We start from the raw sequence: 60,317 nt of genomic DNA on the forward strand, positions 1-60,317 counted from the left end.
AAATACTTTATATTTTTTGTATATGTTATTTTTTATTTTTTAAGCTGATGGTATATGTACCAATGATGCCCCCTTAATATCCTATGAGTGTGCCCATAGGTTATTAAATTAAGAGAGATTGCAAAAATAAAAAGAAATAACATATTTGAACGAAATGGATCTTTTATTTGATGACATTCAAAAACAAATAAGCTAATACAAATAGAAACTCATGGTTATAGGCAACACTTTTCCTACACTACTGATAGTAAGGTCTAAGGTGTTCGCCATTCCATGCTCGCGGTACTAGGCTCCCGTCCAATCTCGCAAGTTTGTACACACCAAGTCGGATGACTGACTCTATCTGGTATGGTCCTTCCTAGTTCAGCCCGAGCACTCCAGCTGCCGGATCTCGAGTTGCCAAGAATACGCGTCTTAACACCAGATCTCCCATTCCAAATTTTCGATCTCGAACCCTCTTGTTGAAATATCTGGTAGTTCGTTGCTGGTAGGCAGGATTTCTCAGCTGAGCCTCTTCTCTTTTGTCTTCAATCAAGTCTAAGGTTTCCTCGAGCTGAGTATGGTTTGAACTTTGGTCGTAAATCTGAGTTCGGATCGTTGGGATTTCGACTTCTATGGGCAACATTGCCTTGCAGCCGTATGCTAGAGAGAACGGGGTATGTCCTGTCGAGGTTTGAGCCGTTGTCCTGTATCCCCAGAGGACTCGGGGCAATTCTTCGGGCCACCGCCCCTTTGCTTCCTCCAACTTTTTCTTTAGAAAACTCTTGAGAGTTTTGTTCACAGTTTCGACCTGGCCATTCGCTTGAGGATGAGCCACTGATGAAAAACTCTTTATTATACCGTTCTTTTCACAAAAGTTGGTGAATAGGTCGCAATCGAACTGGGTTCTGTTGTCGGATACGATCTTCCTCGGTACTCCGTATCGGCACACGATGCTCTGTACAACGAAATCAAGGATCTTCTTTGAGGTTATAGTTGCCAACGGTTCAGCCTCCGTCCATTTTGTGAAGTAATCCATGGCGACTACAACATATTTCACTCCGCCTTTGCCAATCGGGAGAGAGCCTATGAGGTCGATGCCCCATACCGCAAAAGGCCATGGGGATGTCAACATGGTCAGCTCGGATGGTGGGGCTCGGGGTATCGTGGCGAATCTCTGGCATTTGTCGCACTTCTTCACATACTCGAAAGAATCCGCTTTAATGGTTGGCCAGAAATATCCCTGGCGTATTATCTTCTTGGATAGGCTATGCCCCCCGGTGTGATCTCCGCAGAACCCTTCATGAATTTCTTCAATGATTTTCTTAGCTTCGGGAGGGGTTACGCACCTGAGTAACGGCATGGAATATCCCCTTCGGTATAGCCTTCCATCCAAAATTGTGTAACGGGGAAGTTGATACATCAACTTTCGAGCTTGGCTCCGATCTTTTGGAAGAACTCCATTTTCGAGATAATCAACTATGGGGGTCATCCAAGTCGGCTCTGTTTCGATCATACACACATCTTCCTCTTTTGGCTCGTTAATGCTAGGTGCTGATAGGTGTTCTACGGGCACAACATTCAGCTCTTCATTTTCGGTGGACGTGGCGAGTCGAGCTAAGGCATCTGCATTCGAGTTCTGCTCGCGGGGAACCTGTTCGATTGTATAGAATTCGAAACACTCTAACGCGGATTTTGCCTTCTCCAAATAAGCTGCCATTCTCGTGCCGCGAGCCTGATATTCACCCAAGATTTGATTAACCACGAGCTGGGAGTCACTGTAGCAATGTATAGCTTTAGCTTTGAGCTCCTTAGCTATACGAAGTCCCGCGAGCAAAGCCTCGTATTCGGCCTCATTATTCGACGCTTTGAAGTCAAATCTTAGGGCAGAATGAAATCTGCTTCCCACAGGGGTAACTAAAATGAGCCCTGCCCCCGTTCCATTTTCATTTGACGAGTCGTCGACATAAAGTTTCCACAGCTTGTGGGCCGTGGTTATTACCTCGTCGTCGGCTATACCAGTACATTCCACTATAAAGTCCGCCAATGCCTGTGCCTTAATGGTCGTTCTCGGGTGGTAGGTGATCTCGAACTGTCCGAGCTCAACAGCCCATTTATGAAGTCGACCTGAAGCTTCTGGCTTAGACAGGACTTGCCTAAGTGGTTGATCAGTCAGTACATGGATAGGATGTGCCTGAAAGTAGGGGCAGAGCTTACGGGATGAATGAATTAGACTGAGCGCGAGTTTCTCCATCATTGGATATCTTGATTCTGCCCCCAGTAATCTTTTACTGATGTAATAAACGGGTCTTTGCACCCTCTCTTCTTCTCGAACGAGCACCGCACTTATCGCGTGTTCGGTAGTTGAAAGGTATAGGTACAGTATTTCCCCCATTTCAGGTTTTGACAGGATAGGCGGCTCTGCAAGGTGCTTTTTGAGCTCCTGAAAGGCCAGCTCGCATTCCTCTGTCCATTCAAACTTCTTACCTCCTCTCAGTAAGTTGAAAAATGGAAGACCACGATCTGTAGATTTCGAGATGAATCTGCTTAGGGCTGCCATCCTGCCAGTCAGACTTTGGACATCTTTGTACCTTCGAGGTGAGGGCATGTCAATCAGGGCTTTGATCTTGTCGGGGTTAGCCTCGATTCCACGAGAGTTCACAATAAAGCCCAGAAATTTTCCTGAAGATACCCCGAAAGTGCACTTTTGAGGATTTAGCTTCATGTTGTACTTCCTGAGCACGCCGAAGCATTCTTCGAGGTCATCAACATGGTTCTTGTTAAGTTGAGACTTGACAAGCATGTCGTCAACATAAACCTCCATGTTGTTCCCTATTTGTTCGGAAAACATCATGTTTACGAGCCGTTGGTATGTGGCTCCAACATTCTTGAGCCCGAATGGCATGACATTGTAGCAGTAAAGCCCTTTATCCGTGATGAAGCTCGTATGTTCTTGGTCGGGGGCATGCATGGGAATCTGGTTATATCCAGAATAGGCATCCATGAACGACATCAGGCCATGCCCCGCCGTGGCATCCACGAGCTGGTCAATCCTTGGCAAAGGAAAACAGTCTTTTGGGCAGGCTTTGTTGAGGTCTGAGTAGTCAATACAGGTTCGCCACGTCCCATTGGGCTTCGGGACCAAAACTGGATTGGCTACCCAGTCAGGGTAAAAGGCGTCCCTAATGAAATGGTTTGCCTTTAACCTGTCAACCTCCTCCTTCAGCGCTTTCTTTCTGTTTTCGTCCAGCTGTCTTTGCTTTTGTTGCTTTGGGGGAAAGCTTTTGTCTATGTTTAGAGCGTGGCTTGCTACATTCGGGCTTATTCCTACCATGTCTGAGTGCGACCGCGCGAAGACATCCTGGTTTTTCTTCAGAAAGCAAATTAATTGCTATTTTGCCTCATCTTGGAGGTGTTTTCCGACCTACACTTTCTTCGAGGTATCAGTTTCTTCGAGCTCCTCTAAAGGTTCGAGGTCAGTTTTCTCCTCAATCCTCGGATCAATCTCCTCGTCAATTTCTAAAACTGTTCCGTCTTTGTTTTGTATGATAACGAGTGCTTGAGCGTTCATTTGTTTCTTTCCCCTCAAGGAGATGCTATAGCATTCTCTCCCTGCCAACTGGTCTCCTTTTAATGTCCCGACTCCGCTGGGGGTCGGAAACTTAAGGGATAGATGCCATACTGATGAAGCTGCCCCCAACCCGACCAGGGCAGGTCTCCTAAGCAGCACATTGTAGGCGGATGGTAAGTCTACTACCACGAACTCCATTATCTTGGTCACCGAGACTGGATAGTCTCCCAAGGTCACGGGGAGCTCAATGGATCCCATACAGGCAGTTCCTTCTCCTGAAAAGCTGTACAGAGTAGTTGCACACGCTTTCAGGTCGCGAAGGGAGAGTCCCATCTTCTCTAGGGTTGCTTTGTAAAGGATGTTGACTAAGCTCCCATTATCTATGAGAACTCGGTGAACCCTTTTATTGGCCAGCTGAAGAGTAATGACCAGTGGATCATGATGAGGGAACTGAACATGAGAGGCCTCTTCCTCGGTGAATGTTATTGGCTGTGTTTCAATCCTCTGGCTTTTTGGTGCCCTAGGTTCGGGTTCATAAGGAGACCCGTCCCCTGTCTTTAACTCGTTAACATATCTCCTTTGGGCATTCCTGCCTCCTCCCGCGAGATGAGGCCCTCCCGAGATGGTTATTACATCCTCTCCATCAATCGGCGGGGGCCTGTCTTCCTCCCGAGATCGGGAGTTATTATTTTGTGTCGTCGGAGGCGCGGCTACTCTCTGGCCCGCGACCGTCTGTCCAGTATTCTGGTTTTTGACATACTGCCGGAAGTAACCTCTCGAGATCAACCCTTCGATCTCGTCCTTCAGTTGTCGACATTCATCGGTTGTATGTCCGGTGTCTCTGTGGAACCGAAAATATTTACTGGAATCCCTCTTGGATTTTTGATTTCTCATCGGGTCAGGGCGCCTAAAGGGGACCTGGTTCTCATTAGCCAGGTATATGCTCTCCCGAGACTCATTGAGCTCGGTGTATACCTTATACACGGAGAAATACCTCTCCCCTTTCTTTTTCTTTCCTCCCTCAGCTTCGGGGTTACTTCCTTCGTTCTTTTTCCTCTTGGAGGGGTTCTCCGAGGCAGGCTTTGGTGCTGCTGGGTCCGCCGAGGTTGAGGCAGAGTTGATGTTTATCGTTGTAGTTTCGGACTGGGAGGTCGCTTTGAGTGTCGACCTCGCTTCCTCTACATTGACAAACCTCTGCGCTCGTCTGTTAAACTCGGTTATTAACCTTACCGGTTTCCCTTGCATGTCGTCCCAAAGGGCACTTCCCGGTAATACGCCAGCTCGGATAGCCATGAGGTGTCCACTGTCATCCACATCCCGAGCTCGGGCTACTTCCAGATTAAATCTTGTTAAGTAACTCTACAATGTTTCGCCCGGTTGCTGCCAGACGTTAGTTAAGGTGGACGCTTCTGGTCTGACCCCTACCATTGCTCTGAACTGCTTCTTAAAGTCTTTAGACAACTGCTCCCATGAGGTTATTGAGTGTCTCTTATACTTTTCGAACCAACTTTTGGCAGGTCCTGCCAATGATGTTGGAAACAACATGCACCTGAGCTCGTAACCCACGTTACTGGCTCTCATGATAGTGTTGAACGTGCTCAGGTGACTACACGGGTCGGTCTTTCCTTCAAACGTAGGGACGTGAGGAATCCGAAACCCTTGAGGAAATTGAGTGTCAGAAATATGGGGAGCAAACGGCTCGAGCTCCTCATCAGAGTCCTCATATCGACCATTTCCTCGTTCATTCTTTAAAAGCCTAAAGGCTCTTTCGAGCTGATCGATTCTTTCTTGGACTGGGTCAGTAGGAGGTGCTGTCTGGAATTGACTGTCATTGATAGTGATTCCAGGCTCGCGTCTCTGCAAGGGATCTCTACGTTTATTCAAGCGATCCCTCAGGTCTGGATTTGTTTGATCTCCATTCCCCCGACTCTGATTCAGATGATTTCGCAGGTCGGGACGATTCTTGCGACTTCCAGTATTCTTACGACCTCGGTCGTGTTTACTGACGGACCTGGTCTCTCCGGACTCATCACTGGTGAAACTCATTGCTCGGTTATTTCGCGATGGATTCTTTCCACGTCGCCTCGTCTCCGCAGTGCGAGACCGAGACGTCTGACTTCTCTCAGATGGAGCGCCTCTCCGCTCCTGGAAAGTCTCTCTGTTTCCTTGTCTTTCCCCCGCACGCCCTTGATCCTGATCTCGAACAGGTTGAGCATTTCTGTGTGAGGGCAAAGGATATCTTATGGGTGACAGAGGGAACCGTATAGGCGACGGTGGCTGCCACCCTTGTCGCGGCCTAGAGGGTCTAGAATTTGCCCGAGATGGGTCAGTCGCATTCGGTGCGCTCCCAGGTACCTGAGTCCGAGCCTCTGCAGGGGTTCGGTTATTCTCAGCTCTTGTAGGCATTTCCACAGGCGGGTTAGCCGGGGCCCGAGCTCGAGTACTCCTCTGGGGCCTAGGTGGAGCGGATGGCTCTGCTGGTGCCGGAGGTTGAGTCGGCCTCCTTGTGGCAGCATCCTTTCGTGGACGCCCGCGGGGCCTCCGGGGAGGAACATGTACGTCCCTTGGAGGAGGGACTTGGTTTTTGCGCGGAGGCGGGGGCTGAGCCACCTGCGCCTCTGCGGCTATCCTTGTCAACTCCTCATTCCGTTTGTTGGCTTCTGCCAACAGCTGCTTCAGTTGTCGGTTTTCAAGTTCCACAATAGGAACGTACCGCTCAGGATTGTAGTACATATCCTCATCTCTTGGTGGAGGAGGTGGTCCCCGGGAATCAGAGGACCCACTTCTCTCTTCAACATCCGGGTTCTCCATTGGTTGTTTTCCAGGACGTCTTGGGTAATTTTCCTCAGGGGTGTTCTGATTGTTTGTGGCCATGATTTTCTCAAGGATGAATGCTTAAGGCTCTCAATGAAAGCACCAAACTGTTGACGCCGTTTTTCGTCAAACAATGAAAGAAGAGCACATAAATAATAACTGAAGATGGCCAATTGAAATAAGACAACTCAAACACACGATTTTTACGTGGTTCAGCAGTTAAATCTGCCTAGTCCACGAGTCTCTGTTATTAAACTCAAGATTATCTCTGGGAATTCTTCAGGAATGAATTCTCCAGAGTTTTCTCTCAAGGTTCATAATTTTCGGTCCTTTACAATGGTGCATGGCCTCTCTATTTATAGAGAAGATCGAAGAATACTATCCCACATATTTTGGGTAGTTACTCTTTTTTGTGAATAAAATTAATGGCTTTAAATGCCTATAATCAGATATAAAAGGAAACGTCCCCTGAAGACCAGGGGACGTATAACTGACCAAATAATATCCTACGATTCTAGGGGATTTACAGTAATAAATGAGGATTACATCTTGTATTTACAACACTTATAGATATTCAAGGTGGTTATCATATATCTCCAAGGCCTTAGCTTCCCAGGTTTCTCGTCAGCTCCCGAGCTAGAGACATCTCCCGAGGTCACATGGCTTTCGAGATAATATGTGCGTCGAGCTCGGGACCCCTGATCCGAGGTCATCCCTGAAGATGAATGCTTCCCCGGAACTGCCTTTCGAGATCATGAACACTCCGAGGTCACCATATTCGAGGTCGTCTATGTCCTGCAGGCTCGGCATTTAATCGTGGAGCATATTTCCAACCTTGTGAGTCCACTTGTTTGCGAATCCAAATTTCGAGGTCATATTTAACATAGCTCGAAATCTGGGTGTAACAAAATCATATATGAATAAAATTAATCAGGCGTCATGGTACCTAGTTACTTAAACAGATTTGGAAAAAAAAACCAAGAAAAATCAAAAGTTTTGTTTGCTTGTTTTTTTATTTCTTGTACTTGTATTATGAATAATTTTTGTAAACCTATGGATACATTTTTTGAGTAAACGTTCTAGTTCTATTTCTTTAAATAATTAATAAATACATAAATATTTATGTTAGAACCTTATTTGATGAACGTTTGGCTGCTAAATCTATATCCAATTGATCTAAACATCACAGGGAAGAACCTTTTGACAACTTTTGCCCTTTTCAACCAAAAAAACTAATCAGCTAACCCAAGCTTTTAACACCCTAAAATATTCAACTACCTAGCTTCTTATACTACCCTAGTCTACATTAAATAATAGCAGTCAACTTTTCTTAAGTACATTTCTTAAATCAAATCAAATATGAAGTCAAGTACCTGGTTACTTAAACAAATTTAGAAGAAAAAAAACCCAGAAAAATCAAATATGAAGTCAAGTACCTAGTTACTTAAACAGATTTAGAAAAAAAAAACCCAGAAAAATTAAATATGAAGTTCAAAATTAGATGTGAAAAAGAAGAGAAAGAATAAAACTAGATTTGAAGAAAGAAAAAGAAGAATAAGAAAGACCGAATAAGAAGAAGAAGAAGAAGAAGAAGAAGAAGAAGAAGAATAAGAAAGAAAGAAAGAAGAAGAAGAAGAAGAAGAAGAAGAAGAAGAAGAAGAAGAAAAACCAGTTCGTCGTCGTCGGAGGCAGCGACGGAGGTAGCATCGCCGGAAGAAATCTGAGGAGAGATCGTGAGAAAGAAAATAAGAAATGAGGGAGGAGAAAGAAAGAAATGAGAAGAAGAGAGAGAGATCGTGAGGAGAGAAGAGAAAATAAGAGAATTAAGTTTATGGTAATTTATTTACCATATTTTAAACTTTTTTTCCAAAACTTACCATATTTTGTACAATTATTTTTTTTTCCCATAGATTTAAAAACTATATATATTTTTGTAAACATCTCCTTTTAAAATCAATTAAAATTAAATATTTATTAATTATATTAATATAAATTTAAATATTATAAAATATCATTAGATATTTATTAATTATATTAATATAAATTCAAATGTTATAAAATATCATTATTATAATAATACTAGATACAAGCAACATGTAATATGCATATTTACTTAATTTTATTTATAAAATTTATTAATTATTTTTATTAAATAATATAATCTAATGTGAATTAGGAACAAAGCTTTTTTTTTTAAAAAAAAAACTAGCAAGAAACTTAAATTTAAAATCCACGTATAATATTTAATATTATATTAAACATATAATATATAATCTCTTGTTGTCACTCTCAAATTAATAAAAATAATTAATAAATTTTATAAATAAAACTAAGTAAACGTGAATATTGCACGCTGCTTATATCTAGTAATCATTATATATATGTGGTCTTATATTAAATATTAATATAATAATGATATTTTATAATATTTGAATTTATATTAATATAATCAATAAATACCTAATTTTAGTTAATTTTAAAAGTATATTCTGTTAAGTATTTAGAATATTCCGTTAAAGTTAACAAAACAAAAAAATAAGAATTTCCGTTATATAGAAGAGATATATAATTTTACTCTATAAAATGTTAGTGTATTTTATTATCTTTCAACAATTTATCTAATATTTGAAAGTGTTTATACATTTTTAGACCCTGTGTTTTGCCTCATTTCCTTATTTGGACCATGTGTTTTGACAAATTATTTTTTGGACCCTGTGTTTTGTAAAATGATTCAAATATGCACCTAAACCTGATTTTGATGAACAAAAAATTGAATATAACAACACAGTTCTTAGGCAGAATGACTGTATTTTTGTTCTGAGTTGTTAGTTTGATGAATTATTTGTGATTTTAGTTCAAATTTTTTTGATCAAAATCAGGTTTAGTGGTCTATTTAAACTATTTTAGAAAACACAGAGTCTAAAAAATAATTTGTCAAAACACAAGATAACCCGGTAATGAGACAAAACTCATAATTTAAAAAATATAAACCCTATTTAAAAGGTTGATTTTCAAAAATAAAAAATACCCCCATTTAAAAAATTTGCTTAAGACCCCTGAAAAGCTAAGGGCGGCATCCTATATATATATATATATATGTCCTGAATTAAATTAACAATTTAGTGTAAATTATTTGACTAAATTTTATTTTAACCTTTCGAGTTGATATGCCAAAGATTAATATTATATTATACAAGTGTTTCTACTACGTGTTGCATGGAAATGATAATTAATTAGATGTTAATTTTGTCGTGAAACTTGTTTGCATTTAAAAAAATGATTAAGTCAATCAAACGATTTAAGCATGATTATCAAAACCCAATGATAAGTATGAACAATGAAAAGATGCTAATTAATATTCTCTTAATCTTTCTCTTGCAAATGAAGATATACTCTCTTGCAATTGAAGAAATAGAGCCTAAAAAGGAGTACTTAGTAGCTCTCCTACCCCACCAAGATTTTTTTAATTTATAGTTACTATTTTTTAATGTTTTTTTTTTAAGATTAACCTAATCAATATTCTTCTTTATCTTGTTGTAGAATTGTTTTTTTCCCTATGTCCCGACACACACAACGAATACCACCTATAATTTATTACCATGTTTTTTGGTTGGGAGGAATTGAAAATTAAAAGGGTATATGCATATATAGGCCAAAATGTAAAGTTGAATAAAAAAGTTTTCTTGTACTAGACTATGGTCTCCTTCGTGGAATAAATGTAAGAATATTGAACAATTAATAAGAATATATGTAACTTTACTAATTACTAATTGATTTTTAGATGGAGCCTCATGATTTTTGTCATGTTATTAAGAGTCAATTCCCTAGCGGGCATTCAATCAACACCGATTCAAAGAGCGAACCAAGCCGCACGAGATCTGCATAATACGAAAAGATATTTGAGATAAAAAATAAATAAATAAGCGAGCTAACAAAAAGTGCCCCCACCATCTTGAGAGAGATATTAGACTATGATGTCTCACGTGGAATAAGTGTAAGAATATTGAATCATTAATAAGAACATATGTAATTCTACTAATTACCAATTAATTTTTAGATAAAATCTCATGATTCTTGTCATCTTGAAAGAAACACAAAAAATAAAAACACAACCACTTTTATAAGGTATCAAATCATATCCCAATGTTCAATAAGTAAAATATAACACTATCAAATTCGTGGAAATTACCTATCCCTTTCACTTTTTATCCACAACTTCAAACTTTTATTTTTATATCCAAATTTTTAATAAAGTATTTGTTTTATAATATGGCTATAGATACATATGGTGCCTATTATCTAATGTCGTGACATTTTGCTAAATTTTATATTAGATTATTAAATTTAACCGACTATTGTATGTCCCATCAAATAGTACTGCCATAGTTGCCACAATAATACTCTTTATTTTATTTTATTTTTTTGTTCAATCATTAACTTTAACCATTTAATTCACTATACACATTTCCGAGACCATTTACTTTAAAAAAGTTATATTGTAAACGTTTATTTATTTATCTTGAAAGGAAGTAAAAAAAATAATTAAAGAGTTAATATAAAGGTGTCGTATGTTAACATTTAAAAAAATAATTTTTTTTAATTAATTAAAATTTTGATAATTAAATATAAAATAGTGTATAATAATTCTATTTTTATTTATTATTTTTAAAATTTTTAATTAAAATTCATTAAATTTTGAAAATATAATTTTTTTATAAATCAAAATTTTTTTAAATAGTTTTTGACTTTTCGTTTCTTGTTTTTTTTTTTAACTTTAAATCAACATCTCATTTTGTATTGTTAAATAAAAAATAAAAATAAAAGTTATCAAACACATTTTTTATTTTTTGTTTTTAAAAACAAAAAACAAAAATAGTTACCAAACATATTTTTATTTTTTAAAAATAAAGAAACAAAAATAAAAATAATATTTCCATTTTTGTGTTTAAAAAATTCAAAAACAAAAATTTTACTATTAAACTTTTTTTTATAAGTGAAATGAAACACAAATAAAGAAACATAAGCGGGTGGACTATTTCCAACCAACAAGCTAATTGTTTCGCCAAAAAATATACAAAGTTCGAATATGAATCACTAAGAAATTGATAACCAACAGCTAGTTAGTTAGAAAATTAGTTGGCTTAGGCTCCAATTTTGTTATTTTAGTTTTCTGCTTTATAACTGTAATAACAAATTGCTTCACACTTGTATGAGCCTTGATGTATATAAATACTACTTTCTACCTCACAATGCTCTGTAATTAGCAAGCATTGTTATGAGGCTTTGTTCTTCAATTCTTTTCTTCTTGTTTTCTTGATTTCTTCGTGAAATCTTAAATGGTATCCGAGCAACTCTGACTCACGTCCATGGCTTCTTCCGGCGACAACTCGTCTCCAGTTGGGGTCACCGATCCTCGGCCTCAGACACAACCTGTTCCACCGCAAGCCTCTGCGTTTCCACAATGGAATCCTTTTTCCAATTCTTTGTCTTCCTCTCTCACAATCAAGCTCGATCGAGCTAATTTTCTGGCCTGGAAATCTCAAGTTGTTCCCACCGTAATTGGTCACGATCTTGATGAGATTCTGTTCAGTGATATCAGTCCTCCACCCAAGCTCGTCAATGGTGAGAACAATCCTGCTTTCCTCCAATGGCAACGTAAGGATCAACTCCTTCTGTCTTGGATTCGATCATCGATGTCCGAAGGTGTTCTTGGCACTGTCTCCAGCTACAATTCATCTTATGTTGTCTGGAAAGCACTCGAACAGAAATTCTCCAGTCAGTCCAAAGCGAGATTACTTCAACTCAAGGGTCAACTTTCCAACATTCATAAAGGTAATCTCAGCATCTCAGACTATGTTGATAAGATCAAATCCATATGTGATTCTTTAGCTATTGCTGGTCACTCAATCACTGATCTTGATTTGATTCTTCATCTTTGCAATGGACTGGGACTGAAGTTTGATCCTGTGGTTTCTGGAATTACTTCTCGAAGTGATGTCTTAACTCTTGAAGAAGTTCAAGCTCTTCTCATGTCTCATGAAACGCGTCTTGAACGACACACTTCAATGATGGATCTCTCCACCAAAATGTCTGCAAATCTTACATTTGGTTCAAGAAATGGTCCTTATCGACCTCAAGTTCAAACTGGCAGAGGTTCCTTTTCGAAGAATTCATCAAGATTGCCCCCTCGCAGCTATGCTCGCTCATCTAACACCAATAGGCCCTTGTGTCAACTCTGTCTGAAATATGGGCACACTGCAACAACCTGTCATTACAGGTTTGATCGAAACTGGGTTACACCAAAACCAGCTTCCTCTCAACCCCAAGTAAATCTCACAGAACACCAGCGAGACTATGATCCTCAAACCCATGTCACACAATTCCTTCCTGATTTTGGAGATGATGTCGGGTGGTGTGTCGACACTGGAGCCACAAATCATGTAGCTTTTGCAATGGAAAATCTTGACTCAGCCACTCCTTACACTGGCCAAGAATCTGTTGCAGTTGGTGATGGTAAGAAATTAATCATCTTTCATGTTGGTAAAGCAACTCTTTCTCCCAATTCAATTAATCCTTTACAATTGAATTCTGTGTTGCATGTCCCTTCTATTACCAAAAATTTAGTCAGTGTCTCCAAATTAACCAAAGATAATGATGTTTTCCTAGAATTTCATAAATCTTGCTGTTTTGTCAAAGACAAACAATCGGGTGTTGTCCTGCTCAAAGGGAAGCTCAAGGATGACTTGTACCTGCTAGGACATGATAGCTCCAATCTGTCTCAACACTCCTTAGAGTGTCATCTTGCCACATCCACCTTTAATCATTGTAATGAGTCAATTCAATGTAATAATAATTGTACTCAAATTGCTTCTGCAGTTTCTCCATGTAATCAATTTTCCTTCAATAAAGACAGTACTTCCACTCATGTTGGTTCTTTATCTCCTACTGTTCTTAACACTACTTTACATAATGATATCAATCTGTGGCATTGCAAATTAGGTCATCCAGCACCTGCCACTCTAAGTAGAATTCTATCTCAATCCAACATCTCTCACTCCCTTAAACGCCTAAAATTCTGTAATGCTTGTCAGTTAGGTAAGAGTCACAAACTCCCATTTTCCTTGTCATCAAAAAGGGCATCTCAACCTCTTGAACTTATTCATACTGATCTTTGGGGTCCATCACATGTTGTGTCTAAAGATAACTACAAGTATTACATCCTGTTTCTTGATGATTACAGCAAGTTTTCTTGGATTTGTCCATTAACTTTGAAATCTCAAGCCTTTGAAGTCTTTATCAGTTTTAAAAGTTTGGTTGAAAAGCAGTTTAATCTGCCTATTAAAAGTGTGCAAGCAGATGGAGGGGGTGAATACAGACCATTTGCGAAGTTTTTAAAGGATCAAGGCATTAAATTTCAACTGTCATGTCCTCACACACATGAACAGAATGGAAGGGTTGAAAGGAAGCACAGACATGTGACAGAAACTGGTTTAACTTTGCTTGCTCACTCAGGTTTGGATATGAGCTATTGGTGGCATGCTTTTCAATGTGCTATTTACTCCATTAACGGATTGCCCACTCTTGTTATTGGAAACGTGAGTCCTTATGAGTGTCTGTTTCAACAACAGCCCGATTATACTATCTTGAAGCCCTTTGGGTGTGCTTGCTTTCCCCACTTACGTCCTTATGCTCATCATAAGCTGGAGTTCAGATCTGAGGAATGCATCTTTTTGGGATACTCTTTAAACCACAAATGATATCTCTGTGAAAATGGTGAAGGCAGACTCTTTATCGCCAGAAATGTAGTCTTTAATGAGACTTATTTTCCTGCCTCTTCCAAGTGCAGCACTCAACAGGTACCCCCTATTCATTCAACCTCTTTTCCAACTGCTCAGTTTTTTACCACTGATGTTCATACTGGTACTCATGATGTTGTGTCTTCTGCTGTTGTATCTGAGTCTCAAACCTCATCAACTCCACAAGCTGTTGTTCCCAACTCAGTATCTGCACAGGACTCATCTTCCTCAGATGCATCTAATGCATCCCCTGATTCATCTCAATTACCTCACTCCACTGATAGCAGAACCTCTATTTCACCAGTACATGCAGCTGCAACTAATTCTGGAGCTTCTTCCACCTCTGCTATTCCTAATGCTGCAGCACCACCAAGGACTCACACCATGACAACCAGGTCCCAGCATGGTATATACAAGCCTAAAGCTTATTTGTCGACCAAACACAAACTAGCTGAGTCTCTTCTGCCTCGTGAACCAAAGTCCCTGAAAGCAGCTCTTAATGACCCTGCCTGGAATGCTGCAATGAACACTGAATTCACTGCTCTCAAAGCTAATGGAACTTGGACACTTGTACCATATGAGCCTCACATGCATCTGATAGATAACAAATGGGTTCATCGAATTAAACTCAAGTCAGATGGCAGCATTGATAGGTTCAAATCAAGACTGGTTGCCAAAGGTTATCTACAAGCACCTGGCATTGACTATGCAGAAACCTTCAGCCCTGTAGTTAAACCAGTAACAGTGAGAATGGTTCTCACTTTAGCCGTGACATTCAACTGGGAGGTTAGACAACTTGATGTGTCCAATGCCTTTCTTAATGGCAATCTTCAAGAGACTGTTTATATGACTCAAGCAAAAGGGTTTGAAGATCCATCCAAACCCAATCATGTGTGTCATTTACATAAATCCATCTATGGTCTTAAGCAGGCCCTTAGAGCCTGGAATGATAAGCTCAAAACAACTTTGGTTGCCTGGGGTTTTACAGCTTCAAGGGCAGATTCTTCATTGTTCATCTTTGGTACTGCTCACAACTTAGTCATTCTACTTGTTTATGTAGATGACATCCTCATAACTGGTCCTAATACTCAGCTTATTACAAAACTTATTGTTGATTTGAACACCTTCTTTCAACTAAAAGATCTTGGCCAGGTGCATTATTTTCTAAGTGTTGAGATTCATAGAGATTCAGATGGCATGTACTTATCTCAGAGCAAATACATAACTGATCTATTGGTCAAAGTTTAGTTAGAAGGTGCCAAACCATGTTCCTGTCCTACTAGCACAACTCACAAACTTTCTCTGTCTGAAGGTACTCCATTTGAAGACAAAACACTTTACAGAAGTACATTAGGGGCACTGCAGTATTTGACTCTCACAAGGCCCGATGTTGCCTTCATTATAAACAAGCTATCTCAGTTCATTCATGCTTCTACTAGTGTACATTGGGAAGCTTGTAAAAGGTTGCTGAGATATTTGAAAGGCACACTGTCTGAAGGACTTTTGCTTCGACCAGTTTCTAGGCTATCTCGTTTGGCCTACTCAGATGCTGATTGGGCCAGTTGCCTTGATGACAGGCGTTCAACAAGTGGGTATGCTATATTTTTTTGGACCAAATCTCATCTCTTGGTCAGCTAAAAAGCAGCAAGTAGTTGCTAGATCATCAACAGAATCAGAATTTCGTGCTCTGGCTAATATTGCAGCAGAACTCAAGTGGCTTCTCTCCCTCCTAACTGAACTTCAAATTACACTTGAAGACATTCCAATTATATGGGTTGATAATCAAGGTGCAGCTGCTAACCCGGTTTTCCATGCCAGATGCAAGCATATTGAAATTGATCTTCACTTTGTGCGCGATCAGATTTTGCGACATAAAATCTCGGTTCGATATGTGCCCTTTGTTGATCAGATTGCGGATGTTCTTACTAAGTCTCTACCTAAGGACAGATTTCAATATCTTAAGATCAAACTCAAAGTTGTAAACTGTAATGCCCCAAATTTCCTAATAAGGTTTAGGACATTGATTAGGAGGCTGGGAGGGCCATAATTGATTTATTATAGTAATTAATGAATATATGCATGTTTACATGAATTATATTATTATATGATGGTAAATGCATGCATATGGGCGTATTTATTATTATAAGGGTATTTTGGTAATTTGGCCACTGTGGGCGTAATTGTGTATTTTGGGTGCATGGTTGTGATTAATTAATATAGCCACATTATAAGGTGGATTGGTTCGAGCTTTTCGACATGAGACGATCATGAGATGTAAGTGTTCGGTCTAGTCATAACGGGTTTAAGTCCGGGGCTCGGGGTGAGTCTCGGGGTGAATTTAATGATTAGAACATTACCGGGAATTAAAGGGTAATGGGATATGATTTATTGGTATTTGGGAATATTGAGAATAGCGGGAATTGGAGAGCGTTAATTATAATTAACGAGATAGGCGGGTAAGGACGGTTTTACCCTCGGAAGCTTTTAGAGGGGTTTATTTGGCTTAGGGGCATTATGGTCTTTTGACCTTAAGGATTTATATCAACCTAAGGGAGTTTTAGAAGGCTGTGGAAACAGAATAAAACAGAGCCAACCTCATCCTTTCTTCCTTTCTCTCCCGTACAAACTTTCCTTCATCCTTCTCTTTGAATTTTGAGAGCCACCTTGAGGAGTTAAGCTTGGAGATCAAAGGGGGAAGCTAGGGAACTTGTCACAACCATTAAAGGGGATTCAAAACCGTGTTTGAGGTGAGTTCCAGTTATGAATTTAATGGTGTGCTCTGTTTTTGAGTTAAGGTTTGAGTTTCTTAAGTTTTTACGCTTAGAATTGGACTTTGGCAATTGTTGAGTTTTTGGTTGGTTTGAACTTCAGGTTTTGGTGGTTTTGGACCATTGGGAAGTTTGGTAACTTTGATTTGGTGATTTTGAGATGTTTAGATGGGTTTTTGGAAGGTTTTAAAAGTGGAAAAATGAAGAAAAATGGCTGGTGCGAAGTTGGGCTGCGGCCTTGTTCTTGGGCGCCGCGGCCCTAGCTTGAAGAAGGTGGTGGAGGCTTTGTCAGGGGGGCGGGCCGCGGCATGGTCCATGTAGGGCCGCGGCCCTTAAGGGAAAAATTGCCCAAAAATGTGTTTTTGTGATGGAAACTTACTCTAAGGGCCTAGAATCGATCCTACTACTTAGTTGAGTGGGATTCGATGTTCCGGAGGCTTGGGTTGGGTTTGGAAGTATTTAATTACTCATTTTGATAAGGTTTTATATTTGGTTATGACTAGGTGACCGCTAAGGGGCTTAAAGGTTGATCGTTCTTAAAGGTCGTTTCTTTTATTAATTCTCGCTCGAACCCAAGGTAAGAGAACTGCACCCCATATGTGACATGCATGGCTGTGATTGATGCATGTTGGATGTTTAAATGTAAACATTGATAGCATAATGAATGTCTGGCAATCTTGCCCATTTGCATATGATTATTATTGAGGCATGCTGGACGATTAAGTGTGATGCATGTGATGCACAAGAAACATATGATTAGGGCATGCCATGAATGATGAATATGAGATTGGTCAGAGCTTGAGTCTCTGGGTTTGTGCATGATCATGATTATGCTAGCAACTGTTTAGTAAGCATGCTGAATGCCCTATTATTGGATAACTGGCATATGATACATATTGATAGCATTGCTTACTTGTGCATGGTACTGACTAATTAGTCAGATTTGGCAAAGGGGCTAGTATCAACTGTGAAGCTGTGACTTATTAGTCAGGTTCGGCAATGGTACTGGGCACTGGTCACGTTGCACTGACTCGTCAGTCATAATTGGCAAAGGTGTTAGCATCAGCTGTGAAGCTGTGACTTATTAGTCAGGTTCGGCAGTGATACTGGACACTGGTCACAAAGCGCTGACTTATCAGTCAGAACGGCCTTAGCGTGGATCACGCAAGCCAACAGAGATTAGATCTAATCGACCATCAGCATTGAATGACTCAAAGAGCATTAATGCCAAACCGACCTTGAGGGTCGATGAATGAAATAAGAACTTGGAGGCTAGTGGCTTACCTAGCAGCCACTCTCCCTCTTGAATCGTGTGATGTTCACTCACTGGTTTGAAAGCTTTACGCTCAGTGTGATTATAATGATAATCATTTGATAATGTTTATGTATAGTGTTATGTTTTCTTGCTGGGCTTCGGCTCACGGGTGCTATGTGGTGCAGGTAAAGGCAAGAGGAAGCTAGACCATCCTTGAGTTTGAGAGCTTAGGTGATGACGTGTACATATGCGGCTGCTCGTCCGCCACGGCCGAGGTTTAAAGTGGAGCTAGGGTTGAACCTTGTTTTGCCACTTAGAACGGCCTGTTGTAAATATTTTCTGTAATAAACTCTGAAATTATATTTTCGGAATCCCAATGTATATACTAAACATTCTAGTGAAACGTTACATCCTAACAAAAGTTTTTAAACCCTAAATCACTAATCATACCTAGATCACGATTTGGCCAAATGACTCGATTAGCGAGTTTAGCACTATTTACAAGGCACACCGTAACGGTCCCTGGAGTTTGGGGCGTTACATAAACACCCCTTTTCGTTTGAGGGGGGATGATAACCAACAGCTAGTTAGTTAGAAAATTAGTTGGCTTAGGCTCCAATTTTGTTATTTTAGTTTTATGCTTTGTAACTGTAATAACAGATTGCTTCACACTTGTATGAGCCTTGATGTATATAAATACAACTTTCTACCTCACAATACTTTGTAATTAGCAAGCATTGTTCTGAGGCTTTGTTCTTCAATTCTTTTCTTCTTGTTTTCTTGATTTCTTCGTGAAATCTTAAATTTTATAAGTGAAATAACACAAATAAAGAAATATAAGCGGGTGGACTATTTCTAACCAACAAGCTAATTGTTTCTCCAAAAAATATACAAAGCCCGAATATGAATCACTAAGAAATAAACTAAATTGATATAAGACAAATTTACCCCAAAATTTTAAACAAAACAACTTAAGACCGCAGAATTGAGCCGTCCCAGCAAAACCAACTTAATATTTATCAATTTTTATTTACTAATAAATTTTGTTAACTTTCTATTTATTGATTAAACGTGAGCTTTTGTTTTACAATAGTTTGGAACATTCATAACATAGGAAATGAGATAATTGAAAAGTGCGTAAGCTCACAAGTCATAATTTACTTTGTCTTATTGTACTACTAAACCTAGCTATATAATTATGACGAGGTCCATAGGCATTTTGCTTACGAATAACACAAAGTAAAATCACCCTCTTGTTTGACAAAATAATAAATTAACTCGATCAATGACTCGAATTTAAAGTAAAAAGAAAAAGGTTTTGGAAGTATATGATTGTTTCAATCTTTCTACAATCTTTTATACAGCTGCCTCAATAATATCAATATATATAAACATATCTATATATTTATACATATATCTTTACATATTCAAATGAGGATTCCAGGTACTATATACGGTAGGCATTTTCCTAGTCAATCATTTATGATTATATTTTTTTTTTGTCAACAGAGCAGGTGAGTCTACTCCCACTGGGGGACCTTTTATAAGGTTTGACTATTTAATTGGTTTTCAAACTCATGGAATGGAACTGGTAAAACATGAAATAATAACATAATAATTGTCACAAAAAGTTTTTTGGTCCCTTTCATATCATTAGACTTTCGAGTCTCACGTAATAAGTCTAAGAAGATTAAACTATTAATAAAAATATGTGTAATTCCACTAATAATCAATTGATTTTTAGATAGAGCCTCATGATTCTTGTCATGGTATCAAAATCTAATTCTCTAGCGGGCATTTGATCCACACCGATCCAAAAGAGTGAGCTAACCCGCACGAGATCTGCATAGTGCAAAAAGACACTTGAGATCTGAGATCCGCATAGTGCGAAAAGATACTTGAGATCCAAAAAAAAAATAAACGAGCTGAAAAAAAAAATAAGCCACTTGTGATCAGGTAATTCAAGATTGAGCTGAAAAAAAAGGTTCTTTGGTACATTTCATATTATTAGACTATTGAGTCACATATGGAATAATTGTAAGAATATTGAACCATTAATAAGAACAATTGTAACTCTACTAATTACCAATTGATTTTTAGATGAAGCCTCATGATTCTTGTCATAGTATCAAAAGTCAATTCTCTAGCGGACAATCGATCCACATAGATCCAAAAGAGTGACCCAAGCCGCACGAGATCTGCACAGTGCAAAAAAACATTTGAGATCTGAGATCTGCATAGTGCGAAAAAACACTGATTGGTTTTTAGATAGAACCTCACAACTTAACCCTCGTAAAAATTCAAACAATCATAAAACTTCGTATACATAAAACCTTCTATTATTGCTCAATTGTTGTTAGACTTTTTCTCGTTTCTTGCTCAAAATGATAGTACCAATAGACTTGGTGTTATTTACCAAGAACTTTCTGCAATTGGATACTTTAGTTTCAAGTTAGTTTGCTTCATGAAATTACCTTGGAGCTCTTCACCAATCTTGTAAATTTAAAAAATTATTAGAAAGATTGTTTGTTTCATTGGTTTAGACATCATTATGGACTAGTACACCTTAAGCATGGAAATTTCTACCAACTCCAACCTGCTTTAACTTTGTATCGTTATGCCATATTAGTGTAAAGTTAAACTTAGCTATCTAACAACTCCAGCTTTGTTCTCTTTTTTTTTAATATATCTTCATAGACTTATTCCACAAACTCAGTCCTATAAATACCCTTTAAGGTTCCCTTCAATACCATCAAACCAAGTCTTGTGATCTTCTTCTCTCGTCTTACAAAAAACAAAAAGATACCAAGTGTTTCTTTTGTGTCCTTAGAGAGTTTTGATTGAGAGAACAAACATTATGGCTCAGCAATCTTTGAGCTTCCTCTTAGTTCTTTCTCTCCTTGCTTTTACCCCACTTTGCTTGTGTAACAAGTATCAAGGCGGTTATCTGTACCCGCAGTTTTACGACCACTCATGCCCCAGAGCTCAGGAGATTGTCAAGTCAGTTGTAGCCAAGGCTGTAGCTAGAGAGGCTCGCATGGCTGCTTCCTTGCTTAGGCTGCACTTTCATGATTGTTTTGTTAAGGTAAATATGATCAATGAACCAAAAGCCTTGCTACTAGTACTATATGATTACTATAATTATTCAAATACTTTCATCTACTTTTTTTCAGGGCTGTGATGCATCTTTGTTGCTCGACAGCAATGGGAAAATAGTGACCGAGAAAAGGTCCAACCCGAACAAGAATTCAGCTAGAGGATTCGAAGTACTTGATGAGATTAAGGCTGCACTTGAGAGGGAGTGTCCCAACACTGTATCTTGTGCTGATATTTTGGCTTTGGCTGCTAGAGATTCTACTGTTATCGTAAGTCAAGACACTAACTTGTGTGACCTTGTAATGTTTTGGCATAACCAATATTGACTAGGTGAGTGGCTTTGGTATGATTTTTACAGAGTGGTGGACCCAACTGGGAAGTCCCTCTTGGAAGAAGAGATGCCAGAGGAGCAAGCTTAAGTGGCTCAAACAACGATATCCCAGCTCCAAACAACACTTTCCAAACCATTCTCACCAAGTTCAAACGTAAAGGACTTGACTTGGTTGATCTTGTTGCTCTCTCTGGTACGCTTTGTTCACTACTTTTATTCTCTTTTTTCAACTGTCTTTTTCTACTTAGTTGGTCATAACATAGTTATAATAACAATGTTGCAGGAAGCCACACCATCGGAGATTCTCGTTGCACCAGCTTCAGGCAGAGACTTTACAACCAAACAGGCAATGGCAGACCAGACTACACCCTTCACCCAAGCTATGCTGCAGAGCTGAGAAACCGGTGCCCGAGATCCGGCTCAGACCAGAACCTGTTCTTCTTGGACTTTGTTAGCCCAACCAAGTTTGACAACACCTACTACAAGAACTTGTTGGCCTCAAAGGGTCTTTTGAGCTCTGATCAAGTTCTTGTGACCAGTAGTGAAGCCTCCAAGAACTTGGTGATTCAGTATGCTGAGAACAATGAGCTCTTCTTTGAGCACTTTGCCAAGTCAATGGTTAAGATGGGAAATATTTCTCCATTGACTGGGTCAAGGGGAGAGATCAGAAAGAATTGCAGAAGGATCAACAGTTACTAAATCACTATATAAGTGGAGAAGTTGATGAAATGACATCTATTGTGTTTTTTTAAGTTACAGAAGACACTACTGATGGAGTGTTCTTTGATCATTTTTCTTTATATCTTGAAGAAATATATTTTTACATAATTTATTGTTGTGAGTGCTCCAACTTTAAGGAGACCTCCATTTTCTTTTTGAGATAATAAATATAAAGACTTCATTTTAGCATTCAATTTTTTTAAGCTTAGTTGAATTTTTATAATTATTTTTTTATAATCAATATATAAAAATAGAAAGAATTAGCTAGCATTATAATATTATTTTAAATAACGACTAATTAACTTTGAAATCATCAATATCTCTTCTAGTGTAAATAACATAATTTTTTTTTTGTTTTAACAGTTTGTTTAGTTAACTTTAACGAAATATTCCAAATATATAATAGAATATACTTTTAAAAGAGGAAATTACACAAAATATGAGATTTTTTTATAAATATGGCAGTTTTTTTTTTAAAAGTTTTTTATGGCATATTTTTTTTTTTTACATTTTTATGGAATTTTTTTTCCATATATCTGTAAAACTTTATTTGTATACCATATTTTATATTTTATTTTTTTAGTATCTATTTTTGATATATTTTGAAATTATTTTAATAATTTTAATCTATTTGTGTTAATTTTTATCATTTATATTTCATAAAATATTTTTTTATATAATTCTTTGAAAGAAAAAACTAAGACATATTCCTAAATTTATTTTCATCATCTATTTTCATAGTTTATTATTATTCCTAAATTTATCTTTTACAGCTCAGTGCTATGCATCCTATCCATAGATTGTTGAAGCCACATTTCAGATACACAATGGAGATTAATGCTCTTGCTCGAGAAAGTTTGATTAATGCAGGTGGTGTCATTGAAACAGCATTTGCGCCAGGAAAATATTCTATGGAGTTGAGCTCTGTTATCTATGACAAACAATGGCGATTTGACCTACTAGCATTGCCAGCTGACCTAATCAATATATGTATATGTACCTTATTATTATTATTTACATCATATAAACAAATAAAGAAACAAATCAATAATATTGGCCTCATTATTTGTAGAGGAATGGCTGTTGAGGACAAGAATAGTGAACATGGTCTAAGGTTAATAATTGAAGATTACCCTTATGCCAACGATGGTCTTCTCATATGGAGCTCTATCAAACAATGGGTCACAGACTACGTGATGAACCATTACTATGCTAGCTCAAACGAGGTAGAGCGTGACGAAGAGCTACAAGCGTGGTGGACTGAGATCAGAACCGTAGGTCATGCTGACAAGAAGGACGCACCCGGGTGGCCGGACCTAAAGACGAAGCAAGACCTCATAGACATCGTCACCAACATACCATGGACAGCCTCCACTCACCATGCAGCTGTCAACTTCGGACACTATGCTTACGCCGGTTATTATTCCTAAATTTTCATCATCTATTTTCATAGATTTGATTATTTTATCATATTTTTCTTGTTATAAGCTTCACATTTCCTGGGCTCAATCTGTAACATACATATATATATATGCATAGATTTCTATAGAAGAAGAAGTTAACCGATTTTGCAGTCATCGTTTGCTGGCGTGGCATCATCAAGATTCACATCAAAACAATTTTGATTTTTTTTGTGATAATAATTGTATGCCACTGTCTGTTTTTTTTTTAATGATGTGAGATAACCGGATACAACTATAAAAATCAGTTTTATTATTTAAGAGGTGTTATAGTAACTGGTTACAACTATAAAAATAATTTTTATTTTTTTAAGTAATGTACCATTATCAAAATATCAACTGAATTGTAACTGGTTACTCAGTGAGATTTGGAAGAAAAAAAAATGATATGAAAAAAATAAACTAAATTGATCTTGAAAGTAACTGGTTACAACTAGGTCTGAAAAAAAATGAAAAAAAAAAGACAGTTGCATTGGTAAATGATTACTTAGCCAGACTTGGAAAAAAATAAGATTCAAACAGAAAATCTAAACTAATCATAATCGTAACTGGTTACAGCGAGGTTTGAAAAAAAAATCAAATCTAAAAAAAAAACCAATTGCTATGGTACCTGGTTACTTAGTCAAGTGTAAAAACAAAATCAAATCTAAACAAAAGAATCTAAATTAATCGTTATCGTAACTAGTTACTCATAGGTCTAAAAAAAATCTGTTGACGCCGTTTTTCGTCAAACAATGAAAGAAGAGCACATAAACAATAACTGAAGATGGCCAATTGAAATAAGACAACTCAAACACACGATTTTTACGTGGTTCAGCAGTTAAATCTGCCTAGTCCACGAGTCTCTGTTATTAAACTCAAGATTATCTCTGGGAATTTTTCAGGAATGAATTCTCCAGAGTTTTCTCTCAAGGTTCATAATTTTCGGTCCTTTACAATGGTGCATGACCTCTCTATTTATAGAGAAGATCGAAGAATACTATCCCACATATTTTGGGTAGTTACTCCTTTTTGTGAATAAAATTAATGGCTTTAAATGCCTATAATCAGATATAAAAGGAAACGTCCCCTGAAGACCAGGGGACGTATAACTGACCAAATAATATTCTACGATTCTAGGGGATTTACAGTAATAAATGAGGATTACATCTCGTATTTACAACACTTATAGATATTCAAGGTGGTTATCATATATCTCCAAGGCCTTAGCTTCCCAGGTTTCTCGTCAGCTCCCGAGCTAGAGACATCTCCCGAGGTCACATGGCTTTCGAGATCGTATGTGCGTCGAGCTCGGGACCCCTGATCCGAGGTCATCCCTGAAGATGAATGCTTCCCCGGAGCTGCCTTTCGAGATCATGAACACTCCAAGGTCACCATATTCGAGGTCGTCTATGTCCTGCAGGCTCGGTATTTAATCGTGGAGCATATTTCCAACCTTGTGAGTCCACTTGTTTGCGAATCCAAATTTCGAGGTCATATTTAACATAGCTCGAAATCTGGGTGTAACATCTTGCCCCCTCAAAAGTATTTGTTCGAATCCTAAGAGAAGGAAACTTTTGAACTACTTTCTTTGAGAACTGTACCGTCACACTTTTGAAAATGGACACGCGTCAGCTGGGTATTGCTCATTTTTGGTACTTGAGTACCTTGGAAACACGCCCACGATCATCCGTTTGCCACCTTTTCGGCGCCATCTTGTCATTGATTCCCATCCGTCCGATCTGGCAAGGATTCCATTCAACGCCCCGGATTAATCCCCCTTTTTCCATCTATATATACGAGACCCCACTCTTCATCTTCATTTTTACCTTCGTTCACCAAAAGCAAGAAAAGAAGAAAAACGAAACCAGAGACCATTTTATAAAGTTTCTATTCTGTGCATGTTTTCTCGGCCAAAGAAACAAAGAAACCCTAGTCTGTTCGAGTCCGTGAGTTCTTATTTGCAACCTCTTCTTCAATCAATGATCTCTCTGCAAACACCATTATTGTGTAAGTGTGCAATCTTCGTTTTCCATTTTGTCAGTTTTTGTTCATACTGTTCTTGCTGTATATGTATATATTAGTTTACATCCTTAGCATAATATGATAGGAGGTTTTGATCCGATATGCTCTCATGCTTTTTAGACTTTCATACTGGATTTACATCACTGGTTCATACCCAGTTTTCATGTTTGAGTGAGGTTCCTATTTTCTGGGTTTTGAAATTTTTAGGCGACGTTTCTTGTACACTAAGTTTTCAGGTAAAAAACCTTGCCTTTGATAAATGCACGAAACCCAAGAATGCCTTTTCTGATTAACCGCCACTCTTTTTTCCCTTGATCTTCGGGATTTTCAAAAAATTATCCACGCTCCTTTCTTTTTCGTGGAACGCACGCCCTGACTCTTTAATAAGGGTCTTAATATTTAGCTTGTTTTGCTCCTAAACCCCCGAGCTCATAACTTCGAGCTCGCAACTCTTGCATGCATGGCCCTCACCATTTTTTCTTTCTCGCTAGATGTCACAGAATCTGGAAAGACGGTGGGGGTCGTTGCTGGCAATCCCTTACGAGCCAAAATCTCCGAGCCCAGAATCGCTGTTCGCCCGGAATCAACGTCGGATAAGAGAATACGATCTTGCGCGCGAGCAAGAGGACATTCGAGCTCACTACCGTCGCCAGATAGACGAGGTCATAGAGGGGAAGAGGAGAGTTCTTCGGGAGGCCCTCTATCCGGAATCCTATTCAGGACCTAGGCCGATTCCTCTCGATCCTGTATCAAAGGTTACTGTCGCCTACCATCCAGGAGAGCTCAAATTTTCACTAATGGGGGAACCTTCTTCCTCGCAGCTGAGGAGAGAAATGTTTGAGGCCGAGCATTATTGGAGCTCGGTTACCACAACAAGTCAGATAACTGAAATTCTGGCTTTCCACGGCCTCAGCCTGTCAGGCTCCTTGAAGTGTCGAGCTCCAGTCGACCATGAACGAAGCTGCTTCGCCCCTGGGGGCCGCGACGCCAGTGTGAAATACTCGGCCTGGAGCCAGGAACACATGAGGGCAGGAGCTCTGTTGCCCTTGAAGTCTTTTTTCAAGGACTTCACGGATTTCGTTGGGTTGGCCCCGTTCCAACTCAACACCAACTCTTACAGGGTACTGTCTGCCCTGAGGTCCTTATACCACGAGATCGGGTGGAAAGGACCTTCGCCTCAAGAGATCTTGTATCTCTTTTTTCTGAAAAGTAACCCCTCCCGAGCTTGGGGATGGGATGGCTTTTATTACCTCTCGAGCTATCCCAAGGAGAAGAAGGTCTTTGAAGATCTTCCCAATCATCCGCCTGATTTCAATAGGGCCTTCTTCTGGACGGATGGCTTGTCCCCGTCTCGACACTATTCGTTCAGGCGGATTCGTAAGTATTCTTGTTATCTTTATTTCTATGCTCGAGATTTTAGCTCTTAGATCCGTACTTAGTAGAAATATGTTATCTTTCAACCAATTTTCAGCGTCCCACTCCTGACGATACAATGAAGGAGCATAGAGAGACTCTGCTCCAACTCCCACATGGCAAGAGGTCTCTATTATACCTTTTACACGAGGTTAGGCTCCGAAAGTGTGGAATTTTGGGAGAGGGCCAGTCCACCTTTGACTAGTCCAACAAAAAATATGAACACTGGGAGCAGGTGCCCCTGCCCACAGGCGCCCTTCCTCCGAGGAGAGAAACGAGGCCACCACTTCCACTTCGCCTGAGAAGTCCGCAGTCGGGGAATGAGGCTAATGATGAAGCCTCGAGCTCGGATTCGGATGAAGGTAAAGTCCTCCCTACCTTGAGAATGTGGTCCCCCACCTTACTAAAATACAGGCCCAAAGGTTAGTCTTGTGCCCACAGGATAGATACCACTTCTACATATGGAGTTGGGTAGATGACTGTGTCCATAGATTTGATAGTGGGCTCGGGAAATACGACACCATGTACACCACGGACGAGGTGTGGAACGGGATAGCTGTTCAGTATGGGACCAACGATTATAGGGACCTTTCGAGGTTATCGCCCACATATAGGGAAGGCACTCCCCCCGCCTCCTCCGAAGACGGGGGAATTTCATGGTCCCCAAGTTCGAGCTCGGGGGAGAGTTCCAATTAGGTTTCTTCTATCATCACTTTATATGTCTGTGATACTGAAAAAACTTGTTTGCTTCTCTTTTATTAACTCATTCTGTGTTGTGACTCGTGCAGGCAAGATGGACTCCGACTTGGATAACATCATCGATGGTGCTGGCGCCAAGAGGAGCAAACGTCCCAGAGCGGGGTCGTTTAAGACTGACCAGCCGGGCAAGGGCCCCAAGAGGTCCAAGAAAACACCTCCCCTTGCTCCGCCGGTTTCGAGCTCCATCGCTGCGGCGACTTCCCAGGCCAGCGCTTCCACAACGGCGCCGTCCTCGCAGGTCGTCGCCTCTGCTGGGGCGCCGACTTCGCTGGTTGGTCCCTCCATTATGGCTGAGTCCCAACCTCCTGTGGTAGGTCAGTCATCCTTAGGTTCGCCTTCTAGACGACCTTCTGCTTCTCGAGCTCAGAAGCTATCAATTTCCACCCACATGGATGCATATGTGGTCGATAATGCCGCTGGGTCCCACGGATCTACGCTGGTCTCGGATGTTATGTCCCGGTTTGGCCAGAGCTATGGCAGTCTCGAAGCTCCCCAATGGAAGTGCTTAAATGACACCCGAGACTGCACTGTTCTCTACGAGAAGAGTATCGAGCATACTGCCGCGGTGAGTATCCTTCTATAGTCCTTCCTTTTCTGCTTATAATCACACTGACCTGGGGCTAATGGTGGTTTCTTCCTTTTTTAGGCTCTTGCCTTCACTGCCCAGCTCAACTATAAACTGAACAATGAGATCCACTCGAGCAAGTCTCATGCTCAGGAGGCGAAGGATCTCCAGCTCAAAGCATGCGATGATCTAAAGGCAGCGAATGCGAAACTTGAGGCAGGAGCCAAGGAACGTGAGGACATGGCCACCAAGCTTGGAAAGCTGAAAGCTGAGCTTGAGGAGCATAAGAAGGAGGTCACCCAGCTTCAGGAGACCAACAAGAAGCTTGAAGAGGAAAAGGCTGCCACCTTCGACATCATGGAGGATGAAAAAGCTCGCCTCCTTGCTGAATACAAAGAGAAGAAGGATCAAGCGGTTGACTCTGCTATGTACCGAATGTGGGCCTACAATGAAGATCTGGACACCAGCTTCTTAGGTCCTCACGAGGCGCCGCTTCTTGAAAGGTGGAATGCTCGGCTCGAGAAGGAAGAGGCTGAGCAGCTCGAGAAGGAGAAGGCTGATCAGCTCGAGAAGGAAAAAGCTGCTCGGGACGCCGTTTCGGAGGGAGCCCAGGAGGATAGCCATGCTATTCGTCCTGAGGAATCCGGTGCTGTAGATGCTGAGAAGGCCAAGGAGACTCCTCTTCCTTGACTCTGATCTCGGGGGAACCATTTATTGGGGCTGCGTCCCCTTATTTCTGTAATTATTTTAATTTATGCCCTCGGGGCTGATACAATTTCTTTAAATATTACTTATACATGCTTTACATTTCTTGGCTCGAAATATTTGGCACATTTTATATTGATGAATCAGTTATGTTTATTTAGTCATACAAACATATCATGGATTTAGGTTCGAAGCTCAATGCATTCATGCACAGTTTGTTCAAATTATCCGCTTCCGACCTCGTTATTCTTCAAAGTCGGATATTACTTCAACCATGAACCCAAAAGTACTTATATGGTATGCAATGTGGATGATTTGGTTATATCTTTTTTGCTTAGTCACTTTTTCTCATCCTCGGTTTTTGCTCCAAGGTTAAGAGTTCGAAACTATTTTCTTTAAGATATTCCAGCCTCGATTTTGAAATAGGTTTAGGTTCCTACTTACCATCGATTAGTTTTTTTTCTTTCTTTTGACTGGTTTGTTCCAAACCTGTTTAGTTTGCACATCTGGTTAACTCCAAACGTTTTCGGTTTTTGATAATTCGGTTATGTCCGAACTTTCTCAGCTCGCGTATTTGGTTACATCCAAATACTTTATATGTTTTTGATAATTCGGTTATATCCGAACTATCTAGGCTCGCGTATTTGGTTACATCCAAATACTTTATATATTTTTGATAATTCGGTTATGTCCGAACTATCTAAGCTCGCGTATTTGGTTACATCCAAATACTTTATATGTTTTTGATAATTCGGTTATATCCGAACTATCTAGGCTCGCGTATTTGGTTACATCCAAATACTTTATATGTTTTTGATAATTGATAATTTCGGTTATATCCGAACTATCTAGGCTCGCGTATTTGGTTACATCCAAATACTTTATATTTTTTGTATATGTTATTTTTTATTTTTTAAGCTGATGGTATATGTACCAATGATGCCCCCTTAATATCCTATGAGTGTGACCATAGGTTATTAAATTAAGAGAGATTGCAAAAATAAAAAGAAATAACATATTTGAACGAAATGGATCTTTTATTTGATGACATTCAAAAACAAATAAGCTAATACAAATAGAAACTCATGGTTATAGGCAACACTTTTCCTACACTACTGATAGTAAGGTCTAAGGTGTTCGCCATTCCATGCTCGCGGTACTAGGCTCCGTCCAATCTCGCAAGTTTGTACACACCAAGTCGGATGACTGACTCTATCTGGTATGGTCCTTCCTAGTTCAGCCCGAGCACTCCAGCTGCCGGATCTCGAGTTGCCAAGAATACGCGTCTTAACACCAGATCTCCCATTCCAAATTTTCGATCTCGAACCCTCTTGTTGAAATATCTGGTAGTTCGTTGCTGGTAGGCAGCATTTCTCAGCTGAGCCTCTTCTCTTTTTTCTTCAATCAAGTCTAAGGTTTCCTCGAGCTGAGTATGGTTTGAACTTTGGTCGTAAATCTGAGTTCAGATCGTTGGGATTTCGACTTCTATGGGCAACATTGCCTTGCAGCCGTATGCTAGAGAGAACGGGGTATGTCCTGTCGAGGTTCGAGCCGTTGTCCTGTATCCCCAGAGGACTCAGGGCAATTCTTCGGGCCACCGCCCCTTTGCTTCCTCCAACTTTTTCTTTAAAAAACTCTTGAGAGTTTTGTTCACAGCTTCGACCTGGCCATTCGCTTGAGGATGAGCCACTGATGAAAAACTCTTTATTATACCGTTCTTTTCACAAAAGTTGGTGAATAGGTCGCAATCGAACTGGGTTCCGTTGTCGGATACGATCTTCCTCGGTACTCTGTATCGGCACACGATGCTCTGTACAACGAAATCAAGGATCTTCTTTGAGGTTATAGTTGCCAACGGTTCAGCCTCCGTCCATTTTGTGAAGTAATCCATGGCGACTACAACATATTTCACTCCGCCTTTGCCAATCGGGAGAGAGCCTATGAGGTCGATGCCCCATACCGTAAAAGGCCATGGGGATGTCAACATGGTCAGCTCGGATGGTGGGGCTCGGGGTATCGTGGCGAATCTCTGGCATTTGTCGCACTTCTTCACATACTCGAAAGAATCCGCTTTAATGGTTGGCCAGAAATATCCCTGGCGTATTATCTTCTTGGATAGGCTATGCCCCCCGGTGTGATCTCCGCAGAACCCTTCATGAATTTCTTCAATGATTTTCTTAGCTTCGGGAGGGGTTACGCACCTGAGTAACGGCATGGAATATCCCCTTCGGTATAGCCTTCCATCCAAAATTGTGTAACGGGGAAGTTGATACATCAACTTTCGAGCTTGGCTCCGATCTTTTGGAAGAACTCCATTTTCGAGATAATCAACTATGGGGGTCATCCAGGTCGGCTCTGTTTCGATCATACACACATCTTCCTCTTCTGGCTCGTTAATGCTAGGTGCTGATAGGTGTTCTACGGGCACAACATTCAGCTCTTCGTTTTCGGTGGACGTGGCGAGTCGAGCTAAGGCATCTGCATTCGAGTTCTGCTCGCGGGGAACCTGTTCGATTGTATAGAATTCGAAACACTCTAACGCGGATTTTGCCTTCTCCAAATAAGCTGCCATTCTCGTGCCGCGAGCCTGATATTCACCCAAGATTTGATTAACCACGAGCTGGGAGTCACTGTAGCAATGTATAGCTTTAGCTTTGAGCTCCTTAGCTATACGAAGTCCCGCGAGCAAAGCCTCGTATTCGGCCTCATTATTCGACGCTTTGAAGTCAAATCTTAGGGCAGAATGAAATCTGCTTCCCGCGGGGGTAACTAAAATGACCCCTGCCCCCGTTCCATTTTCATTTGACGAGTCGTCGACGTAAAGTTTCCACAGCTCGTGGGCCGTGGTTATTACCTTGTCGTCGGCTATACCAGTACATTCCACTATAAAGTCCGCCAATGCCTGTGCCTTAATGGTCGTTCTTGGGTGGTAGGTGATCTCGAACTGTCCGAGCTCAACAGCCTATTTAAGAAGTCGACCTGAAGCTTCTGGCTTAGACAGGACTTGCCTAAGTGGTTGATCAGTCAGTACATGGATAGGATGTGCCTGAAAGTAGGGGCGGAGCTTACGGGATGAATGAATTAGACTGAGCGCGAGTTTCTCCATCATTGGATATCTTGATTCTGCCCCCAGTAATCTTTTACTGATGTAATAAACGGGTCTTTGCACCCTCTCTTCTTCTCGAACGAGCACCGCACTTATCGCGTGTTCGGTAGTTGAAAGGTATAGGTACAGTATTTCCCCCATTTCAGGTTTTGACAGGATAGGCGGCTCTGCAAGGTGCTTTTTGAGCTCCTGAAAGGCCAGCTCGCATTCCTCTGTCCATTCAAACTTCTTACCTCCTCTCAGTAAGTTGAAAAATGGAAGACCACGATCTGTAGATTTCGAGATGAATCTGCTTAGGGCTGCCATCCTGCCAGTCAGACTTTGGACATCTTTGTACCTTCGAGGTGAGGGCATGTCAATCAGGGCTTTGATCTTGTCGGGGTTAGCCTCGATTCCACGAGAGTTCACAATAAAGCCCAGAAATTTTCCTGAAGATACCCCGAAAGTGCACTTTTGAGGATTTAGCTTCATGTTGTACTTCCTGAGCACGCCGAAGCATTCTTTGAGGTCATCAACATGGTTCTTGTTAAGTTGAGACTTGACAAGCATGTCGTCAACATAAACCTCCATGTTGTTCCCTATTTGTTCGGAAAACATCATGTTTACGAGCCGTTGGTATGTGGCTCCAACATTCTTGAGCCCGAATGGCATGACATTGTAGCAGTAAAGCCCTTTATCCGTGATGAAGCTCGTATGTTCTTGGTCGGGGGCATGCATGGGAATCTGGTTATATCCAGAATAGGCATCCATGAACGACATCAGGCCATGCCCCGCCGTGGCATCCACGAGCTGGTCAATCCTTGGCAAAGGAAAACAATCTTTTGGGCAGGCTTTGTTGAGGTCTGAGTAGTCAATACAGGTTTGCCACGTCCCATTGGGCTTCGGGACCAAAACTGGATTGGCTACCCAGTCAGGGTAAAAGGCGTCCCTAATGAAATGGTTTGCCTTTAACCTGTCAACCTCCTCCTTCAGCGCTTTCTTTCTGTTTTCGTCCAGCTGTCTTTGCTTTTGTTGCTTTGGGGGAAAGCTTTTGTCTATGTTTAGAGCGTGGCTTGCTACATTCGGGCTTATTTCTACCATGTCTGAGTGCGACCGCGCGAAGACATCCTGGTTTTTCTTCAGAAAGCAAATTAATTGCTATTTTGCCTCATCTTGGAGGTGTTTTCCGACCTTCACTTTCTTCGAGGTATCAGTTTCTTCGAGCTGAATTTCTTCGAGCTCCTCTAAAGGTTCGAGGTCAGTTTTCTCCTCAATCCTCAGATCAATCTCCTCGTCAATTTCTAAAACTGTTCCGTCTTTGTTTTGTATGATAACGAGTGCTTGAGCGTTCATTTGTTTCTTTCCCCTCAAGGAGATGCTATAGCATTCTCTCCCTGCCAACTGGTCTCCTTTTAATGTCCCGACTCCGCTGGGGGTCGGAAACTTAAGGGATAGATGCCATACTGATGAAACTGCCCCCAACCCGACCAGGGCAGGTCTCCTAAGAAGCACATTGTAGGCGGATGGTAAGTCTACTACCACGAACTCCATTATCTTGGTCACCGAGACTGGATAGTCTCCCAAGGTCACGGGGAGCTCAATGGATCCCATACAGGCAGTTCCTTCTCCTGAAAAGTTGTACAGAGTAGTTGCACACGCTTTCAGGTCGCGAAGGGAGAGTCCCATCTTCTCTAGGGTTGCTTTGTAAAGGATGTTGACTGAGCTCCCATTATTTATGAGAACTCGCTGAACCCTTTTATTGGCCAGCTGAAGAGTAATGACCAGTGGATCATGATGAGGGAACTGAACATGAGAGGCCTCTTCCTCGGTGAATGTTATTGGCTGTGTTTCAATCCTCTGGCTTTTTGGTGCCCTAGGTTCGGGTTCATAAGGAGACCCGTCCCCTGTCTTTAACTCGTTAACATATCTCCTTTAGGAATTCCTGCCTCCTCCCGCGAGATGAGGCCCTCCCGAGATGGTTATTACATCCTCTCCATCAATCGGCGGGGGCCTGTCTTCCTCCCGAGATCGGGAGTTATTATTTTGTGTCGTCGGAGGCGCGGCTACTCTCTGGCCCGCGACCGTCTGTCCAGTACTCTGGTTTTTGACATACTGCCGGAAGTAACCTCTCGAGATCAACCCTTCGATCTCGTCCTTCAGTTGTCGACATTCATCGGTTGTATGTCCGGTGTCTCTGTGGAACCGACAATATTTACTGGAATCCCTCTTGGATTTTTGATTTCTCATCGGGTCAGGGCGCCTAAAGGGGACCTGGTTCTCATTAGCCAGGTATATGCTCTCCCGAGACTCATTGAGCTCGGTGTATACCTTATACACGGAGAAATACCTCTCCCCTTTCTTTTTCTTTCCTCCCTCAGCTTCGGGGTTACTTCCTTCATTCTTTTTCCTCTTGGAGGGGTTCTCCGAGGCAGGCTTTGGTGCCGCTGGGTCCGCCGAGGTTGAGGCAGAGTTGATGTTTATCGTTGTAGTTTCGGACTGGGAGGTCGCTTTGAGCGTCGACCTCGCTTCCTCTACATTGACAAACCTCTGCGCTCGTCTGTTAAACTCGGTTATTGACCTTACCGGTTTCCCTTGCATGTCGTCCCAAAGGGCACTTCCCGGTAATACGCCAGCTCGGATAGCCATGAGGTGTCCACTGTCATCCACATCCCGAGCTCGGGCTACTTCCAGATTAAATCTTGTTAAGTAACTCTTCAATGTTTCGCCCGGTTGCTGCCGGACGTTAGTTAAGGTGGACGCTTCTGGTCTGACCCCTACCATTGCTCTGAACTGCTTCTTAAAGTCTTTAGACAACTGCTCTCATGAGGTTATTGAGTGTCTCTTATACTTTTCGAACCAACTTTTGGCAGGTCCTGCCAATGATGTTGGAAACAACATGCACCTGAGCTCGTAACCCACGTTACTGGCTCTCATGATAGTGTTGAACGTGCTCAGGTGACTACACGGGTCGGTCTTTCCTTCAAACGTAGGGACGTGAGGAATCCGAAACCCTTGAGGAAATTGAGTGTCAGAAATATGGGGAGCAAACGGCTCGAGCTCCTCATCAGAGTCCTCATATCGACCATTTCCTCGTTCATTCTTTAAAAGCCTAAAGGCTCTTTCGAGCTGATCGATTCTTTCTTGGACTGGGTCAGTAGGAGGTGCTGTCTGGAATTGACTGTCATTGATAGTGATTCCAGGCTCGCGTCTCTGCAAGGGATCTCTACGTTTATTCAAGCGATCCCTCAGGTCTGGATTTGTTTGATCTCCATTCCCCCGACTCTGATTCAGATGATTTCGCAGGTCGGGACGATTCTTGCGACTTCCAGTATTCTTACGACCTCGGTCATGTTTACTGACGGACCTGGTCTCTCCGGACTCATCACTGGTGAAACTCATTGCTCGGTATTTCGCGATGGATTCTTTCCACGTTGCCTCGTCTCCGCAGTGCGAGACCGAGACGTCTGACTTCTCTCAGATGGAGCGCCTCTCCGCTCCTGGAAAGTCTCTCTGTTTCCTTGTCTTTCCCCCGCATGCCCTTGATCCTGATCTCAAACAGGTTGAGCATTTCTGTGTGAAGGCAAAGGATATCTTATGGGTGACAGAGGGAGCCGTATAGGCGACGGTGGCTGCCACCCTTGTCGCGGCCTAGAGGGTCCAGAATTTGCCCGAGATGGGTCAGTCGCATTCGGTGCGCTCCCAGGTACCTGAGTCCGAGCCTCTGCAGGGGTTCGGTTATTCTCAGCTCCTGCAGGCATTTCCACAGGCGGGTTAGCCGGGGCCCGAGCTCGAGTACTCCTCTGGGGCCTAGGTGGAACGGATGGCTCTGCTGGTGCCGGAGGTTGAGTCGGCCTCCTTGTGGCAGCATCCTTTCGTGGACGCCCGCGGGGCCTCCGGGGAGGAACATGTACGTCCCTTGGAGGAGGGACTTGGTTTTCGCGCCGAGGCGGGGGCTGAGCCACCTGCGCCTCTGCGGCTATCCTTGTCAACTCCTCATTCCATTTGTTGGCTTCTGCCAATAGCTGCTTTAGTTGTCGGTTTTCAAGTTCCACAATAGGAACGTACCGCTCAGGATTGTAGTACATATCCTCATCTCTTGGTGGAGGAGGTGGTCCCCGGGAATCAGAGGACCCACTTCTCTCTTCAACATCCGGGTTCTCCATTGGTTGTTTTCCAGGACGTCTTGGGTAATTTTCCTCAGGGGTGTTCTGATTGTTTGTGGCCATGATTTTCTCAAGGATGAATGCTTAAGGCTCTCAATGAAAGCACCAAACTGTTGACGCCGTTTTTCGTCAAACAATGAAAGAAGAGCACATAAATAATAACTGAAGATGGCCAATTGAAATAAGACAACTCAAACACACGATTTTTACGTGGTTCAGCAGTTAAATCTGCCTAGTCCACGAGTCTCTGTTATTAAACTCAAGATTATCTCTGGGAATTCTTCAGGAATGAATTCTCCAGAGTTTTCTCTCAAGGTTCATAATTTTCGGTCCTTTACAATGGTGCATGGCCTCTCTATTTATAGAGAAGATCGAAGAATACTATCCCACATATTTTGGGTAGTTACTCTTTTTTGTGAATAAAATCAATGGCTTTAAATGCCTATAATCAGATATAAAAGGAAACGTCCCCTGAAGACCAGGGGACGTATAACTGACCAAATAATATCCTACTATTCTAGGGGATTTACAGTAATAAATGAGGATTACATCTTGTATTTACAACACTTATAGATATTCAAGGTGGTTATCATATATCTCCAAGGCCTTAGCTTCCCAGGTTTCTCGTCAGCTCCCGAGCTAGAGACATCTCCCGAGGTCACATGGCTTTCGAGATCGTATGTGCGTCGAGCTCGGGACCCCTGATTCGAGGTCATCCCTGAAGATGAATGCTTCCCCGGAGCTGCCTTTCGAGATCATGAACACTCCGAGGTCACCATATTCGAGGTCGTCTATGTCCTGCAGGCTCGGTATTTAATCGTGGAGCATATTTCCAACCTTGTGAGTCCACTTGTTTGCGAATCCAAATTTCGAGGTCATATTTAACATAGCTCGAAATCTGGGTATAACAAAATCATATATGAATAAAATTAATCAGGCGTCATGGTACCTGGTTACTTAAACAGATTTGGAAAAAAAAACCAAGAAAAATCAAAAGTTTTGTTTGCTTGTTTTTTTATTTCTTGTACTTGTATTCTGAATAATTTTTGTAAACCTATGGATACATTTTTTGAGTAAACGTTCTAGTTCTATTTCTTTAAATAATTAATAAATACATAAATATTTATGTTAGAACCTTATTTGATGAACGTTTGACTGCTAAATCTATATCCAATTGATCTAAACATCACAGGGAAGAACCTTTTGACAACTTTTGCCCTTTTCAACCAAAAAAACTAATCAGCTAACCCAAGCTTTTAACACTCTAAAATATTCAACTACCTAGCTTCTTATACTACCCTAGTCTACATTAAATAATAGCAGTCAACTTTTCTTAAGTACATTTCTTAAATCAAATCAAATATGAAGTCAAGTACCTGGTTACTTAAACAAATTTAGAAGAAAAAAAACCCAGAAAAATCAAATATGAAGTCAAGTACCTGGTTACTTAAACAGATTTAGAAAAAAAAAACCCAGAAAAATTAAATATGAAGTTCAAAATTAGATGTGAAAAAGAAGAGAAAGAATAAAACTAGATTTGAAGAAAGAAAAAGAAGAATAAGAAAGACCGAATAAGAAGAAGAAGAAGAAGAAGAAGAAGAAGAAGAAAAACCAGTTCGTCGTCGTCGGAGGCAGCAACGGAGGTAGCATCGCCGGAAGAAATCTGAGGAGAGATCGTGAGAAAGAAAATAAGAAATGAGGGAGGAGAAAGAAAGAAATGAGAAGAAGAGAGAGAGATCGTGAGGAGAGAAGAGAAAATAAGAGAATTAAGTTTATGGTAATTTATTTACCATATTTTGTACAATTATTTTTTTTTTCCATAGATTTAAAAACTATATATATTTTTGTAAACATCTCCTTTTAAAATCAATTAAAATTAAATATTTATTAATTATATTAATATAAATTTAAATATTATAAAATATCATTAGATATTTATTAATTATATTAATATAAATTCAAATGTTATAAAATATCATTATTATAATAATACTAGATACAAGCAACATGTAATATGCATATTTACTTAATTTTATTTATAAAATTTATTAATTATTTTTATTAAATAATATAATCTAATGTGAATTAGGAACAAAGCTTTTTTTTTAAAAAAACTAGCAAGAAACTTAAATTTAAAATCCACGTATAATATTTAATATTATATTAAACATATAATATATAATCTCTTGTTGTCACTCTCAAATTAATAAATTTTATAAATAAAACTAAGTAAACGTGAATATTGCACGCTGCTTATATCTAGTAATCATGATATATATGTAGTCTTATATTAAATATTAATATAATAATGATATTTTATAATATTTGAATTTATATTAATATAATCAATAAATACCTAATTTTAGTTAATTTTAAAAGTATATTCTGTTAAGTATTTAGAATATTCCGTTAAAGTTAACAAAACAAAAAAATAAGAATTTCCGTTATATAGAAGAGATATATAATTTTACTCTATAAAATGTTAGTGTATTTTATTATCTTTCAACAATTTATCTAATATTTGAAAGTGTTTATACATTTTTAGACCCTGTGTTTTGCCTCATTTCCTGTTTGGACCATGTGTTTTGACAAATTATTTTTTGGACCCTGTGTTTTGTAAAATGATTCAAATATGCACCTAAACCTGATTTTGATGAACAAAAAATTGAATATAACAACACAGTTCTTAGGCAGAATGACTGTATTTTTGTTCTTAGTTGTTAGTTTGATGAATTATTTGTGATTTTAGTTCAAATTTTTTTGATCAAAATCAGGTTTAGTGGTCTATTTGAACTATTTTAGAAAACACAGAATCTAAAAAATAATTTGTCAAAACACAAGATAACCCGGTAACGAGACAAAACTCATAATTTAAAAAATATAAACCCTATTTAAAAGGTTGATTTTCAAAAATAAAAAATACCCCCATTTAAAAAATTTGCTTAAGACCCCTGAAAAGCTAAGGGCGGCATCCTATATATATATATATATGTCCTGAATTAAATTAACAATTTAGTGTAAATTATTTGACTAAATTTTATTTTAACCTTTCGAGTTGATATGCCAAAGATTGAGATTATATTATACAAGTGTTTCTACTACGTGTTGCATGGAAATGATAATTAATTAGATGTTAATTTTGTCGTGAAACTTGTTTGCATTTAAAAAAATGATTAAGTCAATCAAACGATTTAAGCATGATTATCAAAACCCAATGATAAGTGTGAACAATGAAAAGATGCTAATTAATATTCTCTTAATCTTTCTCTTGCAAATGAAGATATACTCTCTTGCAATTGAAGAAATAGAGCCTAAAAAGGAGTACTTAGTAGCTCTCCTACCCCACCAAGATTTTTTTAATTTATAGTTACTATTTTTTAATGTTTTTTTTTTAAGATTAACCTAATCAATATTCTTCTTTATCTTGTTGTAGAATTGTTTTTTTCCCTCTGTCCCGACACACAACGAATACCACCTATAATTTATTACCATGTTTTTTGGTTGGGAGGAATTGAAAATTAAAAGGGTATATGCATATATAGGCCAAAATGTAAAGTTGAATAAAATTTTTTTCTTGTATTAGACTATGGTCTCCTTCATGGAATAAATGTAAGAATATTGAACAATTAATAAGAATATATGTAACTTTACTAATTACTAATTGATTTTTAGATGGTGCCTCATGATTTTTGTCATGTTATTAAGAGTCAATTCCTTAGCGGGCATTCAATCAACACCGATTCAAAGAGCGAGCCAAGCCGCACGAGATCTGCATAGTACGAAAAGATATTTGAGATAAAAAATAAATAAATAAGCGAGCTAACAAAAAGTGCCCCCACCATCTTGAGAGAGATATTAGACTATGATGTCTCACATGGAATAAGTGTAAGAATATTGAATCATTAATAAGAACATATGTAATTCTACTAATTACTAATTGATTTTTAGATAAAATCTCATGATTCTTGTCATCTTGAAAGAAACACAAAAAATAAAAACACAACCACTTTTATAAGGTATCAAATCATATCCCAATGTTCAATAAGTAAGATATAACACTATCAAATTCGTGGAAATTACCTATAAGAAGGAACTCCCTTTCACTTTTTATCCACAACTTAGAAACTTTTATTTTTATATCCAAATTTTTAATAAAGTATTTGTTTTATAATATGGCTATGGATACATATGGTGCCTATTATCTAATGTCGTGACATTTTGCTAAATTTTATATTAGATTATTAAATTTAACCGACTATTGTATGTCCCATCAAATAGTACTGCCATAGTTGCCACAATAATACTCTTTATTTTATTTTATTTTTTTGTTCAATCATTAACTTCAACCATTTAATTCACTATACACATTTCCGAGACCATTTACTTTAAAAAAGTTATATTGTAAACGTTTATTTATTTATCTTGAAAGGAAGTAAAAAAATTAATTAAAGAGTTAATATAAAGGTGTCGTTTGTTAACATTTAAAAAAATAATTTTTTTAATTAATTAAAATTTTGATAATTAAACATAAAATAGTGTATAATAACTCTATTTTTATTTATTATTTTTAAAATTTTTAATTAAAATTCATTAAATTTTGAAAATATAATTTTTTTCTAAATCAAAATTTTTTTAAATAGTTTTTGACTTTTCGTTTCTTGTTTTTTTTTCTTAACTTTAAATCAACATCTCATTTTGTATTGTTAAATAAAAAATAAAAATAAAAGTTATCAAACACATTTTTTATTTTTTGTTTTTAAAAACAAAAAACAAAAATAGTTACCAAGCATATTTTTATTTTTTAAAAATAAAGAAACAAAAATAAAAATAATATTTCCATTTTTGTGTTTAAAAAATTCAAAAACAAAAATTTTACTATTAAACTTTTTTTTATAAGTGAAATGAAACACAAATAAAGAAACATAAGCGGGTGGACTATTTCCAACCAACAAGCTAATTGTTTCGCCAAAAAATATACAAAGTCCGAATATGAATCACTAAGAAATTGATAACCAACAGCTAGTTAGTTAGAAAATTAGTTGGCTTAGGCTCCAATTTTGTTATTTTAGTTTTCTGCTTTGTAACTGTAATAACAGATTGCTTCACACTTGTATGAGCCTTGATGTATATAAATACTAATTTCTACCTCACAATGCTCTGTAATTAGCAAGCATTGTTATGAGGCTTTGTTCTTCAATTCTTTTCTTCTTGTTTTCTTGATTTCTTCGTGAAATCTTAAATGGTATCCGAGCAACTCTGACTCACGTCCATGGCTTCTTCCGGCGACAACTCGTCTCCAGTTGGGGTCACCGATCCTCGGCCTCAGACACAACCTGTTCCACCGCAAGCCTCTGCGTTTCCACAATGGAATCCTTTTTCCAATTCTTTGTCTTCCTCTCTCACAATCAAGCTCGATCGAGCTAATTTTCTGGCCTGGAAATCTCAAGTTGTTCCCACCGTAATTGGTCACGATCTTGATGAGATTCTGTTCAGTGATATCAGTCCTCCACCCAAGCTCGTCAATGGTGAGAACAATCCTGCTTTCCTCCAATGGCAACGTAAGGATCAACTCCTTCTGTCTTGGATTCGATCATCGATGTCCGAAGGTGTTCTTGGCACTGTCTCCAGCTACAATTCATCTTATGTTGTCTGGAAAGCACTCGAACAGAAATTCTCCAGTCAGTCCAAAGCGAGATTACTTCAACTCAAGGGTCAACTTTCCAACATTCATAAAGGTAATCTCAGCATCTCAGACTATGTTGATAAGATCAAATCCATATGTGATTCTTTAGCTATTGCTGGTCACTCAATCACTGATCTTGATTTGATTCTTCATCTTCGCAATGGACTGGGACTGAAGTTTGATCGTGTGGTTTCTGGAATTACTTCTCGAAGTGATGTCTTAACTCTTGAAGAAGTTCAAGCTCTTCTCATGTCTCATGAAACGCGTCTTGAACGACACACTTCAATGATGAATCTCTCCACCAAAATGTCTGCAAATCTTACATTTGGTTCAAGAAATGGTCCTTATTGACCTCAAGTTCAAACTGGCAGAGGTTCCTTTTCGAAGAATTCATCAAGATTGCCCCCTCGCAGCTATGCTCGCTCATCTAACACCAATAGGCCCTTGTTTCAACTCTGTCTGAAATATGGGCACACTGCAACAACCTGTCATTACAGGTTTGATCGAAACTGGGTTACACCAAAACCAGCTTCCTCTCAACCCCAAGTAAATCTCACAGAACACCAGCGAGACTATGATCCTCAAACCCATGTCACACAATTCCTTCCTGATTTTGGAGATGATGTCGGGTGGTGTGTCGACACTGGAGCCACAAATCATGTAGCTTTTGCAATGGAAAATCTTGACTCAGCCACTCCTTACACTGGCCAAGAATCTGTTGCAGTTGGTGATGGTAAGAAATTAATCATCTCTCATGTTGGTAAAGCAACTCTTTCTCCCAATTCAATTAATCCTTTACAATTGAATTCTGTGTTGCATGTCCCTTCTATTACCAAAAATTTAGTCAGTGTCTCCAAATTAACCAAAGATAATGATGTTTTCCTAGAATTTCATAAATCTTGCTGTTTTGTCAAGGACAAACAATCGGGTGCTGTCCTGCTCAAAGGGAAGCTCAAGGATGACTTGTACCTGCTAGGAGATGATAGCTCCAATCTGTCTCAACACTCCTTAGAGTGTCATCTTGCCACATCCACCTTTAATCATTGTAATGAGTCAATTCAATGTAATAATAATTGTACTCAAACTGCTTCTGCAGTTTCTCCATGTAATCAATTTTCCTTCAATAAAGACAGTACTTCCACTCATGTTGGTTCTTTATCTCCTACTGTTCTTAACACTACTTTACATAATGATATCAATCTGTGGCATTGCAAATTAGGTCATCCAGCACCTGCCACTCTAAGTAGAATTCTATCTCAATCCAACATCTCTCACTCCCTTAAACGCCTAAAATTCTGTAATGCTTGTCAGTTAGGTAAGAGTCACAAACTCCCATTTTCCTTGTCATCAAAAAGGGCATCTCAACCTCTTGAACTTATTCATACTGATCTTTGGGGTCCATCACATGTTGTGTCTAAAGACAACTACAAGTATTACATCCTGTTTCTTGATGATTACAGCAAGTTTTCTTGGATTTGTCCATTAACTTTGAAATCTCAAGCCTTTGAAGTCTTTATCAGTTTTAAAAGTTTGGTTGAAAAGCAGTTTAATCTGCCTATTAAAAGTGTGCAAGCAGATGAAGGGGGTGAATACAGACCATTTGAGAAGTTTTTAAAGGATCAAGGCATTAAATTTCAACTGTCATGTCCTCACACACATGAACAGAATGGAAGGGTTGAAAGGAAGCACAAACATGTGACAGAAACTGGTTTAACTTTGCTTGCTCACTCAGGTTTGGATATGAGCTATTGGTGGCATGCTTTTCAATGTGCTATTTACTCCATTAACGGATTGCCCACTCTTGTTATTGGAAACGTGAGTCCTTATGAGTGTCTGTTTCAACAACAGCCCGATTATACTATCTTGAAGCCCTTTGGGTGTGCTTGCTTTCCCCACTTACGTCCTTATGCTCATCATAAGCTGGAGTTCAGATCTGAGGAATGCATCTTTTTGGGATACTCTTTAAACCACAAATGATATCTCTGTGAAAATGGTGAAGGCAGACTCTTTATCGCCAGAAATGTAGTCTTTAATGAGACTTATTTTCCTGCCTCTTCCAAGTGCAGCACTCAACAGGTACCCCCTATTCATTCAACCTCTTTTCCAACTGCTCAGTTTTTTACCACTGATGTTCATACTGGTACTCATGATGTTGTGTCTTCTGCTGTTGTATCTGAGTCTCAAACCTCATCAACTCCACAAGCTGCTGTTCCCAACTCAGTATCTGCACAGGACTCATCTTCCTCAGATGCATCTAATGCATCCCCTGATTCATCTCAATTACCTCACTCCACTGATAGCAGAACCTCTATTTCACTAGTACATGCAGCTGCAACTAATTCTGCAGCTTCTTCCACCTCTGCTATTCCTAATGCTGCAGCACCACCAAGGACTCACACCATGACAACCAGGTCCCAGCATGGTATATACAAGCCTAAAGCTTATTTGTCGACCAAACACAAACTAGCTGAGTCTCTTCTGCCTCGTGAACCAAAGTCCCTGAAAGCAGCTCTTAATGACCCTGCCTGGAATGCTGCAATGAACACTGAATTCACTGCTCTCAAAGCTAATGGAACTTGGACACTTGTACCATATGAGCCTCACATGCATCTGATAGATAACAAATGGGTTCATCGAATTAAACTCAAGTCAGATGGCAGCATTGATAGGCTCAAATCAAGACTGGTTGCCAAAGGTTATTTACAAGCACCTGGCATTGACTATGCAGAAACCTTCAGCCCTGTAGTTAAACCAGTAACAGTGAGAATGGTTCTCACTTTAGCCGTGACATTCAACTGGGAGGTTAGACAACTTGATGTGTCCAATGCCTTTCTTAATGGCAATCTTCAAGAGACTGTTTATATGACTCAACCAAAAGGGTTTGAAGATCCATCCAAACCCAATCATGTGTGTCATTTACATAAATCCATCTATGGTCTTAAGCAGGCCCTTAGAGCCTGGAATGATAAGCTCAAAACAACTTTGGTTGCCTGGGGTTTTACAGCTTCAAGGGCAGATTCTTCATTGTTCATCTTTGGTACTGCTCACAACTTAGTCATTCTACTTGTTTATGTAGATGACATCCTCATAACTGGTCCTAATACTCAGCTTATTACAAAACTTATTGTTGATTTGAACACCTTCTTTCAACTAAAAGATCTTGGCCAGGTGCATTATTTTCTAGGTGTTGAGATTCATAGAGATTCAGATGGCATGTACTTATCTCAGAGCAAATACATAATTGATCTATTGGTCAAAGTTTAGTTAGAAGGTGCCAAACCATGTTCCTGTCCTACTAGCACAACTCACAAACTTTCTCTGTCTGAAGGTACTCCATTTGAAGACAAAACACTTTACAGAAGTACATTAGGGGCACTGCAGTATTTGACTCTCACAAGGCCCGATGTTGCCTTCATTATAAACAAGCTATCTCAGTTCATTCATGCTTCTACTAGTGTACATTGGGAAGCTTTTAAAAGGCTGCTGAGATATTTGAAAGGCACACTGTCTGAAGGACTTTTGCTTCGACCAGTTTCTAGGCTATCTCTTTTGGCCTACTCAGATTCTGATTGGGCCAGTTGCCTTGATGACAGGCGTTCAACAAGTGGGTATGCTATATTTTTTGGACCAAATCTCATCTCTTGGTCAGCTAAAAAGCAGCAAGTAGTTGCTAGATCATCAACAGAATCAGAATTTCGTGCTCTGGCTAATATTGCAGCAGAACTCAAGTGGCTTCTCTCCCTCCTAACTGAACTTCAAATTACACTTGAAGACATTCTAATTATATGGGTTGATAATCAAGGTGCAGCTGCTAACCCGGTTTTCCATGCCAGATGCAAGCATATTGAAATTGATCTTCACTTTGTGCGCGATAAGATTTTGCGACATAAAATCTCGGTTCGATATGTGCCCTTTGTTGATCAGATTGCGGATGTTCTTACTAAGTCTCTACCTAAGGACAGATTTCAATATCTTAAGATCAAACTCAAAGTTGTAAACTGTAATGCCCCAAATTTCCTAATAAGGTTTAGGACATTGATTAGGAGGCCGGGAGGGCCATAATTGATTTATTATAGTAATTAATGAATATATGCATGTTTACATGAATTATATTATTATATGATGGTAAATGCATGCATATGGGCGTATTTATTATTATAAGGGTATTTTGGTAATTTGGCCACTGTGGGCGTAATTGTGTATTTTGGGTGCATGGTTGTGATTAATTAATATAGCCACATTATAAGGTGGATTGGTTTGAGCTTTTCGACATGAGACGATCATGAGATGTAAGTGTTCGGTCTAGTCATAACGGGTTTAAGTCCGAGGCTCGGGGTGAGTCTCGGGGTGAATTTAATGATTAGAACATTACCGGGAATTAAAGGGTAATGAGATATGATTTATTGGTATTTGGGAATATTGAGAATAGCGGGAATTGGAGAGCGTTAATTATAATTAACGAGATAGGCGGGTAAGGACGGTTTTACCTTCGGAAGCTTTTAGAGGGGTTTATTTGGCTTAGGGGCATTATGGTCTTTTGACCTTAAGGATTTATATCAGCCTAAGGGAGTTTTAGAAGGCTGTGGAAACAGAATAAAACAGAGCCAACCTCATCCTTTCTTCCTTTCTCTCCCGTACAAACTTTCCTTCATCCTTCTCTTTGAATTTTGAGAGCCACCTTGAGGAGTTAAGCTTGGAGATCAAAGGGGGAAGCTAGGGAACTTGTCACAACCATTAAAGGGGATTCAAAACCGTGTTTGAGGTGAGTTCCAGTTATGAATTTAATGGTGTGCTCTGTTTTTGAGTTAAGGTTTGAGTTTCTTAAGTTTTTACGCTTAGAATTGGACTTTGGCAATTGTTGAGTTTTTGGTTGGTTTGAGCTTCAGGTTTTGGTGGTTTTGGACCATTGGGAAGTTTGGTAACTTTGATTTGGTGATTTGGAGATGTTTAGATGGGTTTTTGGAAGGTTTTAAAAATGGAAAAACGAAGAAAAATGGCTGGTGCGAAGTTGGGCTGCGGCCTTGTTCTTGGGCGCCGCGGCCCTAGCTTGAAGAAGGTGGTGGAGGCTTTGTCAGGGGGGCGGGCCGCGGCATGGTCCATGTAGGGCCGCGACCCTTAAGGGAAAAATTGCCCAAAAATGTGTTTTTGTGATGGAAACTTACTCTAAGGGCCTAGAATCGATCCTACTACTTAGTTGAGTGGGATTCGATCTTCCGGATGCTTGAGTTGGGTTTGGAAGTATTTAATTACTCATTTTGATAAGGTTTTATATTTGGTTATGACTAGGTGACCGCTAAGGGGCTTAAAGGTTGATCGTTCTTAAATGTCGTTTCTTTTATTAATTCTCGCTCGAACCCAAGGTAAGAGAACTGCACCCCATATGTGACATGCATGGCTGTGATTGATGCATGTTGGATGTTTAAATGTAAACATTGATAGCATAATGAATGTATGGCAATCTTGCCTATTTGCATATGATTATTATTGAGGCATGCTGGACGATTAAGTGTGATGCATGTGATGCACAAGAAACATATGATTAGGGCATGCCATGAATGATGAATATGAGATTGGTCAGAGCTTGAGTCTCTGGGTTTGTGCATGATCATGATTATGCTAGCAACTGTTTAGTAAGCATGCTGAATGCCCTATTCTTGGATAACTGGCATATGATACATATTGATAGCATTGCTTACTTGTGCATGGTACTGACTAATTAGTCAGATTTGGCAAAGGGACTAGTATCAACTGTGAAGCTGTGACTTATTAGTCAGGTTCGGCAATGGTACTGGGCACTGGTCACGTTGCACTGACTCGTCAGTCATAATTGGCAAAGGTGTTAGCATCAGCTGTGAAGCTGTGACTTATTAGTCAGGTTCGGCAGTGATACTGGACACTGGTCACATAGCGCTGACTTATCAGCCAGAACGGCCTTAGCGTGGATCACGCAAGCTAACAGAGATTAGATCTAATCGACCATCAGCATTGAATGACTCAAAGAGCATTAATGCCAAACCGACCTTGAGGGTCGATGAATGAAATAAGAACTTGGAGGCTAGTGGCTTACCTAGCAGCCACTCTCCCTCTTGAATCGTGTGATGTTCACTCACTGGTTTGAAAGCTTTACGCTCAGTGTGATTATAATGATAATCATTTGATAATGTTTATGTATAGTGTTATGTTTTCTTGCTGGGCTTCGGCTCACGGGTGCTATGTGGTGCAGGTAAAGGCAAGAGGAAGCTAGACCATCCTTGAGTTTGAGAGCTTAGGTGATGACGTGTACATATGCGGCTGCTCGTCCGCCACGGCCGAGGTTTAAAGTGGAGCTAGGGTTGAACCCTGTTTTGCCACTTAGAACGGCCTGTTGTAAATATTTTCTGTAATAAACTCTGAAATTATATTTTCGGGATCCCAATGTATATACTAAACATTCTAGTGAAACGTTACATCCTAACAAAAGTTTTTAAACCCTAAATCACTAATCATACCTAGATCACGATTTGGCCAAATGACTCGATTAGCGAGTTTAGCACTATTTACAAGGCACACCGTAACGGTCCCTGGAGTTTGGGGCGTTACATAAACACCCATTTTTGTTTGAGGGGGGATGATAACCAACAGCTAGTTAGTTAGAAAATTAGTTGGCTTAGGCTCCAATTTTGTTATTTTAGTTTTATGCTTTGTAACTGTAATAACAGATTGCTTCACACTTGTATGAGCCTTGATGTATATAAATACAACTTTCTACCTCACAATACTTTGTAATTAGCAAGCATTGTTCTGAGGCTTTGTTCTTCAATTCTTTTCTTCTTGTTTTCTTGATTTCTTCGTGAAATCTTAAATTTTATAAGTGAAATAACACAAATAAAGAAATATAAGCAGGTGAACTATTTCTAACCAACAAGCTAATTGTTTTTCCAAAAAAATATACAAAGCCCGAATATGAATCACTAAGAAATAAACTAAATTGATATAAGACAAATTTACCCCAAAATTTTAAACAAAACAACTTAAGACCGCAGAATTGAACCGTCCCAGCAAAACAAACTTAATATTTATCAATTTTTATTTACTAATAAATTTTGTTAACTTTCTATTTATTGATTAAACGTGAGCTTTTGTTTTACAATAGTTTGGAACATTCATAACATAGGAAATGAGATAATTGAAAAGTGCGTAAGCTCACAAGTCATAATTTACTTTGTCTTATTGTACTACTAAACCTAGCTATATTATTATGACGAGGTCCATAGGCATTTTGCTTACGAATAACACAAAGTAAAATCACCCTCTTGTTTGACAAAATAATAAATTAACTCGATCAATGACTCGAATTTAAAGTAAAAAGAAAAAGGTTTTGGAAGTATATGATTGTTTCAATCTTTCTACAATCTTTTATACAGCTGCCTCAATAATATTATTGAATATAAACATATCTATATATTTATACATATATCTTTACATATTCAAATGAGGATTCCAGGTACTACATACGGTAGGCATTTTCCTAGTCAATCATTTATGATTATATTTTTTTTTGTCAACAGAGCAGGTGAGTCTACTCCCACTGGGGGACCTTTTATAAGGTTTGACTATTTAATTGGTTTTCAAACTCATGGAATGGAACTGGTAAAACATGAAATAATAACATAATACTTGTCACAAAAAGTTTTTTGGTCCCTTTCATATCATTAGACTTTCGAGTCTCACGTAATAAGTGTAAGAAGATTAAACTATTAATAAAAACATGTGTAATTCCACTAATAATTAATTGATTTTTAGATAGAGTCTCATGATTCTTGTCATGGTATCAAAATCTAATTCTCTAGCGGGCATTTGATCCACACCGATCCAAAAGAGTGAGCTAACCCGCACGAAATCTGCATAGTGCAAAAAGACACTTGAGATCTGAGATCCGCATAGTGCGAAAAGATACTTGAGATCCAAAAAAAAAATAAACGAGCTGAAAAAAAAAATAAGCCACTTGTGATCAGGTAATTCAAGATTGAGCTGAAAAAAAAGGTTCTTTGGTACATTTCATATTATTAGACTATTGAGTCACATATGGAATAATCGTAAGAATATTGAACCATTAATAAGAACAATTGTAACTCTACTAATTACCAATTGATTTTTAGATGAAGCCTCATGATTCTTGTCATAGTATCAAAAGTCAATTCTCTAGCGGACAATCGATCCACATAGATCCAAAAGAGTGACCCAAGCCGCACGAGATCTGCACAGTGCAAAAAAACATTTGAGATCTGAGATCTGCATAGTGCGAAAAAACACTGATTGGTTTTTAGATAGAACCTCACAACTTAACCCTCGTAAAAATTCAAACAATCATAAAACTTCGTATACATAAAACCTTCTATTATTGCTCAATTGTTGTTAGACTTTTTCTCGTTTCTTGCTCAAAATGATAGTACCAATAGACTTGGTGTTATTTACCAAGAACTTTCTGCAATTGGATACTTTAGTTTCAAGTTAGTTTGCTTCATGAAATTACCTTGGAGCTCTTCCACCAATCTTGTAAATTTAAAAAATTATTAGAAAGATTGTTTGTTTCATTGGTTTAGACATCATTATGGACTAGTACACCTTAAGCATGGAAATTTCTACCAACTCTAACCTGCTTTAATCTTTGTATCGTTATGCCATATTAGTGTAAAGTTAAACTTAGCTATCTAACAACTCCAGCTTTGTTCTCTTTTTTTAATATATCTTCATAGACTTATTCCACAAACTCAGTCCTATAAATACCCTTTAAGGTTCCCTTCAATACCATCAAACCAAGTCTTGTGATCTTCTTCTCTCGTCTTACAAAAAACAAAAAGATACCAAGTGTTTCTTTTGTGTCCTTAGAGAGTTTTGATTGAGAGAACAAACATTATGGCTCAGCAATCTTTGAGCTACCTCTTAGTTCTTTCTCTCCTTGCTTTTACCCCACTTTGCTTGTGTAACAAGTATCAAGGCGGTTATCTGTACCCGCAGTTTTACGACCACTCATGCCCCAGAGCTCAGGAGATTGTCAAGTCAGTTGTAGCCATGGCTGTAGCTAGAGAGGCTCGCATGGCTGCTTCCTTGCTTAGGCTGCACTTTCATGATTGTTTTGTTAAGGTAAATATGATCGAATGAACTAAAAGCCTTGCTGCTAGTACTATATGATTACTATAATTATTCAAATACTTTCATCTACTTTTTTTCAGGGCTGTGATGCATCTTTGTTGCTCGACAGCAATGGGAACATAGTGACCGAGAAAAGGTCCAACCCGAACAAGAATTCAGCTAGAGGATTCGAAGTACTCGATGAGATTAAGGCTGCACTTGAGAGGGAGTGTCCCAACACTGTATCTTGTGCTGATATTTTGGCTTTGGCTGCTAGAGATTCTACTGTTATCGTAAGTCAATACACTAACTTGTGTGACCTTGTAATGTTTTGGCATAACCAATATTGACTAGGTGAGTGGCTTTGGTATGATTTTTACAGAGTGGTGGACCCAACTGGGAAGTCCCTCTTGGAAGAAGAGATGCCAGAGGAGCAAGCTTAAGTGGCTCAAACAACGATATCCCAGCTCCAAACAACACTTTCCAAACCATTCTCACCAAGTTCAAACGCCAAGGACTTGACTTGGTTGATCTTGTTGCTCTCTCTGGTACACTTTGTTCACTACTTTTATTCTCTTTTTTCAACTGTCTTTTTCTACTTAGTTGGTCATAACATAGTTATAATAACAATGTTGCAGGAAGCCACACCATCGGAGATTCTCGTTGCACCAGCTTCAGGCAGAGACTTTACAACCAAACAGGCAATGGCAGACCAGACTACACCCTTCACCCAAGCTATGCTGCAGAGCTGAGAAACCGGTGCCCGAGATCCGGCTCAGACCAGAACCTGTTCTTCTTGGACTTTGTTAGCCCAACCAAGTTTGACAACACCTACTACAAGAACTTGTTGGCCTCAAAGGGTCTTTTGAGCTCTGATCAAGTTCTTGTGACCAGTAGTGAAGCCTCCAAGAACTTGGTGATTCAGTATGCTGAGAACAATGAGCTCTTCTTTGAGCACTTTGCCAAGTCAATGGTTAAGATGGGAAATATTTCTCCATTGACTGGGTCAAGGGGAGAGATCAGAAAGAATTGCAGAAGGATCAACAGTTACTAAATCACTATATAAGTGGAGAAGTTGATGAAATGACATCTATTGTGTTTTTTTAAGTTACAGAAGACACTACTGATGGAGTGTTCTTTGATCATTTTTCTTTATATCTTGAAGAAATATATTTTTACATAATTTATTGTTGCGAGTGCTCCAACTTTAAGGAGACCTCCATTTTCTTTTTGAGATAATAAATATAAAGACTTCATTTTAGCATTCAATTTTTTGAAGCTTAGTTGAATTTTTATAATTATTTTTTTATAATCAATATATAAAAATAGAAAGAATTAGCTAGCATTATCATATTATTTTAAATAACGACTAATTAACTTTGAAATCATCAATATCTCTTCTAGTATAAATAACATAATTTTTTTTTTGTTTTAACGGTTTCTTTAGTTAACTTTAACGAAATATTCCAAATATATAATAGAATATACTTTTAAAAGAGGAAATTACACCAAATATGAGATTTTTTTATAAACTTTGAAAAATATGACAGTTTTTTTTTAAAGTTTTTTATGGCATATTTTTTTTGTTTACATTTTTATGGAATTTTTTTTCCCATATATTTGTAAAACTTTATTTGTATACCATATTTTATCTTTTATTATTTTTTAGTACCTATTTTTGATATATTTTGAAATAATTTTAATCTATTTGTGTTAATTTTTATCATTTATATTTGATAAAATATTTTTTTATATAATTCTTTGAAAGAAAAAACTAAGACATATTCCTAAATTTATTTTCATCATCTATTTTCATAGTTTATTATTATTCCTAAATTTATCTTTTACAGCTCAGTGCTATGCATCCTATTCCTATCCATAGATTGTTGAAGCCACATTTCAGATACACAATGGAGATTAACACTCTTGCTCGAGAAAGTTTGATTAATGCAGGTGGTGTCATTGAAACAGCATTTGCGCCAGGAAAATATTCTATGGAGTTGAGCTCTGTTATCTATGACAAACAATGGCGATTTGACCTACAGGTATTGCCAACTGACCTAATCAATAGGTATATGTACCTTATTATTATTATTTATTTTTTTTGGTAACCGAGGGTATCAGGGGCCCACCCCCACTAATCCCTCGAGGTCCTGGCGCTAACCCCAAGTGGCACATTGGCCCCAAAGGGTATTTTTTTCGACCGGAGACTGCCCCAGTGGCCCCAAGAAGGTTTTTAGACGCTCGTGGGGAATCGAACCTGGGATGGGTAGATCCTCAAGTTCGCCCTTACCACTTGAGCTACCTCTTGGGGTTTATATGTACCTTATTATTATTTACATCATATAAACAAATAAAGAAACAAATCAATAATGGCCTCATTATTATTTGTAAAGGAATGGCTGTTGAGGACAAGAATAGTGAACATGGTCTAAGGTTAATAATTGAAGATTACCCTTATGCCAATGATGGTCTTCTCATATGGAGCTCTATCAAACAATGGGTCACAGACTACGTGAACCATTACTATATGCTAGCTCAAGCGAGGTAGAGCGTGACGAAGAGCTACAAGCGTGGTGGACTGAGATCAGAACCGTAGGTCATGCTGACAAGAAGGACGCACCCGGGTGGCCGGACCTAAAGACGAAGCAAGACCTCATAGACATCGTCACCAACATAGCATGGACAACCTCCGCTCACCACGCAGCTGTCAACTTCGGACAGTATGCTTACGCCGGTTATTATTCCTAAATTTTCATTATCTATTTTCATAGATTTGATTATTTTATCATATTTTTCTTGTTATAAGCTTCACATTTTATGGGCTCAATCTGTAACATACACATATATATATATATATATGCATAGATTTCTATAGAAGAAGAAGTTAACCGATTCTGCAGTCATCGTTTGCTGGTGTGGCATCATCAAGATTCACATCAAAACAATTTTGATTTTTTTTGTGATAATAATCGTATGCCACTGTCTAATTTTTTTTTTAATGATGTGTGGTAACCGGTTACAACTATAAAAATTAGTTTTATTATTTAAGAGGTGTTATAGTAACTGGTTACAACTATAAAAATAATTTTTATTTTTTTAAGTAATGTACCATTATCAAAATATCAACTGAATTGTAACTGGTTACTCAGTGAGATTTGGAAGAAAAAAAAATGATATGAAAAAAATAAACTAAATTGATCTTGAAAGCAACTGGTTACAACTAGGTCTGAAAAAAAATGAAAAAAAAAAAACAGAGACAGTTGCATTGGTAAATGATTACTTAGCTAGACTTGGAAAAAAATAAGATTCAAACAGAAAATCTAAACTAATCATAATCGTAACTGGTTACAGCGAGATTTGAAAAAAAAATCAAATCTAAAAAAAAAACCAATTGCTATGGTACCTGGTTACTTAGTCAAGTGTAAAAACAAAATCAAATCTAAACAAAAGAATCTAAATTAATCGTTATCGTAACTGGTTACTCATAGGTCTAAAAAAAATCATATATGAAGAAAATTAATCAGGCGTCATGGTACCTGGTTACTTAAACAGATTTGGAAAAAAAAACCCAGAAAAATCAAAAGTTTTGTTTGCTTGTTTTTTTATTTCTTGTACTTGTATTCTGAATAATTTTTGTAAACCTATGGATACATTTTTTGAGCAAACGTTCTAGTTCTATTTCTTTAAATAATTAATAAACACATAAATATTTATGTTAGAACCTTATTTGATGAACGTTTGGCTGCTAAACCTATATCCAATTGATCTAAACATCACAGGGAAGAACCTTTTGACAACTTTTGCCCTTTTCAACCAAAAAAACTAATCAGCTAACCTAAGCTTTTAACACCCTAAAATATTCAACTACCTAGCTTCTTATACTACCCTAGTCTACATTAAATAATAGCAGTCAACTTTTCTTAAGTACATTTCTTAAATCAAATCAAATATGAAGTCAAGTACCTGGTTACTTAAACAGATTTAGACAAAAAAAAAATCCATAAAAATCAAATATGAAGTCAAGTACCTGGTTACTTAAACAGATTTAGAAAAAAAAAACCTAGAAAAATCAAATATGAAGTTCAAAATCAGATGTGAAAAAGAAGAAAAAGAATAAAACTAGATTTGAAGAAAGAAAAAGAAGAATAAGAAAGACCGAATAAGAAGAAGAAGAATAAGAAGAATAAGAAGAAAGAAAGAAAGAAGAAGAAGAAGAAAAACCAGTTCGTCGTCGTCGGAGGCAGCGGCGGAGGTAGCATCGCCGAAAGAAATCTGAGGAGAGATCGTGAGAAAGAAAATAAGAAATGAGGGAGGAGAAAGAAAGAAATGAGAAGAAGAGAGAGAGATCGTGAGAAGAGAAGAGAAAATAAGAGAATTAAGTTTATGGTAATTTATTTACCATATTTTAAACTTTTTTTTTCCAAAACTTACCATATTTTGTACAATTATTTTTTTCCCATAAATTTAAAACTATATATATTTTTCCCATTTTTATGTAAACATCTCCTTTTAAAATCAATTAAAATTAAATATTTATTAATTATATTAATATAAATTTAAATATTATAAAATATCATTAGATATTTATTAATTATATTAATATAAATTCAAATGTTATAAAATATCATTATTATAATAATACTAGATACAAGCAACATGTAATATGCATATTTATTTAGTTTTATTTATAAAATTTATTAATTATTTTTATTAAATAATACAATCTACTGTGAATTAGCAACAAATTGTTTTTTTTTTTAAACTAGCAAAAAACTTAAATTTAAAATCCACGTATAATATTTAATATTATATTAAACATATAATATATAATATTTTGTTGTCACTCTCAAATTAATAAAAATAATTAATAAATTCTATAAATAAAACTAAGTAAACGTGAATATTGCACGTTGCTTATATCTAGTAATCATTATATATATGTAGTCTTATATTAAATATTAATATAATAATGATATTTTATAATATTTGAATTTATATTAATATAATCAATAAATACCTAATTTTAGTTAATTTTAAAAGTATATTCTGTTAAGTATTTAGAATATTCCGTTAAAGTTAACAAAACAAACCGTTAAAAATAAGAATTTCCGTTATATAGAAGAGATATATAATTTTACTCGAAAAAATGTTAGTGTATTTTATTATCTTTCAACAATATATCTAATATTTAAAAGTGTTTATACATTTTTAGACCATGTGTTTTGTCTCATTACCTGTTTGGACCATGTATTTTGACAAATTATTTTTTTGACCCTGTGTTTTGTAAAATAATTCAAATATGCACATAAACCTGATTTTGATGAACAAAAAATTGAATATAACAACACAGTTCTTAGGCAGAATGACTGTATTTTTGTTCTGAGTTGTTAGTTTGATGAATTATGTGTGATTTTAATTAAAAAAAACTTTGATCAAAATCAGATTTAGGGGTCTATTTGAACTATTTTAGAAAACACAGTCCAAAAATTAATTCATCAAAACACAAGATAAACAAGTAATAAGACAAAACTCATAATTTAAAAAATATAAACCCTATTTAAAAAGGTTGATCTTCAAAAATAAAAAATACCCCCATTTAAAAAATTTGCTATAGACCTTTGAAAAGCTAGGGGCGGCATCCTATAAATATATATATATATATATATATTTATATATGTCCTAAATTAAATTAACAATTGAGTGTAAATTATTTGACTAAATTTTATTTTAACCTTTCGAGTTGATATGCCAAAGATTGAGATTATATTATACAAGTGTTTCTACTACGTGTTGCATGGAAATGATAATTAATTAGATGTTAATTTTGTCGTGAAACTTGTTTGCATTTAAAAAAACGATTAAGTCAATCAAATGATTATCAAAATCCAATGGTAAGTATGAACAATGAAAAGATGCTAATTAATATTCTCTTAATCTTTCTCTTGCAAATGAAGTCATACTCTCTTGCAATTGAAGAAATAGAGCCTAAAAAGGAGCACTTAGTAGCTCTCCTACCCCACCAAGATTTTTTTAATTTATAGTTACTATTTTTTATATATTTTTTTTAAGATTAACCTAATCAATATTCTTCTTTATCTTGTTGTAGAATTGTTTTTTTCTCTATGTCCCGACACACACAACGAATACCACCTATAATTTATTACCATGTTTTTTGATTGGGAGGATTTGAAAATTAAAAGGGTATGCATATATATATATATATATGGGCTTCATTTTAAGCCTTATTAGTAGGGTTTTCAGTATTTATTGATCCGTGAATAGTTTTTTGCGCGACCTTTTTTTATGAACGTGTATATTGTAGCTATTTAGAGCATCCTGCAAATTTTCAGAAAATTCTGAATAGTCTACAGTACCGAAAACTAGGTTCAAACATGTTGTTTTCCAAGCGCATAAAAAAAATTAGTCACACGTGCAACAACATGTTTGAACCTAATTTTCGGTACTGTAAACTATTCAGAATATTATGAAAATTTGCAGGATGCTCTAAATAGCTACAATATACACGGTCATAAAAAAAAGTCGCGCTGAAAACTATTCACAGATTGTAAACACTAAGAGTCCTACCGGTAGGGCTTAAAGTGAATCATATAAGAGAATTTCTTTATTTTATATATATATATATATAAAAGCCAAAATGTAAAGTTGGAATAAAAAAGTTTTGAACACAAGAAATAAAAACATAACCACTTTTATAGGGTATCAAATCATATCCCAATGTTCAATGAGTAAAATATAACACTATCAAATTCGTGGAAATTACCTATCCCTTTCACTTTTTATCCACAACTTGAAACTTTTATTTTTATATCCAAATTTTTAATAAAGTTTTTGTTTTATAATATGGCTATGTATACATATGGTGCCTATTATCAATTGTTGTGACATTTTGTTAAATTTTATATTAGATTATTAAATTTAACCGATTATTGTAGTACTACTGCCATAGTTTCCACAATAATACTCTTTATTTTATTTTATTTTTTTGTTCAATCATTAACTTTAACCATTTAATTCACTATACACATTTCCGAGACCATTTACTTTAAAAAATTTATATTGTAAAAGTTTATTTATTTATTTTGAAAGGAGGTAAAAAAAATTAATTGAAGAGTTAATACATATGTGCTATTTGGTAATATTTTAAAAAATAGTTTTTTATTTAATTAATTAAAAATTTGATAATTAAACATAAAATAGTATTTGGTAACTCTATTTTTATTTATTATTTTAAAAATAATTAATTAAAATTCATTAAATTTTAAAAATAGAATTTTTTCTCTTACAAATTTTTTTTAAATAGTTTTCGACTTTTCGTTTTTTGTTTTTCTTCTCTTCTTCAAATCAACACATCATTTTGTATTGTTAAATAAAAAATAAAAATTATCAAACATATTTTTATTTTTTAGAAATAAAGAAACAAAAATAAAAATTATATTTTTATTTCTGTGTTTAAAAAATTCAAAAACAAAAATTTTACCAAACACAACTATAATTAACTTACTATTAAATTTTTTTTTTATAAGTGAAATGAAGTACAAATAAAGAAACATAAGCGGATGAATTATTGCCAACCAACAAGCTAATTGTCTCGCCAAAAAGTATCCAAAGTTCAAATACGAATCACTAAGAAACAAAGCAAATCGATATAAGACAAATTTACCCTAAAAATTTAGACAAAACAACTTGAGACCACAGAATTAAGTCATCCGAACAAAACAAACTTAATATTTATCAATTTTTATTTACTAATAAATTTTGTTAACTTTCTATTTATTGATTAAACGTGAGCTTTTGTTTTAGAATAGTTTGGAACATTCATAACATAGGAAATGAGATAATTGAAAAGTACGTAAGCTCACAAGTCATAATTTACTTTGTCTTATTGTACTACTAAACCTAGCTATATTATTATGACGAGGTCCATAGGCATTTTGCTTACGAATAACACAAAGTAAAATCACGCTCTTGTTTGACAAAATAATAAATTAACTCGATCAATGACTCGAATTTAAAGTAAAAAAAAAAAGGTTTTGGAAGTATATGATTGTTTCAATCTTTCTACAATCTTTTATATAGCTGCCTCAATAATATCAATATATATATAAACATATCTATATATTTATACATATATCTTTACATGTTCAAACGAGGATTCCAGGTACTATATACGGTAGGCATTTTCCTAGTCAATCATTTATGATTATTTTTTTTTTTTTGTCAACAGAGCAGGTGAGTCTGCTTCCACTGGGGGTCCTTTTATAAGGTTTGACTATTTAATTGATTTTCAAACTCATGGGATGGAACTGGTAAAACATGAAATAATAACATAATAATTATCACAAAAAAGTTTTTTTTGGTCTCTTTCGTATTATTAGACTATTGAGTCCTACATAGAATAAGTGTAAAAATATTGAACCTTTAATAAAAACATGTGTAACTTCACTAATCACTAATTGATTTTTAGATGGAACCTTATGATTCTTGTCATGGTATCAAAAGTCAATTCCTTAGCGGACATTCGATCTACACCGATCAAATGAGTGAGCCAAGCCGCACGAGATCCGCATAGTACAAAAAGACACTTGAGATCTGAGATTCAGATAATGCGAAAAGACACTTGAGATCCAAAAAAAATAAACGAGCTGAAAAAAAAATAGGCCACTTGTAATCAGGTGATTCAAGATTGAGCTGAAAAAAAAATCTTTGGTACTTTTCATATTATTAGACTATTGAGTCCCACATAGAATAATCATAAGAATATTGAACCATTAATAAGAACATGTATAACTCTACTAATCATCATTTGGTTTTTAGACGGAATCTTACGATTCTTGTCACATATAGACACGTTACCGACTTAACCCTCGTAAAAATTCAAACAATCATAACACTTTGTATACATAAAACCTTCTATTATTGCTTTTTTTTTTTAAAAAAAAATGAGAAAGAGGTCGAAGAAACCTCCTCTCAATAACAATATAAACCCTCACTTATGGCGGAGGAAAACCTTGGTAA

At 37.7% G+C, this 60,317-nt stretch overlaps 4 protein-coding genes across 4 annotated transcripts; all 4 read left to right on the forward strand.

The window, feature by feature from the left end:
- The first annotated feature begins 20,925 nt into the window (after positions 1-20,925).
- Positions 20,926-22,516, forward strand: LOC133812693 (peroxidase 72-like). Its single transcript, XM_062246490.1, has 4 exons — positions 20,926-21,268; positions 21,357-21,548; positions 21,638-21,803; positions 21,894-22,516. Exons 1-4 carry the CDS (start codon positions 21,041-21,043, stop codon positions 22,307-22,309), a joined length of 1,002 nt encoding a protein of 333 aa, XP_062102474.1. The 5' UTR covers positions 20,926-21,040; the 3' UTR covers positions 22,310-22,516.
- Positions 22,517-23,349: 833 nt separating this feature from the next.
- Positions 23,350-23,775, forward strand: LOC133812694 (lipoxygenase 2, chloroplastic-like). Its single transcript, XM_062246491.1, has one exon. The coding sequence runs from the start codon at positions 23,407-23,409 to the stop codon at positions 23,758-23,760; it is 354 nt and encodes a 117-aa protein (XP_062102475.1). The 5' UTR covers positions 23,350-23,406; the 3' UTR covers positions 23,761-23,775.
- A 27,178-nt stretch (positions 23,776-50,953) lies between these two features.
- On the forward strand, positions 50,954-52,539 carry LOC133812695 (peroxidase 72-like). Its single transcript, XM_062246492.1, has 4 exons — positions 50,954-51,290; positions 51,380-51,571; positions 51,661-51,826; positions 51,917-52,539. The coding sequence occupies exons 1-4, from the start codon at positions 51,063-51,065 to the stop codon at positions 52,330-52,332; spliced, it is 1,002 nt and encodes a 333-aa protein (XP_062102476.1). The 5' UTR covers positions 50,954-51,062; the 3' UTR covers positions 52,333-52,539.
- Positions 52,540-53,188: 649 nt separating this feature from the next.
- Positions 53,189-54,029, forward strand: LOC133781163 (linoleate 13S-lipoxygenase 2-1, chloroplastic-like). Its single transcript, XM_062220287.1, has 2 exons — positions 53,189-53,349; positions 53,789-54,029. The coding sequence occupies exons 1-2, from the start codon at positions 53,189-53,191 to the stop codon at positions 54,027-54,029; spliced, it is 402 nt and encodes a 133-aa protein (XP_062076271.1).
- Positions 54,030-60,317: the final 6,288 nt, after the last annotated feature.

The sequence above is a fragment of the Humulus lupulus genome, chromosome 1 (genome assembly GCF_963169125.1).
Source record: "Humulus lupulus chromosome 1, drHumLupu1.1, whole genome shotgun sequence".
Lineage (NCBI taxonomy): Eukaryota > Viridiplantae > Streptophyta > Magnoliopsida > Rosales > Cannabaceae > Humulus > Humulus lupulus.

What these genes read in the sequence shown, in the direction of transcription:
- LOC133812693 (XM_062246490.1), top strand. Translation starts at nt 21,041, where the DNA reads ATGGCTCAGCAATCTTTGAGCTTCCTCTTAGTTCTTTCTCTCCTTGCT. An exon ending in CTAGAGATTCTACTGTTATC is followed by an intron (nt 21,549 to 21,637) that starts GTAAGTCAAGAC and finishes TGATTTTTACAG; the next exon opens with AGTGGTGGACCCAACTGGGA. An exon ending in TGATCTTGTTGCTCTCTCTG is followed by an intron (nt 21,804 to 21,893) that starts GTACGCTTTGTT and finishes ACAATGTTGCAG; the next exon opens with GAAGCCACACCATCGGAGAT.
- LOC133812694 (XM_062246491.1), top strand. Translation starts at nt 23,407, where the DNA reads ATGGCTGTTGAGGACAAGAATAGTGAACATGGTCTAAGGTTAATAATT.
- LOC133812695 (XM_062246492.1), top strand. Translation starts at nt 51,063, where the DNA reads ATGGCTCAGCAATCTTTGAGCTACCTCTTAGTTCTTTCTCTCCTTGCT. An exon ending in TTCATGATTGTTTTGTTAAG is followed by an intron (nt 51,291 to 51,379) that starts GTAAATATGATC and finishes ACTTTTTTTCAG; the next exon opens with GGCTGTGATGCATCTTTGTT. An exon ending in TGATCTTGTTGCTCTCTCTG is followed by an intron (nt 51,827 to 51,916) that starts GTACACTTTGTT and finishes ACAATGTTGCAG; the next exon opens with GAAGCCACACCATCGGAGAT.
- LOC133781163 (XM_062220287.1), top strand. Translation starts at nt 53,189, where the DNA reads ATGGAGATTAACACTCTTGCTCGAGAAAGTTTGATTAATGCAGGTGGT. An exon ending in CCAACTGACCTAATCAATAG is followed by an intron (nt 53,350 to 53,788) that starts GTATATGTACCT and finishes AATGGGTCACAG; the next exon opens with ACTACGTGAACCATTACTAT.